Below are 72,089 nucleotides of genomic sequence, written 5' to 3'. Positions count from 1 at the left end.
TCACAATCTACTTTTTTGTACTGGAGAATAAAATATTGTTGTTAGAGCAAGATGTTTTCCAAAAAGAAAGGCAATAATGAATACACCTGGAATATTCATTTCCCATAAAGAAGAGTACCTTTAGACAACTCATCAGTGTGCTGCACATTTCTCAAATACCCGGAGTCAGAGATGGGCTGAGGAGGGCCTTGAATTTGAAACCCTCAAGTTGTCCATTAATGTGGGCCTGAAAAAACATGAAATATATTATACGAGGATTATCAGTTTCCCTGAAATACTCTTGGGACCCAATTCTTCCATCCTACCTTCATGAAAAAATCCCACTGAGATCTCTCAGCATGAGTAAGGCTGAAGCTGGTGCAGAACGCAATGACTCACTTACTGAGTGGGCTGACTCACTGGGATCATATGACACCAGCACTCCAGCAGCTGCACTGGCTGCCCATTGTTCTTCAGGTGGAGTATGAGGTCTGGGTTATGACCTAAAAAGTCCTGATGGCCTGAGACCAGCCTACCCGAGGAACTGCTTTCTTCCGTGTGCAATATGCCACCGCTGCAGTGAGCATGGATGCCCAAGTGGATCCCCCTATTATAAAAGGGAGGGGGTGGTTGGCAGGACGCTGTCTGTGAGGGCTCCACGACTAGAACTTGCTCCCCTCTTGTTCCAAGACAGTACAAACATGGTGACCTTTCAGGCATGCTGCAATAGACACCTGTTTAATTGGGCTGAGGGTAATGATTCCACCCCTTTCATTGTTATAGAAAAGATGTTTCTATATGTGGCTCATTGAGCGCCTGTTGAAATGGTCATTTTAATGATGGTGTTATTATAATATTAATGATGTATCAGAGTGCCTAGAGCCATCCATAGTCATCTTTTAACATTATTATTTAAATCTAAATAAATAAGGGGGACAAAACTGTGCCCATCATTCATAATTGTTAGTCTGCTGTTAACATTTTTAAGTGAGGGTAATTAACTACTGAAACATCTCATCAATGAGAATGGAAAAATCTCCAGCATTTGAAGTCTTTAACTAAGACTGGATATCTTTCCCTACATTATCTGAACTGGGAATGTTGCGGTAAACGGTTTTCTTGCCTATAGATTTTTCTTTTGGGTCTCAAAGACAGGGGTTGTACATCATATGGTGCTCTGCAAATCCTAAACCACTGTTCTGGGTGTATATGGGGGATGGCTAGAGCTTCTCAAAAGTTCAGATTTCCATTCAATAAGCAATTCCAAAATTCTGAAAAAAAATATTCCATCTTTGGAATAAGTAGGATTTTCAAAATTTCCTGTGGAAGGGAAAATGCCCCAGAAGTTTGAAGAAAAAAATCAAACCAATTTTTTTGAAAATTTTGAAATAAAATTGAGTCCTGCCTCCCAAATATTGAGGTTCTTGGCTCAGCCTGACCTTCCAGGGCTGTTGTAACCAGGTCACTCTCTAGCCCTGGCTTCTACAGTTCTCTCAATTTTCTAGAAATCTGCTCTTACTGCACTATTGATGGGGCACAATTTTTTTTAAAACATTTTATTAAGGGATGTCACAATACTACATCCTACATTACTTATTCAGGATCAGGTTAATATTCGAAGAACCTGGCAAAAGATTCTGGCTTGCTGGCTGGGGAGCCCACCTCCTCTGAGTATGCTAAAACAGGTGAGCAAATTTCTAAATACCTGTTCTTTTAGGCACTTTTCCTGTGTACCTATTTGATATGAAAGTTTTTCCATTAAAAGGACATATTTTACTATACCAAAATACCATAGAAGAAGTCACATGTTTCCTTTAATTTGCAATACAAAGTCTTGATGCTAACAATAAACAAGAAATTAATTTGTTCTGTTTAAAATGTAGTTCCATTACTGGAACATTAAGTAGGCAGGTCAGGGGATCTCTAGGAAGCTGGTATTTTGTTATAAGATGAATTTCTTTAATAATTTCCTAGAATCGTAGAATAGAATCATAGAATATCAGGGTTGGAAGGGACCACAGGAGGTCATCTAGTCCAACCCCCTGCTCAAAGCAGGATCAATTCCCAACTAAATCATCCCAGCCAGGGCTTTGTCAAGCCGGGCCTTAAAAACCTCCAAAGAAGGAGATTCCACCACCTCCCTAGGTAACGCATTCCAGTGCTTCACCACCCTCCTAGTGAAAAAGTTTTTCCTAATATCCAACCTGGACCTCCCCCACTGCAACTTGAGACCATTGCTCCTTGTTCTGTCATCTGCCACCAGATGAGAACAGCCAAGCTCCATCCTCTTTGGAACCCCCCCTCAGGCAGTTGAAAGCAGCTATCAAATCCCCCCTCATTCTTCTCTTCTGGAGACTAAACAATCCCAGTTCCCTCAAAACAATCCCAGTTCCTCCCAAAACCATTTTAATTCCTGCACACAACTACTGCCTGTACAAGTATGTTCCCCTTTTCCTGCAAGCCCTCCAACAGAGCACCTTCCTAGCAGCAAAACTATAATGAAGCTTAACTGGAGTTGAATGCGTTCAATACAGTAATTTTAAAAAAAATTCTTTTAACTATATAGAGTGAAGACGTATATCCTTTTCCCATATATATCAATTTCTTTGTCCAAATTCCCCTCTCATCTTTTCATCTGTGTTGTTTTCTTATCAACATCTGTTTCAATCAAAATTGTATATATCTTAGTAATTAAATCTTTCATTCCAGCTTGCTCCTGGGTCAACTCCTCAATTGTGGTTAAAGGTCTAGAAAGAACCATCTTGTATTCAGATGTCACAATACAATGTTTGACTTGTAAATATTGAAAGTATGGGTTCCTTCTGTTATTTACACAGTGTCATGTAAACATAGTGTGAGCTGGGGTGGACAATGCCAGGGTCCTGTCTATGCTACATATTCTGCTCTTCGCAGGTTCACGCCAAGACTTAGGGAGACCCTGCATGGTGACTTAAACATCACAGGCTGCATTTAGTTAGGCCCTGGTCCAGCAAAGTTCTCAAGCTCATGGTTAACTTTAGGCATGCAAGTGCCCTTATTGGGACATACTAAAGTGCTTTGATGGATCAGGGCCTTAATCTGGCAAATAGAAAGCCAGGGTAAACTACAGGGTCTGTGTCTGGCCAGCGGCTTCAGCAGAGAATCCTCTTTGCATACTCTTCAACCAACTCTCTGTCTTAGCCTCAACTACAAGCAACATAGACTTTAAGTTCAGAAGAGATGATTATGATTTTCTAGTCTGACTTCCTGCACAACGCAGGCCACAGAATCTCACCCACCCACTCCTGTAACATGGTGCAGGGGGGAAGCAGATGAATCTAATGAATAGGCATTATTCTTTGAAAGTTTTATCATTAGTAAGTATCAGAGGGGTAGCCGTGTTAGTCTGAATCTGTAAAAAGCAACAGAGGGTCCTGTGGCACCTTTGAGACTAACAGAAGTATAGGGAGCATAAGCTTTCGTGGGTAAGAACCTCACTTCTTCAGATGCATCTGAAGAAGTGTAAGGACTCAGTCTGGTCTGAAGTCAAGTGAATATCTTGCCACTGCAGGAGTGTCAAATGAACATGGCTCTCCCCCATAAGTACATACTGTGCATGTACTGTGCATGACCATTCCCCTCTTTTTTACTGCGAGCAACTGAGCAGATGTTAGACACAGTGAGGAATTTTTCAAATCTCTCCCTGGTGCAGAAAAGGCTGACGACTCACAGGCCATTTACAGTAACTTTCAAAATGGGCTGGGCATTTTGCAGCTCTTTTAGGAAAAGGAGAAGTGAAAAGCAAAGTGGTCTGGGATAATTGCAAAAACAACAAGGAGTCCTTGTGGCACCTTAGAGACTAACACATTTATTTGGGCACAAGCTTTCGTGGGCTAGAGCCCACTATGTCCAAATAAATGTGTTAGTCTCTAAGGTGCCACAAGGACTCCTCATTGTCTGATACAAACTAAGACGGCTACCACTCTGAAACCTGGGCTAATAGCAAGACTGAAAATAGAGCATGTAACTCAACACATTAGGAGTGGAGGATTCAGTTCCCAGGCCTAATTACTCAGTACCTGAGTTTGCACAGGCAAGATGGCCAGGGGAAAAAAAGGCAGAGCTTCTGAGGGAAGTTAGGGTTCTACCAACCTGACTTTTACCAGCCCCATGGTAAATTTGGAATGGATCCAGATAATATTTTGCAGCCCAAAGCTCCCCTAACATCATCAGTGATCAACATAGGCTGAAACTCAGCCAGGGAAAACATGTGCTTGTCCCCACTTTCACAGGCTTCTGACAAATCTACTGTGGAGTCAGCCAATCCAGTCTTGGAAAATCACAGGGGAATGAAGACCATATCGTATGAGATGAGACTAACAGAGCTTGGCTTCTTTAGCCTATCAAAATGAAGGCTGAAAGGGTACATGATTATTCTCTATAAATACTTGGGGGTAAACACCAGGGAGGGAGAAGAGCTACTTAAACTAAAGGACAATGTCGTCACAAGAACAATGGGTATAAACTGGTCATGAAGAAATTTAGAGTGGAAATTAGATGAAGGATTCTAACCATCAGAGGAGTGATGGTGTGGAACAGCCTTTCAGTATAAATGTGTGTGGGGAGGGGGCAAACTGCCTAACTAGTTAAAGATGGAGCTTGATAAATTTATGAACAGAATTATGTGATGGGGTTGCCCGCGATAGCAAGGAACTGGACTCAGTGACTCACACGGCCCCTCCCAGCCCTATGTCCCTACAGTAGATCTCATAACCAGTGTCCAAATAAAAAATGTTCTGATGCGGAAGGAAAATCCTTGTAAGCTGGTACTGTTGAGTCTGAACTTTTGATGAGCTTAAACTTAACCCAGACTTGATGTCTCTGTCTGAACTTTTAATCAAAGCTCTGACCTGCGAACTACTCATGACACCCCCTTCCCCTTAAGTAGCCATCTCCCCTTTTCTCTTTCTGAATTTACATTTTAACCTGTTTTATCCTGTAGAATCTTGATTGAGTATACATGACCATTATGATCTGTTAATCACTTTGTTTACTTCTGTGTATAAATATTGATGCTCACCCCTAATAAACTTGCCACACTTATTCTGAAGCCTTTCAAGCTAAGGATAGTGTGAGCCCGTTGATCAACGAATTAGTGTCTGGTCTCTGACAGATTGTGAGCCCCATACCAACTCCGCACGAACTCGGGTGCTGGAGAGGTGAGTAAGGACTTGCTTTTTACCTAACAGTACCTTCCTCAGGAAATGAAAACACAAGACAAACCTCCCATCTGATGTCTACTAAAGGGCCATTCCAATGACAAAGTTCCTTTGTACAAGTATGTGTACGAACAAGGGCTAAAAGACATCTCTGGAAGGGGGATGAATTAGCTGCATCCAGATAGGGGAATAAACTCACCCAGACTAGGAAAAGCCCTCAGACCCCCTTCAATGCAAATACTATGAATAGATACAGGTTCACCTAGAGATTATACAGTGTGATATAGAGATAAAACAGTGTCACAGAATAATGTTACATTATAGGTCTAGTGCAAATTAAAACATCTTGCACTTTCCAAGCAAATAAATAATGATTTTCACAGTTTTACTCATTTTATTTCAGGGTGTAAGAGGTGTTATCCTCTAACAACAATGCAGGGACGTGTTTGATCTTAATTGTGGTGTTGTGGTTTGAATACTTACCTTCACTTTCAAATAATATAATCAAAACTGCTTCCCCTGTGTTTGTTCTGACAGATTTCAATGAGGCAGCATTACTCCATGCATTTAACCCCATCTCTACAGCTTTACTGACCTCTGCATGACTCAAACTGGACGTGTACTTTACTACTTCGTAAGAATAATACATGTTAGTATGGCTGCATGGGGCTGTACAGTTCTCCTAGAAGAGAAGGTCAAGAATTTAGAAGCAAACATTACTTTAAAAGAGGGGGAGTCCTGGCATGAGTTCATTTATTTGTCATTTCTATAAGGTTTTGCACCACATTAATTTTTCAGTTAACAGCAGTATTAGTCTGATGGTGTTTCCTAGTAATGAGAATCAAAATTTATGTAAACTGATGAATCCCGCCCTCTTTGTGACATCATTGTGCATTCCCCAGGCCCAAAATTGTACATGTAGAAATAATAGTTTTTAATTTTAGGGTCTTTCTTAATTTTTGCTTTATATATTCTTCAAGTTATAAAATTTCACTTAGTAAAAATAATGGGCTTGATTTTCTTCTCACTGGCCCTGGTGTATAGTCAATAGAGTGACACCAGTTTAAAACTGGAATGAGAGGAGAATTAGATTCTATCGACCAATCTTTTTCCATTTAAAAGATACAGCTTTCAGTATGTAAATCTATGCACTGCTGCCTTGCCATATATTTATTCCAGCCAAACAATAGCCTCTGTTGGTGAGAACTCAATTCATCCCCACCCAAAATCATCTCCATGAGCCATAAACGTTTAGTACTATTTTAATATCAGCATTATTAAGCACAGACAACTTATTTTTTGTTCACTAAACCAAGATATTTATATTCAAAAATCTGTTTGTACAGCGGTAAGGTTGCATAGTTAAACTCGTAAAAAGATGTGAAACACCCAAAGGGAATGTCCCACCACAATAACTCAGCTGCACTGTGCAGCCTTAATACTGTTGTTTTTTAAAATTTGTCATCCCATTTAAATGTAAATGTAGCAAAATTTTTACTGCTCAGGCCCATCTCTACATTATTCTAGATACATTGTTTCTTGTGAATGTTAGGCTGACAGTGTGTGGCTATTTGGCTTGTTGGTTTTTTTAATGTGTTTAGGTACATCTATGTAGGGAGTCAGATTTGGTCAAATTACATGCTATTTAAATGAGAGAGACAAGTTGGGTGAGGTAATATCTTTTACTCTGTTGGGGGAAAAAGCCAAGCTTACAAGCTTTTTAGTTTCTTTTAAATGACATTTACTCATATTTTATCTGCTTTTTCTAGGGTGGCATTCATCCCTTATTATTATTTGTATTATCATAAAGCAGTTGTTCCCAAACTGGGGTTTGTGAGTCCCTGGGGGGTTGTGAAATGTTACAGGGGGTTCTCAACAAGTTTAAGCTTTGTTTGCCTGGACTGCTCAAGACCTGAATGCTTGTGTAGGAGGAACTCTTTGAGTTGGCTTCTTAAATACCTTCATGTTTCACATCTGATACTCCTTGATGGAACATAGGAGCCTTGTCTTATAACAGGCTTATTCAAAGTGATACAAGCTACGAAAGTGAGATCTTGGAAGAGTGTTGCCGTATTCATAATGTAATAAAAATGCTGTAATGATAAATAATAATTAATAAAAAGAACAGGAGTACTTGTGGCACCTTAAAGACTAACAAATTTATTTGAGCATAAGCTTTCATGGGCTACAGCCCACTTCTTCGAATGCATAGAATGGAACACACAGAAGATATTTATACATGCAGAGAACATGAAAAGGTGGAAGTAGCCATGCCAACTGTAAGAAGCCAATCAACTGAGATGAGCTGTCATCAGCAGTTGATCGTGTGGTGTGTCCTGGATGGAAGCTGGAGGCATGTAGGTAAATATAGCGGTCAGTAGGTTTCCGATATAGGGTGGTGTTTATGTGACCATCGCTTATTAGCACATAAACAGACTCCAAAGAGAGAGACACTACACGATCCATTGTCTACAGCCAAGCTCTAAGATACAACCGCATTTGCTCCAATCCCTCAGACAGAGATAAACACCTACAAGATCTCTATCAAGCATTCTTAAAACTACAATACCCACCTGCTGAAGTAAAAAAACAGATTGACAGAGCCAGACGAGTACCCAGAAGTCACCTACTACAGGACAGACCCAACAAAGAAAATAACAGAACGCCACTAGCTGTCACCTTCATCCCCCAACTAAAACCTCTCCAATGCATCATCAAAGATCTACAACCTATCCTGAAAGATGATCCTTCACTTTCACAGATCTTGGGAGACAGGCCAGTCCTCGCTTACAGACAGCCTTCCAACCTGAAGCAAATACCAGCAACCGCACACCATACAACTTAAACACTAACCCAGGAATCTCTCCTTGCAACAAAGCCCAATGCCAACTCTGTCCATATATCTATTCAAATGACACCATCATAGGGCCTAATCACATCAGCCATGCCATCATGGGCTCGTTCACTTGCACATCTACCAATGTGATATATGCCATCATGTGCCAGCAATGCCCCTCTGCCATATACATTGGCCAAACCGGACAATCTCTGTGCAAAAGAATAAATGAACACAAATCTGACATCAGGAATCATAACATTCAAAAACCAGTGGGAGAACACTTCAACCTCTCTAACCACTCAGTGACAGACTTGAAGGTGGCAATTTTGAAACAAAAAAACTTCAAAAACAGACTCCAAAGAGAGATTGCTGAACTTGAATTAATATGCAAATTAGATACAATTAACTTTTGTTTAAACAGAGACTGGGAATGGTTGGGTCATTACACTAATTGAATCTATTTCCCATGTTAAGTTCTCCTCACACCTTCTATGGGTCATCTCGATTATCACTTCAAAAGTTTTTTTTCTTCTGCTGATGATAGCTCATCTCAATTGATTGGCCTCTTACAGTTGGTATGGCTACTTCCACCTTTTCATGTTCTCTGTATGTATAAATATCTTCTGTGTGTTCCATTCTATGCATCCGAAGAAGTGGGCTGTAGCCCACGAAAGCCCTTATACTCAAATACATTTATTAGTCTCTAAGGTGCCACAAATACTCCTGTTCTTTTTGTGGATACAGACTAACACAGCTGCTACTCTGAAACCTAATAATTAATAAATAGTGTGTAATAAGCATGTCATAAAAACAAATTTTATATTTCCAAGATCACTTCTTTTATGATTTATACTGAGGAAAAAGGAGAAAATCCCGGGAAATATTCATTGTGAGGAGGGGATTTGCGAGACTTGACATTTTAGTGAAAGGGATTCACACATTGTTAAAGTTTGGGAACCACTGCCATAGAGCCTAGGAGCCCCAGTCATGGCCAAGAACCTGTTGTGTTACGTGCTGTACAAACACAGAACAAAAAAGATGGTCCTTGACCTAAAGAGCTTACATGGGTTGATCGACTGTGTTGGTGGGATTTTTCAGAAAAGATCAATAATCACACTGTAAGTTCTTGGCTTTCATTAGTATGTCTTTTAGGGGATGTCTACACTACCCCCTCCCGATCAGCGGGCAGTGATCGATCCAGCGGGGATTGATTTATCGCGTCTAGTCTAGACGCGATAAATCGACCTTCGAGCGCTCTCCTGTCGACTCCTGTACTCCAGTGCCATGAGAGGCACAGGCAGAGTTGACGGGGGAGCGGCAGCAGTCAACTCACCGCAGTGAAGACATCATGGTAAGTCCATCTAAGTACATCGACTTCAGCTACATTACATAGCTGAAGTTGTGTAACTTAGATCGATCCCCCCCAGTGTAGACCAGGGTTTAGGAGTCCATGTGACCTTCTGTGTATTACTTAAATCTACCTCATCTGCTAACTGCTTATGCTATATAATCAAATTTTCTTTGGAACCTCTTTTAGAGTGTGGTTGCTGGCACCTACTGGCTGCAGTGTGTAATAGCAACTAGGGCTGTAGGTTTGTCATGAAAACTTGGAAGTCACAGATGCGTGAGGTCAGAATTGTCAAACATAATGGAATAATCTTAAAAAGCCGTCAGGTCATGTGAAAATCATCTCACTTTGTGGATTTAGGCTGTATGTTTATAACAAGATTTTTATAGTTTACAAAATGTGGACACAAGGTATGTACTTCTCAGTCACCCTGTAATTAAAACACAGTAAAAAAACCTTGCAATTGGATCTGTACAGTGCACCTTTATTATATATTCTTCCTTGATACTAAATACTCCTCCTCTCTGGCAAAATACTACAGACAGCAACGTGAGTTATGTAATCAGAATACACAATAGGGGTGAGAGCTGAAGTAAAGACGGAAGAGGAAAATTTTGTTCAGAGATTTTAAAATACCTTTAGTTAATTTAAAAATTCCCAGGAAAGACTTAATCTCATTGCCTGTATGTCAATGTATTTTTTTCCCATTTGGGGTTTCCTGGAAACAGGTGGTAGTTTGCTATATCAGGGACACCACCATGTGGCCTCTTTATTATACCCATAGTGCTATAGTTAGGGCGTTACCAAATTTACAGTCCCTTTTGGTCAATTTCACAGTCATAGAATTTTAAAAATCATAGATTTCATGATTTCAGCTATTTAAATCTGAAATTTGATCACGGCATTGCCACCCTTACTTCTGCTCTGCTGCTGGCAGGTGGCACCGCCCTCAGAACTGGGCAGCCTGAAAGCGGCAGCTGCTAGCCGGGAGTCCAGCTCTGAAGGCAGCAGTATAGAAGTAAGGGTGGCATGGTATGGTATCACCACCCTTGCTTCTGCATTGCTGCTGGCAGTGCTGCCTTCAGAACTGGGCACCCAGCCAGCAGCTGCCGCTCTCCAGTTACCCAGCTCCGAAGGCAGCACAGAAATAAGGGTGGCAATACCACAACACGCCCCCGCCCACAACCCCCTTTGGAGTCAGGACCCCCAGTTTGAGAAATGGTGCTCTACCCTGTGAAATCTGTATCAGGTAGGGTAAAAGCACACAAAAGACCAGATTTCATGGGGGAGATGAGATTTTACGGTCCGTGACATGTTTCACGGCCATGAATTTGGTAGGGCGCTAGCTATAGTCCAGTTTTCCAGTAACCTGGAGACAAAAGAATACTTGCATTTCTTTAATTTTCCTTGCCATGGGAACTGTCATCTGTTACCATTGCCCCAACCTGGTGTTCTCCTTTCTGTATGTAATACTTGTCAAGGTATTCCTAAGAATGGAAAGAGACAGTCAAACGTTGCTCTCTGTTTGACATGTGCTCTACTTTCGTTGATGACATTGTCATACATGTATGGTTTATATTTGACATTTAATTTTTGAAAATTGCTATGGAAGCTTACAAAACAAAACACATATTCTATACAGGGCTGAACATGCGGATGGCAGAATGTCCTAGCAATGGCACTTCAGGAATATCAACACAAACAATGTGGCTATGAGTATCTCAGAGTAAGGCCATTGATAGTAGCTATACATTCTCCTGCGAACCCAATTCCTCCCAAAACTTCTTGGATTGAATTCCTTAATACAAACACTTTTCTTGGCTACATAATGTAACTTTCCTTTTTCTATATCAATGGTCCTCTCATAATCTGGGAATGATTTATTTTGGGACAGCTGTAGACATGGCTGGCTCTTTCTTCCTCCTCATGATATGCTCCAGAATCACAGGCTTCTTTTGAGCAGCAGGATATGTTGGCATTCTATCTAGCTTAAGTATTTATATGTCTCCCATTATTGTTGTATCTGGGTGTCTTGTAATCTTTAATATATTCATCCTCGCAACACACCTCTGATGTAAGGAAGTACTATTAGATCCATTTTACAGATGGAAAACTGAGGCACAGGAAGGCTTAAGTGATTACCCATGGTCACACAGTAAGTCTGTGGCAGGACGGGGAATTGAACAGCAGTCCCTCAAGTCCCAGTTAACACCCTAACCTCTAGACCAGCCTTTTTTCTTGTCACATAATACCACAAATATTTAAAATGTGATCTTCCAAACCAAATTCCCCATATTCAGGTTTTGTTCAGCAGACTCAAAAACAGCTAGTTGGGGCAGACTTAAACATACACAAATACATTAACATTTCATTTGTTCCAGTGTATTGCGCATATTCATTTCTAAGAATGCTGCCTGGGTAAAGAGGTAGCTGTCAATTCGGTCCACCACAGTGTGGCAGTGTAAACCAGCCGGAAAGCTGCATAATCAGCTACATGGGGATTCTGCTGGCCTGGGGGACTCTGGTTGGCTGGGTACTAGGACATCCTCCTCCTGGCCCCTGGAAAAGAAGGTGTGTTGAGAGCATCAGTGGCAGGAAGGCAGTGTGCCTACAAGGCAGTTGTGCTCACATGATCTCTGTGACCCCTAGACTAGGGTGACCAGATGTCCCAATTTTATAGGGACAGTCCTGATTTTGGGGTCTTTTTCTTATATAGGCTCCTATTACCCTCCACCCCATCCCAATTTTTCACATTTGCTGTCTGGTCACCCTACCCTAGAAACCCCTATAATCACACCTTACACACTATTGAATAATATTTGTATAAAATATGCCTATGAGGTATCATATGAAAGCTGATAATATGCTGATTATTAATATCATTGTGAAGTTATGAATTCTCTCTGTATGATGTTACCAGAACATGTTAAAAACAAGACAGCCTAGTCTAGATAAAGATGATAAACAAGTCTGTCCTAGACAAAGGAAGGTGGGTTTATCTCAGTTTACATATTAGCAGTAAAACAAAGCTATCCAGCTAAACCAGCAAGGGTTATCCTGATTTTGTCCCCGAGAGACAGAAATTAACATGGCTACCGTCTCTCTGGGGTATAAGAGACTGAATCTCCAGGGGCCTCCCTGACTTTTAAGGCAAAGACATCCCTTTGGGGATATAAAGAACAGAGAGAGACTACATTTTTATCCATCAGGCTTAGGAGACGATGAAGCCAAGTGATTTGATCACATCCCTCCACGCAGCTCCCATTGGCTTGGAATGGTGAACCGAGGCCAGTGGGAGCTGCAATCGGCCAAACCTGCGGATGCTGCAGGTAAACCATCCCGGCCCGCCAGCGGATTTCCCTGATGGGATGTGTGCCAAAGGTTGCCAATCCCTGGTCTAAGTGATCACCATATTTGAGGTCAGGAAGGAATTTTCGCCCAGGTCTGATTAGCAGAGATCAAGGGAGGGGAGGGAAGAAGGGGCTGGGTTGCCTTCTTCTGCAGCATGGGGCACCAGGATCACTTGCTGGTTTGTGCTAATGTAAATGGTGGTGTCTCTGTAACTTGAAGCCTTTAAATCAAGATCTGAGGACTTCAGTAACTCAGCTGGAGGTTATAGGCTTATTACAGGAGTAGGTAGTTTGAGGTTCTGTTGCCTGCAATGTGTAGGAGGTCAGACTAGATGATCATGATAGTCCCTTCTGGCCTTAAAGTCTAGGAGTTCATTGAGAACTTGTTTTCCTTAGTTTGATACCTTTCTCAAAGTAAAGGCCCCTACCTACTTTCTTAGATGGCACTTGCACAGCTCTAAATAACCACATCCTGCTTTTAATTTGCTGCCAAGCTATGCATGGGTTGTAGTTTCAGGAAGACTATTCGACTTTTAAATGGTCCCAAAATACAGCCCTGAAAATGTTCAGAATGTGTCACCAAATGGGAAAAGTCTGTTTCAGGTCCTACAAAATGTTTCATTTGGGCCACTTTTAAATGGCCAGCATCAGCAAAAGAGTGACTGTCTTTTAACCCAGTGGGTAGGGCAATTAACTGGGATTGAGGAGAGCCAGGTTTGAATCCCCACTCCAGAGCCAGGATTTGAATTTAGGTCTCCTCTTCTCAGGAGGGCATCCTAACCATGAGGCTATTGGGAGATGGGTTATGCTGAAGCTCTTCTGTTGAAGTACCTCCACTTTGAACAATACTGAAATTCATTGGGCCAAAGGGGGAGAGAAAGAGAAATGACCCTAGAGCCTGATGATTTATATATTCAGCTGTGAGATGGGAGATATGGATTTAAATCCCTTCTCTGAAACAGACAAGAAAGGATTTGAATCCACATTGCTTACTTCCCAGGTGACTTAATCACCAGGCTATAGAGTCATTGCTCTCTCTCTCTGCCCCAGTGAATAGCTATGTATTTACACAAAGTGGAACAGTTTCAACAGAAGAGCTTGAGTGCAGACTAGCTTATAGCCTGTTGGTCTGGGCACTCACCTAGCAGGGGGTAGACCTGACTTCAAGTACCTGCTCCAAAAAGTGCTTATACAAAGTAGAATAGTTTCAACAGAAGAAACTGAGAGCAACCCACCCCAGAATAACCTACAGCCTAGTGACGTGGATACTCACTTAGGAGGAGAGAGAACTGAGTTAAAGTCCCAGCTCCAGAGGGGGGATTTCAATCCTAGGTTTCTTACAGCCCAGGGGAGTGCCCTAAGCCCAGGACTAAACATTATAAAAGGACCCTCTCTCTTTTTTTGAAGCTGGCCCCAAAGTCTTTTTCCAAGCTCAAACTAATCAGGGCAAATTCACAAATAGTTTCTACTGAAAGTGCATTTTTTTCAGCAAATAGTTTTCAGATAAATAGTTTTTTCTCCCAGCTCGACTCCTAAACTTTGTTAAGAATGATCCAGTCTAAATTGTCAGCTAAAAGACAGGGAGACAAGAATCTTTGGGCTGCTACCACCAACATCTTCTGCCAAAGGAGAAGTAGAGCTCAGATGCTTTCATGGGTGGTTGCTACCATAATTGCCAGCATGTGAAGAAGTTTCCCCCAAACAAGTCTCTAAATAAGCTGACAACCTTGGAGTATAGAGTTCCCATGGTCCGTCCCTGGTGTATATCACAATCTACACATGCAGCATTTCACACAAGTCTGACACCAGGTGAAATTCACCTCATTTGCAGAAGGCACGGATAAGGATAGACCACTTTAGTTCTCCTAGAGAGCTTAAGTAGTGCATAAGCATTTTATTGGCCCTCTGTATAGGGTGATTTTCATCCTTTGCCTTATTTTTGTGCTTTTTCAATACTATAATAAGACAAACAAGAATGTTTCCGCAATAAGTTTCTCCATAGATAGGATATTAAGTTGTGTTTATATGTGATAGTATTATATAGAAGTAAGCGTTAAGCCATCATCTTCTTAACTTTTAGTTTAGTGTTGAGCTTCCAATTGCATTTATTCCAACACGGGAGGTGAAGACAGGCAAGCCCTTTTGCAAATACCATTGGGCATGACAAACATTAAGCTAACAAGTATACATCATGTTCAGATTCTCATCTATTCTTATTTGCTAATCTTCTCCCTACATGACTTCAGCAGTGATACAATTCAGATATACAAGAATCAGCTATTCATATATAAAAGCAGAGAATAAATCTAAAACAAGTAAAGAAATAAAAACCGAGAGCATAAAACACCACAAACATTCTATAACTTGTCAACAAAAATACTCCTTGCAACACTAACTAAATAGCTAACCTTTTCCTTGTCTTTTGAATGGAAAAAATTCTTTTTATAACTCCCCCAGGTTTGACCTTTCACCCTTCAGGTCACCTGATTCAGTTATCTTCCTTTTTTCAGCTCTCCTTTTCCTTTCTGCTTTTAAGTAATTATTCCTTCCATAGAGATTACAGCCTTTAAATAGTGTTCACCCTATTCTATCAATGTTTTTTAAAACCAATTAACTGCTTCACCCCATCTTCCTTTCATTTCCTGTCATGCTGGCAGTTTTCTACCATAAAAGCCATAACATGAGTGGCTGCTCCCTCTTATAAATGCCTTTAGATTTCAGGATGTTTCAGCCTTACAGTTTTGTCCTTTTCTAGGGCAACTTCTTGTTTTAAGCTTCTTAAAAACAAATGCTTCTACTTCCTAAGGGTTTGCCTTTGTTTCTCAGCACAAATCCTCTTAAGTTGTGCCAAAGCTTCTACAGAGTTAAGCACAACTATATAGTCACAGAAGGAAATGGATAGAGCAGGGGTCGGCAACCTTTCAGAAGTGGTGTGCTGAGTCTTAATTTATTCACTTTAATTTAAGGTTTCGTGTGCCAGGAATACATGTAAACATTTTAGAAGGTCTCTTTCTATAAAAACAACAAGGAGTCTGGTGGCACCTTAAAGACTAACAGATTTATTTGGGCATAAGCTTTCGTGGGTAAAAACCTCACTTCTTCAGATGCAACTCTTTCTATAAGTCTATACTATATAACTAAACTATTGTTGTATGTCAAGTAAATAAGGTTTTTAAAATGTTGAAGAAGCTTCATTTAAAATGAAATTAAAATGCAGAGCCCCCTGGTGGCCAGGACCTGGGCAGTGTGAGTGCCACTGAAAATCAGCTCGTGTGCTGCCTTTAGCCCGTGTGCCATAGGTTGCCTACCCCTGGGATAGAGAGACACAGCAAAAATGGGGGAGATTGGGACAACTCTATTCTGACAAGATAAAATGAACTGTAGTGTTTCCATAACCAAAGCCCTTTTAGGTTTCTAAATGTATATGGTGCCTAGTGTCTATGAGATGGGACTAGATGAGATTATCTTGAGTGTAATACTTCCCACTCTGCCTACCATCCCCCACATGCATCCCAGCACTGCCATAGTTTTAACTGCAGACAACACATTAATAAAAACTGCATGGTAAATGTGTAGCTAACAAACAAGCTTGGAGGGTTCTCTACCATTCAAAGGAACTTCTCAGTGGAGAGAGATGGGGTGCAGCAATATAAACTCGGACTAAAATCAACTTCTTACTCCTAAGAGCTGCATTGGAAGGGAAAGGTGCTGGCTGGGCAGCCAGTCCTTGAGCCATCTTGCTCAGTGCAGAATAGGTGGGCTAGACTTGTAGAGAGGAGGAAGGACATGCTTGAAAGGGGAGTGCCTTAGTGCTGCTCTGAAAAGGTGCAGTATGAGCCCATCTCTAGTATGTGATTTAGCACGTAAGCTGTTATGGGCAGCAGCTGTCTTTATTTTATGCTTGATCAGTGCCCAGCACAGTGGCGCCTCATCCTGGCACCACTGTAATACACATCATAATAACCCATCACAACCCGAAAGGTGGGCTGGAGGGCATCTTGCAGAAGGGTAGCTACCACCGTGCCTCAGTGGGTCACAACGGAGGATGCCAGATTCAGGACAAACTGCTGAGAAATAGGGCAGATTCACCCCAATCTGGTGGTTATTCTATCATTAGATTACACCAAACCAGTAACAAAAGTAAACTTCTGCCTCACCGCACTGGTTAACAAGAAGCCAAAAATGCAGTCTCCTTAGGCATTCCAGTACATATTTCACCACCCAAACACGAATTTATGATGAGTGGTTATTGAAAACCAATTTGATTAAAAAAAAAAGGGGGGGGGGGGGGAAGGGTTCTGATCTCAAGAGATCAGGCACATAGCCAGGTCAATCTATAACTTAGATCTTATCCAATAATCATGCTGCTGCCAATCCTTTAGTAACTAAAATCTAAAGATTTATTAATAAAGAAAAGAAGAAGAGAGTTAAGAATGGTTAATAGATCATATACATACAATCATTGCAAAGCTCTTATCTCAGGCTAGTAGCAATGATGCTGGCTTGTAAAGTCTCTGGAAACTTCCAAAAGATTGGAAGCTCCTCAGTCAATAGTCCAATATCCTCATTTTAGCTGTAAATCCACAGTCCAGAGAATCAGAGCAGGAAAGAGACAAGATGGAGATGTTTCAGGAGTCTTTTATATCCTCCACCATGTGCTTGGAATTTTATTGTCCCAAACAAAGCTCACGGCACAGTCTGTGAAAAATTACTGGCACAAGATGGAGTCCAGGGTCACATGAGCAGGTCACATGCCCTTACATGGCTTGCTGACTTGCACCATATCTATGCTAAGGTGTCCACAGGAAGACTTCTCTGGGAAGAATGACTTTCTTCTATGGCCCATTGTGAGAATGAAGTGTCCTTAATGAGCCATCAAGCTTGAAAAGTCAATTCACAATGTGGATGTAAACTACTTTGTGGGTATTACCCCAGGAACAAACACAATGGTGATACAGGTATATAGTCAGTATTCATAACAGTATTCATATATGCAAAAATGATACATGCATATAAACAGGATAATCATACTTAGCAAATCATAACTTTTCCATTGACACCTCACACGACATGCTTTGTACCATATTTTTTGCATTGTTTAACAGTGGCAATATTAATGATATACACGGTCATATTTCAATCATACAGCATCACAGTAGATGTTCAGACCTTCTTTTTGGTGCCATAGATTTCTGGCACCCATGTTGACCAATTTCCTAGCCCTGTGAGCAAAGCAGTGTTGGTTTGGAAAATTTTCCTGCTGCCACACTCTTTTAAAGTGATAACTTGCAATTCCAACACAGTCCTCAATACACCACACAACCAATGGATACAGACAGAGTACAAGGAAACAATGAGACAATATTGGTCAACATGATAGGCAGCAGTCTCAATGTTCCAGTGGCCTAACCATTGTCAATTTTTTTATAGGCAACACAGGAAATTCTCCTATTCTTGAACTGTTTGTACAGCACCTGCAATGCCAATAATAAATACTAATGTCTGGTATTTCTATGATAGGCTCAATCTCAATCTTTTAGACTATAGTCCTGTAATTAAATTCAAATAGTAATTTTTACATTGGCATTCTGACTTGATACTGCATGACATTTTGATTAAAAACTAGAACAACATGGCACATATTACATGGATTAAAAACTGGCTAACCGATACGTCTCCAAATATAATTGTAAATGGGGAATAATCAATTGGGCATGTTTCTAGTGGGGTCCTGCAGGGATTGGTTCTTGGCCCTATTTAACATTTTGACATTTTTATCAATGACCTGATAGAGAACATAAATTCATCTTTGATAAAGTTTTCCGATGATACAAAAATTGGGGAAGTGGTAAATAATGAAGCGGACATGTCACTGATACAGAGCGATCTGGATCATTTGTTTCAGAGTAGCAGCCATGTTAGTCTGTATCCGCAAAAAGAACAGGAGTACTTGTGGCACCTTAGAGACTAACAAATTTATTAGAGCATAAGCTTTCGTGGGCTATATGCATCCGAAGAAGTGGGCAGTAGCCCACGAAAGCTTATGCTCTAATCAATTTGTTAGTCTCTAAGGTGCCACAAGTACTCCTGCTTTTTTTTGCTGGATCATGTGGTATGCTGGGCTCAAACAAACTATATGTGTTTTAATATGGTTACATGTAAGCTTATACATTTAGAAACAAAGAATGTAGGCAATACTTACAGGATGGGGGACTCTATCCTGGGAAACAGTGACTCTGAAAAAGGTTTTGGAGTGTTGGTGGATAGTCAGTGGGACATGAGCTACCAGGCTGACACTGTGACCAAAAGGGCTAATGAGATCCTTGAGTGCATAAACAAAGAAATCTCCAATAGGAGTAGAGAGGTTATTTTACCTCTGTATTTGGCATTGGTGTGACGACTGCTGCAATATTATGTCCAGTTCTGGTGTCCAGAATTCAAAAAGGATGCTGATAAATTGGAGAGGGTTCAGAGAAGAACCACAAGATTGATTAAAGAATTAGAAAACATGACATAGTGATAGACTGAAGGAGCTCAGTCTACTGAGCTTAGCAAAGAGTAAGTTAAGGGGTGACTTGCTGTCAGTCTGTAAGTACCAGCATGGGGAACAAAAATTTGACAATGAGCTCTTCAGTCTAGCAGAGAAAAGTACAACACGATTCATGGCTGGAAGTTGAAGCTAGACAAATGCAGACTGAAAATAAGTTGTACCCTTGCTGTTACAAAGGTACATTACCCATTGGAACAATTTACCCAGGGCTGAGGTGGATTCTCCATCATTGACAATTTTGAAATCAAGATGGGATTAAATTTTTTTAAAGATTTGCTCTAGTTCAAAAGGAATTATTTTGTGGAAGTTCTATGGCCTGAGTTATACAGGAGGTCAGACTGGCTCTTCTGGTCTTGGAGTCTATGAATCTCAGACTTTATAGTGATTATAATGACACTTCAATGCTACTGCACATCTTTTTATAGTGCATGGTACTTTGTTACACATTTCTGGAAACTCAGCTTTTCAGAGTAGAACATGTGTCTGAAGGCCAAATATCATGTGGACACTTTGCCCTGGTAAAGTGCTGTCATGCACTCTTAGGAGATTACAGAGCATAGTATGTCAGTCATAATATTGTTTGACTTCTGAGAAATTTGCAGGGCTCCAAGGCTGGGAGGCCCTCACAGTGTGACAGCTATGTGCACATTTGTTGTTCACTCCTTCTCCAGGCCGTGCCAGGAGTGAGTGAGCAAACTATGCTGCAGACTGCCTCTTGGAGATACTCCTGACGCCCCACAATGTGCCCCAGTGTTGTGTGTGAGTGGCTGGAAAGCTCTTTCTCCTCTCTGACCATATATACCCTTCCAGTCCTACCTTAGGCTGCATCTACAAAGCTCCCAAGTTGCTGCTGTCTGCTCCCCTCTCCCTGGCACAGGGTACACCTCCAAGATGCCCCCTACAGGTTTCTGCTGGGGCTGTATCTCCCTTTGTTGCAGTCTCTTTCTTTCCCCCATGCACTTCTGCAGTGGAGGGGAAGCAAAGGGTCTGTAGTGGGCTGGGACGTACATGAATTCACTCTGATAACCAGTGCAGTGCCAAGGTATAAAATCTGGTATCTGTCAACCGCTGACTATAATCAACACAACTGTGCTCTGTCTGCAGGCCTGCCCAGAGAAAATTGGGGCTCCAGAACATCATGTTTGCTAGGGCCTCACGCCTCCATTTCACTTTATTTTCATGGACATTACAGATGCTTTTCTGGGGGTTCTAAGCTCTTACCCCAGTGCAATTTCCCCTCCTTGCCCCCACTCCCATCAGCCCTGTCTGTGTGTCACCTAAGACAGAAAATGCTTAGTTTTACTTTTTGAAATTTACACATTGATTCTTTACTTTTTAAAAAACAACTTTGATTTTCAGTTTTCAGGTTCTGTGGATAAAAAGCACAAGATTCAGCAATATATCCTTTGCAGTCGGTCATTTTAGATACTCTAATTACCCCTTAGGAGGTGTTTTTGTTACTCCATCTCAGGTCTGGTCATGATCCTGGGAACTCAAGCATTATTTAGAAAACCTGTCATTTAATTTGTCATTGGCGTGCCTTACTTTTGCTAGTTGTCTTATTATTACAGCTGTATAATCAGAGGGGGAAAAGGGTTGTATATATAATATTGAAAAGTAACTTGTGCATCACACAATTTTGCCAAAATCAACACACTACAAAATTGTGGTTCACTTGGTTTTCAAAAGGAAAAACAATAAATCAATTGGGACTTATTGGCAAGGTCCAACTATGTGCTAAACATCATTATATGAACAATATGTTGACCCTTGAGTTCTCTCCTATTTTCCAGGGGGGCTTTTTAGTTTGATTTTAAACTCAGATACTCGCTCTTATGGCAGTTGCCTCTTAAACCAATAAAAGGGGGAGCAAAGAAGCTGTAAAGAGCAGGTGAATAACTGCAGGTGATCCTGCTGAAGAAAGAACAGAATCTGGAATTGAATTAAATGGTCACATGAAATAACTAGATCATGTCTTATTCCCATTAACTGCTAATGAGAAGTCTAATGAATGATGAAGACAAGAGGGATGAACATGGGAATGTAAGTAAGGAATTCCTGACTTCTTACCCAGCTTTGTTGCAAATTTACCATATGTCTTTGGTCAAATCACTTCCCCTCTTGTCTGTTTTCCCATCTGTAAACACAGGAAGGATTTCAGAGTAGCAGCCGTGTTAGTCTGTATCCGCAAAAAGAACAGGAGTACTTGTGGCACCTTAGAGAAAGCTTATGCTCTAATAAATTTGTTAGTCTCTAAGGTGCCACAGGAAGGATGTTACTTAGCTACCAAATAGGTGTATTGGAAGGATTAATTATCTAACATTTCTACAGTGTTTGAATAATGAAAAGTACAAAATGCTCAGTGTTGTTATTATCGCCTCAGTTTTGGAAAGGAACTAATTAGTGAACATTTGTATCGTGCTTGAATAATGAAAAGTCTGAAGTGCTCAGCATTGTTGTTGTAGTTGTTGTTATTATTTTTATCACCTCAGTTTTGGAGAGGGAATAAACTTTGAAAACAGAGCACAGCGTTTATCATCTATAGGTTTCCAGATAACTATATCAAACCACACTGAAATTGCCAAACCAGGTGATCACTCAGGCAAGCTCAGATCAGGGTATTTCATGAAATAATGTTGGGAAGTCATGCTGCTAAACATCTGTGCATTGCACTAAATATTTACTCCTACCTTGCACTTTACAGTCTTGTTGCAGCAAATATGATCTTGATTTTGTAATTTCTAAGCAAATAGTATATGAAGAAGTGAATGGGGGTTTATACACATAATTCCTATTTAGGTTATTGTGGTTAGCAATCAGCACACATAGATACAGTAATTTTATTAAGGCTAATTACTCAGGCCACTGTCTTGGTTGCTTCCCTCTACCGCCACAACACCCACGTTGTTCAAGAGTGATTCAAGATGTGTGTAATTACACTTATGAAACAGTTGCTGATAGAAACATTTCCTAAGGTCCAAACTCCTCTCTTTCAAAGCTCCATGCACATAATTATACAAGGGCAAATAATTCAATAGGGGATTTTGGCCCAGCATATATACTTGTGGTACTAAAATGGTTAACCCTTGGCAATTCTTTTTTGTCCTAGAAGATGGATGTATCCTGTTGCTCCCCTAAAATGAATATCTCCACTGGTGGTGAAACCTCCATCCCATTTCAGTGTCACTGAGTTTGAAAGTCCCTTTCTCCACCAAGGTTTTGTTTCCCTTTTCCTCTAAGGCTCTCACACTCCAAACAATTTCTTAAAGAAATTTACATATGTAAAAACATCATACTGCATTTTCCAAAAAACAGTCTTAACTCAGCTCCCAGGCCTGGTCTACACTAGGAGATTATGTCGAATTTAGCAGCATTAACTCGAATTAACCCTGCACCCGTCCACACAACAAAGCTATTTATTTCGATATAGAGGTCTCTTTAAATCGATTTCTGTACTCCTCCCTGACAAGGGGAGTAGCGTTAAATTCAACATGGCCATGTCAAATTAGGGTTAGTGTGGATGTAATTCGACGCTAATAGCTCCGGGAGCTATCCCACAGTGCACCACTCTGTTGACGCTCTGGACAGCAGTCCGAGCTCGGATGCTCTGACCAGCCACACAGGAAAAGCCCCAGGAAAATTTGAATTCCTTTTCCTGTCTGGCTAGTTTGAATCTCATTTCCTGTTTGGACATCGTGGTGAGTTCAGCAGCACTGGCAACGATGCAGAGCTCTCCAGCAGAGGTGACCATGCAATCTCAGAATAGAAAGAGGGCCCCAGCATGGACTGATCGCGAAGTCTTGGATCTGATCGCTGTGTGGGGCGATGAGTCCATGCTTTCGGAGCTGCGATCGAAAAAACGGAATGCGAAGATCTACGAGAAGATCTCCAAAGCCATGACGGAGAGAGGATACAGCCGGGATGCAACGCAGTGCCGCGTGAAAATCAAGGAGCTGAGACAAGGCTACCAGAAGACCAAAGCGGCAAACGGATGCTCCGGATCCCAGCCCCAGACATGCTGTTTCTACGAGGCACTGCATTCCATTCTAGGTGCAGCCGCCAACACTACCCCGCCAGTGTCTGTGGACTCTGACGATGGGGTATTGTCGACGGCCGCTTCCTCGGAGATGTTCACGGATGGGGAAGATGAAGAAGGAGATGAGGAGGACAAGGCAGTCGACAGTGCTTTCAATGCTGATTTCCCCGACAGCCAGGATCTCTTCATCACCCTCACGGAGATCCCCTACCAACCCTCCCAAGGTGGTAACCTAGACCGTGAATCAGGGGAAACATCAGTAGGTAAGTGTTTTAAACATTTATTTTGAACAGAATACTAATGGTATCTTAACAATGGGTTTTTCATGATTAGTTTGCCCTAGGTACTTTAGTTTTTAGTCCTTGCCAGTGCAGCTACTGGAAAATTCTGTCAATATGTCCAGGGATAGAGCAGAAATCCTCCTGGGACATCTCCACAAAGGTCTCCTGGAGGTAATGTGAAAGCATTTGCATCAGGTTCCTGGGAAGAGCAGCCTTATTGCGTCCTCCATGGTAGGAAACTTTTCCGCGCCAGGCTAGCGGCAAGTACTCCGGGATCATTGCCTCGCAAAGCATGGCGGCATACGGCCCTGGTGCTTGCTGGCATTCACGCAGCATGCGGTCTTTCTCTTTCTCCGAAATCCTCATCAGAGTGATATCACTCATGGTGACCTGCTTTGAATTAGGGGAATGTTAGTATTGGGACTGATTGCCTGTTCCTTTACATAACTGTAACCGGCCATTTACAGCCACATGATGGAGGTGTGACAAGGGCAGCGTTCAGTGATCTTTCTCGGGGATAGCCGTGAGGGGGGTGGGACAGGGGCAGAGTTCATGCTGGCCGGATTGCCAGCAGCAGGAACTGGCCTACGCTAGGAGCATTGCTTGGAACGTGAAAGGAGGGCACTGCTATAAATTAAGCTTTAAGCAGCCAAAAGTCTATGGCTTACCATGTCCGCCTGCTAGCCGAATTCCGTTGTCCGGCCCCGCTTGTGTGATCTGTACAGCAAGACCCAAGGCACTCAATGGGAAGGCCGAAAATTCGACCTTGTACTGAGTGCGCATGTGATAGGTGCTGTGCATGGTCTTGTTCACAGAGAAAGACTATATTCATTGTTCGCAAAACTGTATCTTTCTGAGGAATTCACTCCCTTTTTCCCATCCCACAGCTGCGAGTGTCTCCCAAGCTACCCCGGCATCCCCCTCCCAGAGGCTGGCGCAGATCAGGCGACGAAAGAGAAGGACACGGGATGAGATGTTCTCAGAACTTATGGGCTGCTCCCGAGCTGAGGCGGCACAGCAGACCCAGTGGAGGGAGAACATGTCGCAATACCAGCGATCACACAGCGAACAGGAGGACAGGTGGCGGCAGAAGACCAGCAGGCGACTCAAACGCTGCTTGGACTAATGAGGGAGCAAACGGACACGCTCTGGCGCCTTGTAGATGTTCTGCAGGACCAGAGGCAGGAGGACAGAGCCCCGCTGCATTCTATCTCTAACCGCCCTCTCCCGCCAAGAAGTTCCACCCCCCCCCCCATCCAAAGTCCCAAGAAGGAGGGGCGGCAGGGGCCGTGAAAACAGTCATTCCACCCCTGCAGACTGCTCAAGTAACAGAAGGCTCTCATTCCCAAAGATTTGATAAGTCCTTTCCTTCACTCCAAAAGCACCTCACCTAAGCCCCCGTCCCAGTTTCATTCCCGTAACTGTGTAGTTGTTAATAAAAAATATGTTTCTGTTAATTACTGTTTCCGTCGTGTTCTTTTAGAGGAGAGTGTGTTTGAAGGGGGGCAAGGGGTTTGGTAATTGGAGAGGACAGTCACCTTTACCAGGGTACAGACATGGGGGCAGGTTCAGCAGAAGGTCACACACACATTGCAGTCACTAGGCACCCTGGTCAGTCTGGGAGGTGGTTTTCATGTTCGGGGGGGGGGGGGGGCGGCTATGTGAGTTTATGACGGGGGAGGGCAGTTACAGATCTTATGCAGCGGTCCTTAGCCTGGATGACAGAGCCACGCAGCAGGGGATCTGTAACCGCCCTCCCCCTCCACAAAGTCACATAGCCCCCACACACAGAGTCTCGAAAAGGAGGGGTGGCAGGCTCCGTTGAAACAACCAGTCCACCACTGCGGACCGCTCTAGGAGAGGGAGCCTGTCATTCCTCGAGTTTAGAAGCGTCCTTTCCATCACTGCACCCGCTCCCCACCACAGTCTGCGTCCCAGTTTCAACACTTTACCACGAAATCCTTAATAAAGAAAACCGTGTTAATGAACAAAGTTTCATTTATTTTATTTTTAAAGGTGTGTTGGAAGGGGGGGAAGGGGGTTGGTAACTGGAGAGGATAGTCAACATTAACTGGGTAAAGAAACGGGGGCAGGTTCAGCTTCTGAATAAACAAACATAATAGTCACAGGTTACCCTGCTCACTGTGGAACCTAGCTTTCAAAGCTTCCCAGATGCACAGCGCGTCTTCTAATCGCCCGGCTGTCTGGCTGGGCGTAATCAGCAGCCAGGCGATTTGCCTCAACCTCCCACCCTGCCATAAACATCTCCCCCTTGCTCTCACAGAGATTGTGGAGCACACAACAAGCTGCAATAATAATGGGGATATTGGTTTCGTTGAGATCAGAGCGAGTCAGTAAGCTTCTCCATCTCCCCTTGAGACGTCCAAAATCACACTCCACCACCATTCTGCACTTCCTCAGCCGGTAGTTGAAGAGTTCTTTTTCACTGTCCAGGGCGCCTGTATAGGGCTTCATGAGCCAGGGCATTAGCGGGTAGGCTGGGTCCCCGAGGATGACTATAGGCATTTCCACATCCCCAACAGTTATTTTGTGGTCTGGGAAGTAAATACCTTCCTGCAGCCATCTAAACAGACCAGAGTTCCTGAAAACATGAACCTTGCCCGGCCATCCGACGTTGATGTTGGTAAAACATCCCTTATGGTCCACCAGTGCTTGCAGCACCATTGAAAAGTAGCCCTTTCGGTTAATGTACTGGCTGGCCTGGTGGGCCGGTCCCAGGATAGGGATATGAGTTCCATCTATAGCCCCACCATAGTTTGGGAATCCCATCGCAGCAAAGCCATCTATGATCACCTGCACGTTTCCCAGGGTCACTACCTTTGAGAGCAGTAGCTCAACGATTGCATTGGCTACTTGCATCACAGCAACCTCCACGGTAGATTTGCCCACTCCAAATTGGTTCGCGACTGACTAGTAGCTGTCTGGCATTGCAAGCTTCCAGAGGGCTATGGCCATTCGCTTCTGGACTGTCAGGGCTGCTTGCATCCGGGTGTCCTTGCGCTTCAGGGCAGGGGACAGCAACTCACAAAGTTCCAGGAAAGTTCCCTTATGCATCCAAAAGTTTTGCAGCCACTGTGATTCATCCCAGACCTGCAGCACTATGCGGTCCCACCAGTCCGTGCTTGTTTCCCGGGCCCAGAATCTCCGTTCCACAGCATCAACATGACCCACTGCCACCATGATGTCCACGGCGCGAGGTCCCGTGCTTTGTGAGAGGTCTGTGCCCCTCTCAGACTTAATGTCCTCACCGTGCTGCCGTAGCCTCCTCGCCCGATTTCTCAGCATCTGCCTCTGAAAAAGGTGGATGATAAGGTGCGAGGTGTTGACAACGGCCATAACTGCAGCGATGATCGCAGCAGGCTCCATGCTTGCAGTGCTGTGGCGTCCGCGCTGTCAGTGTGCAAACTGATTGCCCGCCGGCGCTTTCATGGGGAGAGGGTGGGAGTGACGGTTGAATGACGACAGTTACCCAAAACCACCCTCGACACATTTTTTTCCCCAGCAGGCATTGGGGGCTCGACCTAGAATTCCAATGGGCAGCAGGGACTGCGGGAACTGTGGGATAGCTGCCCACAGTGCACCGCTTCCAATGTTGACACTTGCCCCGTTAGTGTGGACTCACAAAGTCGAATTACTGTCCTTAGTGTGGATACACACGTTCGACTTTGTAATATCGGTTCCACAAATTCGCTTTAAGTAAAATCGAACTACTCTCGTAGTGTAGACATATCCCCAGATAGTCACACATCATCCAGATAGCAGGGAGCTCCCAACCCATCATATTTTTCCTAAAAGCAAGGACATTTTTATGATCTGTCTGTCTCAAAATGATGGGAAGAACTAAAAGAGCATAAGTATTCGACTGTTTGTATATGAAATCATAGTACAAACTAGTATATAGAAGCTTGTCTATCCAAGTATCACAACATCTTCCAGGAAAGCAATGACAGAGAAGAGATCTCTTACTGTTACGCAGATGGCTTAATTATATCTTGGAGCATTACTGTTTATGCACATTCATGTAAGTGGGTGGTACTTGGGGAATGGCCGTTCTTTGTAGAAACAGATGTTATTATGTTAATAAGTTTCTACAGTAATAAGGAATACAGATATCCCCAGTAAGACCCTGATTTAGAAAGGCACATTCAAGTCAGTGTTATTTAAGCACATTTGAAGTAAGCATATGCTTAAGTTTTTTGCTGAATTGGGACCTTAATCACCAGATCATAACCAATGATGAATCAAGCAAAGGGCCCTCTCAGATCACTGCACTATGCTATGGAAAGACAAGAAGGAATCTCTCACTCCAGGAGATGAAAGAGACCATCTTTAGTTATAAACAAATCCCGTCTGGATTACGTCTAGCCCCCAGAAGTTGTCAGGGCAACATTTCACTCGTCCTAGCATTCTGAGCACTATAACTATAAAACTTTAATGTCAAAAATGCAATTTAGGTGTTGGAGAAAAATGTATCAGTCTGACCCTAATTGTACCATAAGTTAAGAAAAGACTATTAATATTTATTTATTTTATAAATCACTTCCTGAGTAATAATTTCAGTGAGGATCATGAGGAGAATAATGGTTATAAATGCCTTGAGGGTAATCTGGAATATAGTTAGTGGTTAAGAAAAGTAGTATCCAGTGCTGTTAGCCAACCACATATTTTTCATTTGCATTACCAGGTACTCCTCTTAAATAGCAATATTATCCACAGCTGTCTGTAACAGATATTTTCTCTGCGGCATCTTGACATCTAAGTATTGAGAATCAACCTTGACAAGTCTAATTTTAATTATCTAAAATAATGGGTCTTCTACCACTTCTCTTGAGACTTTTCCACAATTTAATAGATCTCACCCTCTAAGACATTTTTACAAATAGTCAGCTTAAATTTTCTTTTTATTCCCTCACAGCTGTTTTGATTTCACACACACACACACACACACACTCTCTCTCTCTCTCTCTCTCTCTCTCTCTCTCTCTCTTTCACACACACACACTTGCCATATATATCTGAAAATTAAGAGTATACTAAATTAAATAAAATGTTTATTTCCAAATCTTCCTTTTCTTATTTTCATCCCATCAATCTTGTTTTCATTTGTACCACCCAAAATAATACTCTTGTCTGTGTCTACCCCTTTAGATAGTCTGCTTCCTGCAGAATAAGTTGCTAAGGCTCTAAATCAGCAAATTACTTAAGCACATACTCAATGTAATCATGTGAGTAATCTCATTGACTTCAAAAGGACTTATGTAGGGCCACAGATGCTTGTAGCAAACCCAAACCTTTTGAATATCAAATTGATAAAAGCTTGTCAAAACAGTTAAGACCACTAGGTGGCATTTATAGCTCTACATATATAACCCTGAAAGAACCAAAAATAATTATGGCTTGGGATGATGAAAGCTGAAATGTTTTTAGACTAGTATTTTTATACTAAATCCTAAACACTAGTGCGGCACACATCAGAATCATACAAATATTTTAAAAAATTCCCACTTTTTTGCACAAAGAATTTGTCAGTCCAGCTCCATACAACAGCGTCAAATTCATTATGCATATTTAAGACACAAATTACCCTTCAATTCTTCCTTTGCTTCATATCTATACTTATGAATCTAATGTATCACAATATGTACAATTAATTTATCACAATATGTTGCTTTTGGGAGAATTCTTCACCCCTCTGTCTTTAAAAACTATTTCCCCAGGCAGGATTGATCTTTATTGTCATTTTCCTGCAGAAATACTGCCAGACCATCTGCTGCTTAGGAAAGACCTACAGAAAGAGATGGGTCTTGCATCATGCCCTTGGAGAGGCAAGATTCGGGTTTATCCTGGTTTCTGATGGAAGCTGAGTCCTCCCCCCCACCTTTCCCTGAGAACACATTGTCTCCAGGCCCAAAAGGTTTGTATTTGGGGACTGTTAGGTACAGCTTTCCTGTCAGTCACAGCTCTCCCGGTGGGGTGTAAAGGTAGGGGCATTCCCCAAGGTAATAGGCTCAGTGAGAGAAAAATAGGGATCATAAACCAGGATTTCAAAATGACCCATGAATTGAACAAAGAGCAAGTACAGAGTGTGGAGAATTGGTGTGATACGTTCCGGTACGTCTTTCTTACCTAGCAACTGGGCACTGCTGAGGCTGTGTCTACACTGCAGTTTATGTCAGCATAACCCCCCTGAGTGACATAAGTTGTACTGACATACACGCTAGTGTGGACAGCACTATGTCGGCAGGAGAGCTTCTCCGGCATAGCTTCTGCCACTTGTGGGGGCTGGAGTAGTTAAGCCGACGGGAGAGCTCTCTCCCGTCGGCTTAGAGTGGCTACATTACAGAGCTTACAGCGGCACAGCTGCGTCAGTGCGGCTGTGCCGCTGTAAACTCTCTAATGTAGCTGTGCCCTTAGTAACCTCTGTGTGGCCTTCACTGCCAGCAAATAGGAGCAGACCAGCCTGGAAGTGATCACAGTGTGGATCACCGTGGCTAGTTCTGTAACTTAGAGGAGAGGATGCTGGCTCCAGAACAGCTGTAAAAGAGGCATAAGGTGTTTTTGGTTTTTGGACAGTGGATACCCAAGGTCAGTAAAGAGTCCATAAGGACTGAATACTAATCTGGCCAGTACCATGGCAACCAGTGGCGGAGGTTTACTCAGGCAGAGGTTTTCTCAGTCACAGCTTCCTCAAAATGTTTTTTCCTTCTTACCAACGTTATGTCTGTGTTATTTAAGCTGAACCTGAGCCAACTCTTATGTTACCCACATTCCAGTTTCATTCAGACACTGGGGTTGCTGGGGAGAGATACAGCATTGTACATGCTCAACGAGAAGATGTAGAGCAAAATATCATCAGCTATTAACGGTATTGTAGTCCGTAACCTCTCTCCCTGGTCTAACAGTCCTGTTGGACATGTTCTGTTGTCATGAGAACTGTGTTCAGCTAGGCAATCTGACAGATGTGTGCCAGGTCTCAATCCTGACTGGAAATAATCTAAAATGATGATGGAGAACAGGCACTGCTGGAGCGTCTGAAGAAGACGACTGGTAGTTGGAGATGTTTCTGCTGAGGAAATGTTCCTTGAGTGCTGATATAAATGTCACATTTTTGAAGGTGTCCAGTAAACAAATAAGGGCAACCTCTACCTCATTCACTCGCCATGTCTTTTCAAATCTCATGTACTTTTTCCCCCTTGCTTACTCCATTTCATGTCTCCCTCCTTCTGTTATTTATTGTTTTAACTTTATGCAAAAGGTATGATGAAATTAGTTGTACTGTACTGAATTTTAGCTGTCTTCTTAGATGTGGTTCTGGCTATACTGAGGATTTGGGAATCAAGGAGTTAACACACTGAACTGCTTAAGGGCCTCTTTGTTCTGATTGCTTAAATGCAGAGCTTGCAGTTTCCTTTTCTATTGGGAAAACTAACCACAGTGCGCATGAAATTATGGCCTGGGTGAGAAGTTATTGCATATGTCCTGGAACAACAAATTGTGGTGGTGACATTTTTCCTGTTTGTATAAAGTAGATGTGTGGGAAAGGGATAAAAAACAAGTAAGCGTCAGTAGAAATTAAAATGAAGTGTGGAGTAATGTGATGGTAAATGTCCGCTGTGCACACAAGCACAACTTTATGGGGTTCATATTACTGTGGGAAAGCTGGTGTCAAAGAGGCAATTACTTGAACAGAAGCAGTAACCAATCAGCTATTAATGCACTGTGGTCCCTTTGAACACACAATAGGAAATGAGACATTTCTTGTCACGAGTTTCTTTCAAATGAGGGCTTCACTCCACCCAAATCCCAAATTACTCAGTCAAAGCTCCCATTGAAATCAGTGAGTTTGAACAAATTGACTGCAAAATCAGGAAAACATGAGGAAATTCCTAATTGTGCAAATGTTCAGTTTTGCTCTGAGAATCCAAAATTGAAGCCAGCCCAATTCTCAAGATTGAGGCATGTGTAACCAGCCATGCAACTGCAGTCTAAGAAATACGCAGACAGTATTTTGCCTTAAGTATATGGAATTACATTTTCAAAATGGTGCTTAGCAGAGATACCTGTGCCAATGCTATAATTTAGGTCCCAATCCTGTAGTTCATACACACTGACATCAAAGGAAATTGTGTCCATTAAGGACTTCAGGATGTAAGCAAACAAAAGTAACAAAAGGGGATATTTTGGTATCAAGCGGAGTGCCCCAGGGGTCAATCCTGGGCCTGTTTTGTTCAACATCTTTATTAATGATCTGGATGATGGGATGGATTGCACTCTCAGCAAGTTCACAGATGACACTAAGATGGGGGGAGAGGTAGATACGCTGGAGGGTAGGGATAGGGTCCAGAGTGACCTAGACAAATTGGAGGATTGGGCCAAAAGAAATCTGATGAGGTTCAACAAGGACACGTGCAGAGTCCTGCTCTTAGGAGGGAAGAATCCCATGCACCACTACAGGCTGGGGACTGACTGGCTAGGCAGCAGTTCTGCAGAAAAGGACCTGGGGATTATAGTGGATGAGAAGCTGGATATGAGTCAGCAGTGTGCCCTCATTGCCAAGAAGGCTAACGGCATATTGGGCTGTATTAGTAGGAGCATTGCCAGCAGATTGAGGGAAGCAATGATTCCCCTCTCCTCGGTACTGGTGAGGCCACATCTGGAGTATTGCATCCAGTTTTGGGCCCCATACTTCAAAAGGGATGTGGACAAATTGGAGAGAATCCAGCGGAGGGCAACAAAAATGATCGGGGGGCGGGGGCACATGACTTACGAGGCGAGGCTGAGGGAACGGGGGTTCTTCTTCGAGTGCTTGCTCATATCCATTCCATTAGGTGTGTGCGCGCCGCGTGCACGATCGTCGGAAGATTTTTACCCTAGCAACACCGGCGGGTCGGCTGTGGAGCCCCCTAGAGTGGCGCCTTCATGGCGCTGAATATATACCCCAGCCGACCCGGCGCCCCCTCAGTTCCTTCTTACCGCCCCTGACGGTCGTTGGAACTGTGGAGCGCTGCTTAGCTGTTCTCCACTTTCCCTAGCTTTCTTGTTGTATCATAGTTGTAGTTATAGTTATAGTCTTAGAGTTTGTTGTAAGTTAGTTAAGTAGTTTTAAAGTTGTTCTAAATAGTCCAGGGGGTTAAGGGGGTCGTCTCCCCCCTTTTCTCCCCCGGCCGCGGGGCCGGGCTCATGCCCAACGCTCCCGGCTTCAAGCTGTGCGCCTCCTGCGCTAAACCTATGCCCACGAGCGACCCGCACGAATCTTGTCTGAAGTGCCTGGGAGAGTCACACCAGACAGACAAGTGTAAAATCTGTAAGGCCTTTCGTCCGAGAACGAAGAAGGAGCGGGACTTTCGGCTCAGGCAACTTCTGATGGAGGCGGCTCTTAGCCCGGACGCTCCTTCCACGAGCAAGGCCCCGGCACCTAGCACCTCGGTGCGCAGTGCCCCGGCGGCACCGGCTGCGACGACCACGCGAGTGGCGTCAGACAAGCCTCCCCGGCACCGGACCTCGTCGGCACCGCAGACACAGCAAGTGCCTCGGCGCCGGTCCTTATCCCCAGGGCATAAAAAAGCCCATAAGACGGGGACATCAGTGCCGAAGACGCCAGCTCCCCCAGTGTCGGGGGTAGAGCCGCGTCCACCGGTGGAGCAACGGAAACAGTTGCCTCCGGCACCGTCGACTCCGGCGCCGAGGCCGTTGAGTCCGGTGCAAATAGCGTCTCCCCCCAGGCCGGCGGTGATACAGTGCCTCCCGTCGACTCCAGAGACCTTCGCGGCGGCGAGAGACTTAATAGCTCTCACGGAGCCGGCACCGCCTCAGCCACCGGCACCGACTGCACCGTTGACTCGCCCGGTCCAGTCGAGGGGGAAACCTGCTTTGATGCGCCCACCATCACAAGGGCTGGAACCTCGGCACCGGTCCAGGTCCCGAAGCAGGTCCCCACGCCGCTCGCAGTCCCGGCGCCGAATATCGTCTCGGCACCGGTCGTACTCGCGGCCAAGATCTACTTCGCGGCACCGTTCTACGTCTCGGCACCGCTATGATCGTCGGCACCGATCAACGTCGAGACGTAGTTCTCGGCACCGCTACGGTCGGCGCTCGACGTCGAGGGGTCGCTCCCGGCACCGGGCATACTCCAGGTCCTCGTCGAGGTCCAGATCTGACTCCCGGCACCGACGAGGTCATCGGCACCGGTCGCGGTCCCGGCACCGATCGCCGGCACCGCGCAGAGATAGATCATCTCCGGACCGGCACCGTGCGGCACCGCAGCCCACCGGGATGGTTTCATCTCTCTCGGCACCGCCATGGCCGTCTAGATCGGTGTCCCGCTCCTCGGAGGACTTGTCGAGATCGGCATACCCCCCTCAAGGGCGCGCCGATGAACAAAATTTCGGCCACTGGCAGGAGATGGCAGAGGACCAATCTCATGGACCATCTCACTGGTCGTTTTGGACCCCGTGGGCATACCACCAAGAACAAGGGGCTCCAATACCATCGACCTCTCGCTCGGGTCACTCGGTTAGAAGGGCCCCAGAATCCACCATCTCTCGGCCTCCGCCAGGAGGCATGGAGGCTTCGGTGTCCACGCCACCCGACACCAGGGACCCAAGTGCAGGTGATGCCCCGGCCCAAGAGCAAAGGGATCAGGACCCCCCCTTGGATCCGGTACCACCGGAGGCATCCTCTTCCTCCTCTCCGGACGAGGCAGTGGCGGGCACTTCATGTACGGGTCCCCCTCCGATAGATCTTCGGGCTCACCAGGATCTCCTGCGTAGGATGGCCCGTAATATGGACCTGCAGGCGGAGGAGATAGTGGAGGTGCACGACCCGATCGTGAACATCCTTGGAGCAGATGTCCCATCGAGGGTGGCGTTACCTCTGATCCGCACGATCCAATCGAATGCGGATACGATATGGCAAACTCCTGCCTCCATTCCACCCACAGCGAGAGGGGTGGAAAGAAAATACTTTGTCCCCTCTAAGGACTATGGGTACTTGTACACCCACCCCCAACCGTGCTCACTGGTGGTGGAATCAGTGAATGCACGAGAGCGCCACGGCCAGCAGGCTGCAGCGCCTAAATCAAAAGAGGCTAAGCGGCTCGACCTGTTTGGCCGTAAGGTCTACTCAGCCGGAGGGCTACAACTGAGAGCGGCGAACCAACAGGCGTTACTGAGCCGCTACAATTTCAACTCCTGGAACTCTATGGGGAAGTTTAAGGAGTTGATTCCCCAAGAGTCCAGGGAAGAGTTTGGAGCCATGGTAGAGGAGGGCAAGAAGGTGGCTCGGACCTCCTTGCAGGCCTCCTTGGACATTGCAGACTCAGCGGCGAGGACCCTGGCTTCGGGCATCGCTATGCGCAGGATCTCCTGGCTTCAGGTTTCGGGTTTGCCTCCGGAGCTGCAGCAAACCCTACAAGATCTGCCTTTTGAGGGGCATGGATTGTTCTCGGATAAGACGGACTCCCGCCTGCAGAGCCTCAAGGACTCGAGAACAATCATGCGCTCCCTGGGGATGCATGTTGTGGGCCCCCAGCGCAGGCCATTTAGGCCGCAACCTCAGCGCTTCTACCCCCCCCCGCCTCGTCAGAGACAAGACTCGGCCCGGAGGCGAGGGCGAGGTGGTAGAAGAAGGTGGACCGGCCCTCAACCCGGCCAGAACCAGGGGCCACCTCGACCACCTTCAGGCCCCAGGCAGAACTTTTGAAGGTGCGGTCGAGGACGGCGCCCCAGTCATCCCCCAGGATCCAGCCCCCTCCTTTCGGGATCGCCTCTCCCACTTCCACCGTGCTTGGTCCCTTATAACTTCGGACCGTTGGGTCCTCCGCACGGTGGAGAGGGGATACGCTATCCAGTTTTCTTCTATCCCCCCCTCCTCCCCCCCTTCCCCGTCCCTCTTCAGGGACCCTTCTCACGAGCAACTTCTTATACAGGAAGTTTCTACGCTCCTCGCTATGGGGGCCATAGAGGAGGTTCCAGTGGAATTAAGGGGCAGGGGATTCTACTCCCGTTATTTCCTCATCCCCAAGTCCAAAGGAGGTCTGCGACCCATCTTGGACTTGCGCGGACTCAACAAATTCGTAGTAAAGTTGAAGTTCCGCATGGTCTCTCTGGGGGCCATTATCCCTTCCCTCGATCCTGGAGACTGGTTTGCCGCCCTCGACATGAAAGACGCATACTTTCACATTGCTATTTTCCCGCCTCACAGACGCTTCCTCCGATTCGTGGTAAACAGGGTGCACTACCAATTTGCAGTCCTTCCCTTCGGACTATCTTCGGCCCCACGGGTCTTCACGAAATGTATGGCTGTCGTGGCAGCGTACCTTCGTCGGCAAGGGATACAGGTGTTCCCGTACCTAGACGACTGGCTGGTACGCGGTCGCACCAAGGAACAAGTTCGCGATCACGTCCACATAATAGTGCGCACATTCAACAAGTTGGGTATCCTACTCAACAAGGACAAATCCACTCTAGAACCTACCCAGAGAATAGAATTCATCGGTGCGGTTCTAGACTCCAGACGCGCACAAGCCATCCTGCCAGACAATCGCTTTTGCACCATCACGAGCCTCATACAGGGACTCAAGGCCTTCCCAACTACCACGGTGAGGTCGTGCCTTACCCTCCTGGGTCACATGGCTTCATGCACGTACGTAACCAGGCATGCCAGACTTCGGCTTCGCCCACTCCAGACCTGGGTGTCATCAATATACCGCCCACATCGGGACAGCCTGAATATGGTGGTCATAATCCCGAACTCGGTCCTGACCTCCCTCACATGGTGGCTAGATCACAATGTGGTTTGCGAGGGGATGCCGTTTCACGCCCCACAACCCTCTCTGCACCTGGTCACAGACGCTTCATCTCTGGGTTGGGGCGCCCATCTCAACGAGCACCATACCCAGGGCCTGTGGACTGCACCTCAGCTAGCCCTGCACATCAATGTTCGGGAACTGATGGCGGTGCGCCTGGCGTGCCAGGCATTCCTCAATCTCCTACGTGGCCGCTGTGTGTTAGTTCTCACCGACAACACCACGGCCATGTTTTACATCAACAAGCAGGGAGGAGCACGTTCGTCAATTCTATGCCAAGAGGCCATTCGCCTGTGGGACTTCTGCATCGCCCACTCAATCCATCTCACGGCATCGTTCCTCCCTGGAGTCCAGAATACTCTGGCGGACCGGCTCAGCAGGTCCTTTCAAACGCACGAGTGGTCTATCCGTCCGGACATTATACATTCCGTCTTCCAGAAGTGGGGGTTTCCCCACATAGACCTGTTTGCATCTCGAGACAACAGGAAGTGCCACGTGTTCTGCTCCCTGCAAGGTCGAGCTCCGGGCTCCCTCTCGGATGCGTTTCTCCTTCCCTGGAAAGACCACCTGTTTTATGCCTTCCCTCCGTTTCCTCTGGTCCACAAGGTACTGCTCAAATTGCGCAGAGACCAGGCACAGGTAATTCTGATCGCTCCAGCGTGGCCGAGACAACATTGGTACACCACGCTGTTGGAACTCTCGGTTCGGACACCGATCCCGCTTCCGTTGTATCCGGATCTCATCACGCAGAACCACGGCCGGCTGCGTCACCCCGACCTGCAATCACTCCACCTCACGGCGTGGCTGCTCCATGGTTCACCCAGGCAGAGCAACAGTGTTCTCACTCTGTCCAACAGATTCTGCTGAGCAGTAGGAAGCCCTCAACACGGACCACATACTTGGCCAAGTGGAAGCGGTTCTCCTGTTGGTGCGAACAGCGAGCCACGCCCCCGTTGCACGCACCTATCCCTCTCATTTTGGAATATCTCCTATCCCTAAAACAGCAAGGGTTGGCGATATCTTCAATTAAAGTTCACCTGGCCGCTATATCGGCCTTCCATCCAGGGGAACTCGCGTCCTCGGTATTCTCTAACCCGATGGTCGTTAGATTCCTCAAGGGCTTAGACCGGACGTACCCACAACAACGTCAGCCCGTTCCGACGTGGGACCTCAACCTGGTTCTCTCCAAGCTCACAGGTCCTCCATTCGAGCCACTGGCCACCTGTTCACTTCTGTACCTGTCCTGGAAGACAGCCTTCCTCGTAGCCATCACCTCAGCAAGGCGCGTTTCTGAACTCAGGGCGCTTACATCCGAGCCCCCTTACACAGTTTTCCACAAGGATAAAGTGCAGCTTCGTCCACATCCTGCCTTTCTCCCTAAGGTGGTTTCTCCTTTTCATATCAACCAGGATATATTTCTCCCGGTCTTTCATCCTAAACCACATGCTACTCGCCAGGATCAACGTTTGCATTCTCTGGACGTACGCAGGGCCCTGGCTTTCTATATTGACCGCACAAGGCACTTTAGAAAGACGACGCAACTCTTCGTTGCAGTGGCCGACCGAATGAAAGGCTCACCGGTCTCCTCACAACGCCTATCCTCCTGGATTACGTCTTGCATCCGGACTTGCTATGACCTGGCAGGTGTCTCAGCACCGCACCTCACCGCCCACTCCACGAGGGCCCAAGCTTCCTCGACGGCTTTCCTGGCGCAAGTTCCGATACAGGACATTTGTAGAGCTGCGGTTTGGTCGTCAGTCCACACATTTACAGAACACTATGCACTAGTGCAGCAGTCCAGGGACGATGCTGCCTTCGGATCAGCAGTTTTGCACACAGCAATGTCTCACTCCGACCCCACCACCTGAGTTGGGCTTGGGAGTCACCTAATGGAATGGATATGAGCAAGCACTCGAAGAAGAAAAGACGGTTACTCACCGTTGTAACTGTTGTTCTTCGAGATGTGTTGCTCATATCCATTCCAAACCCGCCCTCCGTCCCCACTGTCGGAGTAGCCGGCAAGAAGGAACTGAGGGGGCGCCGGGTCGGCTGGGGTATATATTCAGCGCCATGAAGGCGCCACTCTAGGGGGCTCCACAGCCGACCCGCCGGTGTTGCTAGGGTAAAAATCTTCCGACGATCGTGCACGCGGCGCGCACACACCTAATGGAATGGATATGAGCAACACATCTCGAAGAACAACAGTTACAACGGTGAGTAACCGTCTTTTATTTAGTCTGCAGAAGAGAAGAGTGAGGGGGGGATTTGATAGCAGCCTTCAACTACCAGAAGGAGGGTTCCAAAGAGGGTGGAGCTTGGCTGTTCTCAGTACTGGCAGATGACAGAACAAGGAGCAATGGTTTCAAGTTGCAGAGTGGGAGGTCTAGGTTGGATATTAGGAAAAACTATTTCAGTAGGAGGGTGGTGAAGCATCGGAATGGGTTACCTAGGGAGGTGGTGGAATCTCCATTCTTAGAGGTTTTTAAGGAGGCCCGGCTTGACAAAGCCCTGGCTAGGATGATTTAGTTGGTGGTGGTGTTGGTCCTGCTTTGAGCAGGAGGTTGGACTAGATGACCTCCTGAAGTCTCTTCCAACCTTAATCTTCTATGATTCTATGATTTATATTACTGAATAAAAAGGTCACATTTTGTACACCAATTTGATTGCCACTCCACTGTATATGTGAAAAGTACATGACATTAGGAAACATGGTTTTGTGTAACATGGTTCTGTATATAATCTATATAATTTAATAAGTCACTTACTCCACAGTACCATGATATGGTCTCCTTTGAAAAATATTGGTTAAAATAAACATGAAATATGACCTGCCAAAGAAACAAATGGCCTTTGTTTCTTTGCCATGTAAGATGTCCTAAAAGGCATGTGAGGAGTAGACTTTTGCTTGTTTTCATATGTCTTTTTCATCCTGTCTTTCTTTCTAGAGTCTGTAGTCACTAATGAGTAGGAATATGGCAGCAGAAGTAACAAGTGACACGTAAGTAATTGAGAGTATCTGGGAATTTGAGTCAGACGATTTAGATTTTTTTAACAATTATATTTAGCTGTAGTGCCCAACAAAGAGTTGGGTGGAAAGGTTCTTTGTAAAGACTCAACTCCCCTTCCTTTTAAGTAAAGGGCTGATGAAACTCCCATTTTAGTTTTCTAGTCCTCCAAGGAAACATCCAGCGTCAAACAGCGAAGACACAATTTGATAGTACTAGTATCTCTAAGGTAAAAATCAAGCCCTTTTTGGGTATTCGGAGGAACTTGCAGGACTTCTTTGTATATGATAAAGAAGAATTTAAAAAAAAGGACACCCACTTATCTTTTCCTTTGCTAATAAGCTGTGAACATATTCCACATGTGTGTATTTAACAAACTGAAAATAGCCGCATGTCAGGAAACATAGGGAATAAGTATGTAACTATTGAAGGCAAATTCTCATTTAGACAAAGGATTTATTCTGGTAACCAAACAATATTTCAGCTGGGAATGGAATGGGGTACAGATTTATTACAATTATTTGTTCTTTTACCTGAAGAGCTGGGAACCTCACCTATATTCTCTGGGATGTGGAATAATTTCTTTTCTAGCTTAATGATTAAACTTTTATTGCAGGTAAAACAAACATTTTTTTTTATTAAACAGCCAAGGCAGAGTACAGTGTCTGATAATAGCCTTGCCTCTGTTTGTAAGTTGAGTTGTTGACTGACTTGGCAGCTTCTGTAAACATGCCATGAAGCTGTGTCCTCTAGACACTCTTTACTGAAATTATGATAGAGATGGATCAAAACAGGGAGTAGGCTGAGTCATTTTACATATCCCACCAACCTCCATTACAATCTGTCAGCAACATCCTGAGTGTGTAATAATCAGAAAGGGTATCTTCAGACAGTTGCATCACTGGGCAATGGTGATGAAAGGCTACAATAACCTCCTGCCAAGAAGTGCCCATTTCATAGTCTGGGAAGCTGGCAGCCGCAACAAGTTTTCTCTCCCACAAAATTGGGGGTGGTTAGCAAATATTTTCTATTGCAAGCCACTTCTAGTTTAAACTGCATTAGGGACCTGCATCTAACCAGCATGGTTCTAGCTGTGTTTCTTTTGTTCTCAAATTTACATGCAAGAGAGAGGGGTGACATAGTTGAAGCAACAAGCCAGGAGGGTGATTCTGAATTGATATGAGAGGGTAAAGGTTGAAGCAGTCAAGGCCAAAGTGGAGATGATGACAAGCTTAAGACACAAGACAATAAGGGCCTGGGTGAGAGCTTTGGCAATATGGACAGAACAAGGCAGGAGCTTGGAGGTGTTGCGAAAGAAAAAGTGAAAAGATGGGGATATATAATTTTAAAATATATTCATTGTATTTGTGTCAAGTCCTTCAGACCTTTTCTGTTTTAGAAATGTGAAGTGTCATGAACAGATGAAGCAGACGGCAGTTAATACCAAGTATAAAACACTTTATTTTCAAGACAGTGGGAAGTCCATTCAGAGTATAAAACACACGTGAATATGTTATACTTTGTTATGAAAAGAAATCGAAGACTGTAGCTCTGCTTTTACTGTTGGACATACACTAAATATGGACAATACTGAGAATGTAGACATTCATGAAAAAACAGCCCGTTTGTCTTTCCAATATACTAGGTGCTTTGATATCACAGTGATGGGCTATTTTATAGAAAGCTAGCTAGCTAGACTTTCTTTTCTTAAGTTGCATATAATAATGTTTAATGTTAACAGTTAAACCAGCTATTGCTCGTCATCACACGAATAACTCTCTTAGCATTAGGGTCAAACTCCCATTGCTTTGATCCATGGAAAAAGTAGAAGAATCCTAGAAATAAAAGTAAGAGGAATGATTATAGTGTACAAGTCATTTGTAGCTCTGTTTTAACAAATAATGCTGGAGACAATAGCAAAATAACATCTTCCATATGCACAGAAAACCTCTTGTTACTTTCTGCTCTTAGCAAGGTAATAATAATAATGGCATATAATGTGACTAATATAATAATGACTAATAATATTTTTAATTCTTCTGAAATTTACAACAGTGCAAATCTTCCACTTACTTGAAAGTTCATTCCACTTACCTTTATGCTGGAAAACAGCATCAACATTCTTGCCAATTCCTGGAAAGTCATCTGTTATCTGTCTTGGATAGCCTTTTTCCATGGATTGACTGCTTTCCTCATACCTGAATGATATAACAGGGTGGAATGGATTTGCAAGAATTTAAGCCCTAATCCTGCAAAGACTTAAGCACATGGTTAACTTTATTCACTGTGAGTAGACCAAGTGACTTCATTAGGCTACTCACATTTCACAAAGTTAAGCACATGTAGCAACTCAAGACTAGATGATCACAGTGGACCCTTCTGACCTTTAAACCTATGAATCATAGAATGCCAGGGTTGGAAGGGACCTCAGGAGGTCATCTAGTCCAACCCCCTGCTCAAAGCAGGACCAATCCCCAGACAGATTTTTGCCCCAGATCCCTAAATGGCCCCCTCAAGGATTGAGTTTACAACCCTGGGTTTAGGAAGCCAATGCTCAAACCACAGAGCTATTCCTCCTCCACAAGTCTGTCTCTTTGCAGGAGTGTGTGTTTAATGTGGGAGCAAACTCTGATGTGGCAGAGCTCCAGTAAGTGTCTGGCTGGAAGCTGAATAAAAGCAAATTCAAATTAGAAACAAGGCACAAGTTTGTAACAGTGAGGGTGATTAGCCATTGGAAAAAACTGCCAATGGAAGTGGTGGACATTCTATCTCTTCAAGTCAAGACTGGATGACTTTCTAGAAGATGTATTTTAGTTAAACACAAGTTACTGTTCTAAATGTAGAGGTAAATGCGTGAAATGTAATGACCTGTGTTATACAGGAGGTGAGACTAGATGATCTAATGATCTGTTCTGGCCCTAAAAACTGTGAATCTATGTATTACCATATGGAGGCACTACGTTTGGCATTTAAGCTTTGTCCATTGCTTGTAACCTGGAAGCATACTCGGCTTTGAAATTTAGAGGAGAGAGGGGGAACTGGCTTATCACTCTTTGATCATCCATCTAGTCAAATTAAGGTCAGTTCTGATGGACCCAGGACTCATTGGCCTGAAGGACCGTTAATAAAATGCTGGGTTGACTTTAGCAGGTGAAAGGAGGAACTAAATGGTTCTTTGTTCAGAAAAACTAGGAGAACTCCATGCTGAAACAAAAAGAAAATAATTTGTTTTAATTGTCTTTGGATATGAGACATTTTTTGGAGGAAGGCTGTGGTTCTGAAACAATTACTGTTTTAATATTACATTTTAAAACTCTGTATGTTAGCTTTTATGTGGGCAGCTAATGTCCTTTGCCCTGTAACCAGGCCAGTAGAACAGCTGCATATGTTATTGCAAAGGTTCTTTCCAAAACCAGTAAATACAAACAATAGGAAACCACAGACAACTATAAATTCAACGAACATTGTATGGCTGACTTGACTCATCAGACTAAGGAAATACACAATGATGATAAAGCCTCTTTGACTCATACCAGGGATCTCTGAATAATGACCAGCTTTGCATAATGGGCCACTCACATGACTAGTTTATTATCTGTCCTATCTCCCTGCATCTTATTTCTCTGGTATTTGGGTGCTAAAAGGCACTCCTGTGAATTAGGTGAGCAGAGTTTGGCTTAAATGTATTGCAAATCCAATACAACGCAGATAAATGATGGAGAGTTAAGGACAGTTAGTTTCATTGTACCTATCAGTTGCAGGTGAATTTGTACTTGGCATGGCTAAGCCATGCTTCCACTGCACGTACCCATGCTACTGTGACTACACAGCTATTTATACTCATGCTGACTTAACAAGAGCTAACCACGAGTCTGTATATGTGAGAAAGGAATCGCGCTTCCATCTCATAGGGTAGACATAAGCCTACACTGTGAGTCAATTTACTGTTATTTGTACAGAAGTTAGAGAAGGTAAAGTCCTGTTGGATCATCCAGTCCATCTCCCTGCCAACAGAGAATTGCTTTGTATAGTACATTTTCTAGTTTTTTGCCCACTTTATTTGTAAAAGTCCCAAGTGTTAAGGCTTCTGCCATTTTCCTTGAATACTCTTATTGTCTTGTACAGTGCACCAAAAGAAATCTACATGCAGAGTACTGTGTTGACAGTCCTGTTAAACAGGCCTTCGAAAGAGAAGCAAAGGTATATTCTTTTCTGAGTTCAGGAGTCATTTAAACAAATGGTTTCCTTGAAAACTAAAATATATTCCTTATTAAAGTGTCCTAGCTGTCTAAATATTTAAAGGGCAAATCTTATCTTTAAATGCACACATAAAGGTTGCATGGAAGTCAAGCAGAAAGCAAAATTTTTAGCCATTGACCTTACCTCCAATACTTGTCACCTACAAAAAAGTCTGTTTTTCCTGTGTTTTTATTAGAAACAGCTGCATCAATTTTCTTAACACTCCTTGGGAAACCCAATGTGTTGATGTTCTTAGGATAACCAGGGAGCACCTGGTACCCGCTGATAACCCAGAAATGATTCCCTGTTAAAAACAACAGCAACAACAAGATTTGTAATGTTTCACCTGTGGTTTATGACAAGCCAAACAAACACAAGTTAGGGTGACCAGATGTCCCAATTTTATAGGGACAGTCCCGATTTTTGGGTCTTTTTCTTATATTGGCTCCTATTGCCCCCCACCCCTTGTCCCGATTTTTCACACTTGCTGTCTGGTCACCCTAACACAAGTTCATTTGCTTAGTAGAAGTTAAACATGGGCTGCACAGTAGCAGAATTAATGAAATCCCATGTAAGGAAAACTAGGTAAAATTTCCTGTAATTGTTCATTCTTTACAGGTCAGGTCTATACAAGGACTTACACTGGTGTAGATACATCTCTCAGGAGTGTGAGAAATCCACACCCCTGAGAGATGTAGCTATAGCAATCTTACCTCTCCCCGCTACTCCCTCCCTCCTCCCGTGAAGACAGTGCTAGGTCAACAGAATAATTCTTCCATCAACCTACCTATGGCCTCTTGGGGAGGTGGATTACCTATATCAGTGGGGAAATCCTCCCATTGGCATAGGTATTCCAGGTGCATAGGTATTATGCACATTGAAACACTACACACCCTGTGCTTTCCTCCCATGTCCTCCCAAAAATTACATGTACGAAGAATTTAGAGAAAATCACACGTATTTTACCTTTGAAAAATAGAATCTGATCTTTAATATTTTCATAAGCAGCTTGAATACCAGATGGCAGAAAAGGCCAGAATGTAGAAATTAATTCAAGTTCAACTTCTGAATTACCAGGATAAACTCGCCATATGTGCCTGATTTAAATATGATACAATTTTCACAGTAAATAATAAACCCACATACATTTCTGTATATTCATAAGACTGTAAACAGTGATGGGACTTATAACCTCTTTCTTGTCAAGGGAATCTAGCAGGATACCATGTGCATTCTATTAATCGGTCAGTGATTTCACCATGCCAGAAAGTAAAATATTGGCCATACTGGGAAAGAAAATTCTGTCACTTGCTGCAGTCAAATATCCAAATATATCAGCTACTTCTAAAAAACCCCTTTTGTTGACTGACCAGTCCACCCTTGGTGTTGACTGACTAAGAATATAAGTTAGGACTAGATGAGGGATTGGGTAGTTTCTGTGCCACATTCTAACATGAAAGAATCAGCTAGAGGATCCAGACACACAAAATAATGAGTCTGATTCTGATCGGCTAACTTATGAGTTCCCACCGACTGTGTGCTTGTACAGGTATAACTGAGAACTGAATTTGGCCCCAAGCGGTATTACAGGAACATAACCATTCCTTTGCAAATGATGGTAGCATTTACTTATCTCACAACTCAATTTGACCATATGCTTATTTTGAAAGGAATCATAGACCTTTGCTGCGCCTGAGATATTTTCTGGGAAAGACAAGCAACTCTTGCCAGAGGACTCACTTCACCTCTAGTATAAATGTAGGCGAGTTTGTAAATAGCTTCACTGTTAACAATACAACATCTCTTATTTCTGTGGGTTATTAATTCTGAAATCTCCTTTTCTTTCTTTCAATCCCTCTATCTATGGTGCTCATCATTGAAGTACGTTGTTGCATTCAGTCATTAAGAAATAATGTAAAGGAAACGTCCAAACAAAGGTTAATGTCATTTGAAGAGGGATTGGGTTTACCTGTCTTTAAAAAACATGACTTCTCTGCGCAGTGTGGTGATGGCATCGAAAGACACCATAGGATCACAGGTTTTAGGTGATGTGGGTCTGGCTGGCTCATCCGGGATGTTAGGTGAGGGTCCTAGGGAAAGCAGTTTAAAAAGAATATATCAAAATGTGTGGGGATAGTCATGTATTTCACACACAGAGGAACAATATTGAAATATAATTAGTTAAAAATGATTTCACTTTGTTTGAGATATTGTTTGTTTCTGTTTTTTTGAGGAGATGGATTCTACTCACCGTAAATGGCCTGTATACCATTAATGTCATCTGGGGAAAGCAGGAATTCAGTGGGGTTGATGTAGGCATAATTTGGGAACATCAAAGCTCCACGGTCAGTGGAATGTGAGAGACCCAATGCGTGGCCAAACTCATGAGCAGCAACCAGAAACAAGTTGAACCCTAAAAAAAGCATAGGTGCAAGACAGCTTAGACGTATTTGTGTCTACAGGCCTGCAACTGGGAAGTCCAGCTTACTGCTCAACACATAAGTGCTACAGAGGATCTTAGTGATTCTACAGCCATCACAGTATATACCTCAAACCACTGGTGCTGGGATATAGTATGAAACATGTTATATAAACAAGGCGTCAGGGCTTAAATTTTGCTAGAGCTGTCCAGAGCAGAGCTCCGGTAAATATTTTCAAACCTGTGGGGCGAGCCCTGGCACAACCCATGGGGATGAAGCCCTGAGCCCCAGCATGCCCCATAGATTTAAAGCCCTGATATTCCTCCACTCCACAGTTGAAACCTGGAGCCCTGAATGGGAAGAGTATGTGTGTGTGTGGGGAGGGGCTCCAGGAAATCATCTATGAGAATTTAAGCCCTGAAGGCGATGTTCTTCCAGAGTCAAGAAGGCAGTGGCTGTTTGGCTCTTTCCTGTAGTTGTTGAAACTAGCTGAGCTGAGTGAGTAGGTAGCTGGAGGTGAGAGTGGGAGCAGTTTTGATGAATTGCCAGGAAAGGCTTTCCAATTTACCTACCCCTGATTGTATGGTGATTCAGAATGATTCAGAACTATCAATAGTAGGAGGACTAGAACAAGAGGAATACTCATATTTATGCCTAAGGCACTAAATTGTTGTTCTATGGGACTTTCTTCCCTGCACACATGGTACACACAGTTTGGGCAGGAAATATATATTTAAAAATAGCGTTGACTCAATGTTCTCCCTTTTATAAATAGATTTTTTTCTAGGTCCACGGTTTATTTAAAATATCCCCTAATAAAACACATCAGACAAAGGCGCTCTGGTTTCACTCTGATTTAATGTCATCTCAACAAACAGGAGAAATTAGATTTGCTCAGTTATCTTGATACCTATAGTTATCCATGTAGTATCTGAGTGCCTCACAGACATTAATAGATTTAGCTTCACAAACCCCTTGTGAGGTAAGGAAGAATTATTATCTCTCCTTTAAAGATGAAAAACTGAGGTCCAGAGTTGTCAAGTGACTTGCCCACAAGTCTGTGGCAGAGCAGTGAATTGAACCTAGATCTCCTGAGCATGGCTGGCTGGAAAACAATAATTCCATTTTGCAAACAAAAGGTGAGGTTTGGACATTTCTTTTTGTTCCACTGAAGAATTAAACCAAGACTTTCTGAAACTTTTCACTGGAGGGGCGGAATGGAAGAAGAGAGAGAGGGAAAAGAGAGTGGGCCATCCTTGAATTTTCAATAGCCCAGTGGTTTGGACACTCACCTAGATATGAGAGACCTGGATTCAAGTCCCTACTCTGCCTGGTGTGGAACATAAGAAAGGGACTAGGAAATTGTATTGGAACTAGGGGGTTAATGTGAGTTCCCCCAGAGGATTCTGGGAGTTTGACCTCTTTCACAATTTCCTATGGCTCCCAGGGAATTCCAAAAGGCCTTTTGAAATATCCCAGAAACCACTACTTGAGGGAGCTGTGCTGGAAACTGTGTGATAGGTACTGCAGAAATGTACTACAGCTCTTGTGGGGACATGGGTCAAAACTGCAGTGGCCTCTATTGCTACTGCATTAGCAAGGACACACTATACTGCTGGTGCTTCAGAGAGTGCTATGCCTTTGGTACCTTTACCACTGGTTCCATCCTATAGTGTAGATAGACAAAGCCAAATTTGTATATCTGCTGTCAGTCACTGTGGATACCCCAATCTAAACAAACCAGGTTGCTCAGGAGAAGTATGTACCCTTCCTCTACAATCTTTTTTCAAGCAGTTCTATGAAAGAAATTTGAGGATGATCTTTAATATCCTAATTATTTTTAACATTTACTTTGTACTACAATAAGGTATCATTAACATGTAGTACAAGAGACCTTATTGACCTACCAGCAGAGCCTTCTGTCCAGTGTTCATCTTCATCAAAGTGGACATCCCCTCCAATACCATTGCCAGGTGGAAAGGCATGGCCAAGAACACCAAGGGGTCCATCAAAATAACGGGGACAGCGACCATGAGCTAAATAGGAATTTGTTGAAAAAAAATTAGAGCGCCATATCATTGCCGTAGGCAACAATATAAATTCATCTTACCAGTTCCATACAGTTATTACAGTACCTCCAGTCCCAAAAGCAATCATTATGTCTGCTATCCCTTTATAAATCCTATTGAAAGTCAGTGGGGACACAGTGCTCCATACTTTAAATGCCTTCTGGATTGCTTTATCCACATCAGTTTGTGACATATCTGGAGTGTAATTCACAATTCTGTAGGAATAAAGAAACAAATGCATATGCTGTAATAATAATACTTATGGTTTATCTAGAGTAGGGGTCGGCAACGTTTGGCACGCGGCTCGCCAGGGTAAGCACCCTGGCAGCCCGGGCCAGTTTATTTACCTCCCGACGTGGCAGGTTCGGCCGATCGCGTCCCCAACTGGCTGCGGTTCGCCGTCCCGGCCCAATGGGGGCGGCGGGAAGCGGCGCGGGCAAGGGATGTGCTGGCCGCGGCTTCCTGCCGCCCCCATTGGCCCGGGATGGCGAACCGCAGCCAGTTGGGGACGCGATCGGCCGAACCTGCCACGTCGGGAGGTAAATAAACTGGCCCGGCCCGCCAGGGTGCTTACCCTGGTGAGCCGCGTGCCAAACGTTGCCAACCCCTGATCTAGAGAGTTTATCCAGCAATGACAGCATGTTGTACTAGAAGATACAAAAAGAGGCCTGACCAATGATCCTTGAGCATTCAAAACTCACTTTGGATTCTGTGTGCCAGGAATGTGATAACTCGTTTTTTCCATCTCTAATATTTATAATACTCATGTTCTATCATATATATCTGACCTCTTAAAGAGCAGTTCTACCCTGTCAAAATGGCTGCTGTTCCACAGATCTTCTCCTTGGGCGCATTGAAAGTCATATCTACTGACTTTGGAAACAATATTAAGTTGCCACTGATTACATCATTTGAAGACAATAGGGGTGTAACAAGCGTAAGTGAGGCTCATATTTGGCCTACAGAATCTTTACTAGAAATTATGTCCAAGAGGTAAAGTACCCAGCTAGACTCCGTGACTCCAGGGTGTATTTGCATGACTGGCAGGGAAAAACTAACAAACTTTTGTTTGTGTTAACTGAGTACACTTGCTATGAGAGTTTTTTTTAAAAGAAAATAAATAAGGATACCCACAAGATAATTTTTGAGCTACTTTTCAGATGATAACCACATTTTAAACACAAGAAAAAATGACATAAATATTACCTGTATGTCAGTTTGTTTTTTTTCCATCCTGGGAGAATGAAACCATACTGTCCGACATCAGGAACTCCACATCTGGGCTTCTGCATCACTTCCAAAGTCTCTGGATCTGGCTTCCCGGTCACTTCCAACCCAAAAAATTCTTGCATTTTTTGGATTTTTTCAACCATGGGGCTAGTGCTCCTTCTCCATGCTAGATGCTCCGGATCTGGTTGAAGCTCATAAAATTTCTCTAGATACTCCTGACAATAAATAAATAAATGAATTCTACAACCTTTTTTTAGATCTTAAAAAAAGTACCTTAGGACCACTATTATTCGTACACTATGCTTTCGTGCCTCTGATTTCCATGTGCTCCAGCAGCTGTTTGTCTTAGGAATCTGGCTAAATAGAAACAGACTGCACATTGCATTTTTTTAATCACTTGACAATTCCCACTCATGCTGATTTTTATCCATTTTAGCTAAGTGTGCTTAAAAGATCTGTGTATGTCTGTGGGGGCATCCTCATGCGATAACAATGTCTTGACCAATTCAAAACATGCAGATGCTTTAAAATCTGAAAGGAAAGGGCTCAGCACATCTTAGATTCAGAAAATGAAGTTACCTGTACAAGCTGCATATTTTCTCCTTCATTGTTTTTTTCTGGAAGCACAGGAAAAGCATAAGAAAATGCCACATATAGTAACAGCAAAAATGGAAGGCTCTTCATTCTTATCCTCATTGCTGCCTTAGCGTAACAGGAGTCAGGCTCTACTTTCGGTATACATGTCTTTCAGGCTTCTCAGTTTATATGGTTAATAGGGTGTTTCATAAAGTCTGCTGTAGAATGACTCACAGTTTAACATGCTTTAATTAGCAACAGATATCATATAACACAAGATGGGGTGACACAAAACAAGTTAACTAATACCATCTGATTGTGCAACCATTTGAAGACAGTAAATACTGGAGATGATTGTGAAATTTTTGATTAAAGTTTTTAATCAAACTGGGGGGGGGGGTTTCTCTCTTTGCAAGTAGGCTCAAAACTAGTAAGTTCCAGCAAAACTATTCCATTTTGACGAATCTGCATTTTTGCTTAAAGTTTTTTTTTTTAATCAAAAAAGCAGATTCATCAAAATGGAATCGTTTTGCTGGAACATATTAGTTTTGAGCCTACTTGCAAAGAGAGAACCCCCCCCCCCCACTTCCCTTGAATAGCTTGGTGGTTAAGCCATTTACTTTGCTTATTGGAAGTCCAGGTCCAAGTTTCCGATTTGCCTGATTTCAAACCAGGAATTTGAAGTTGGGTATTTCAATTCCCAGCTGAGTGCTTTAACCCCTGGGCTATTGACAGACTCAATTTGTCCTATTGAAGTTGTTCCACTTTGTATAAATATTTATTGGACCAGGGATTTGAATATCCACACAGCCAACATTCCCATCCAAGCTCTTGTCATCTCATGCTTTGATTACTGCAACATCCTGCCCTTCTTAGGTCTTAACAAATGTGATCTTGTCCCACTCACATCCATTTAGAATGCTGCTACAAAGAGCATTTTCCTAGCCCATTGGATTGACCATGTGTCAAGGCTGATTCCCCACTCTGGCACTTCGAGTGCAGAAGGTGGGGGGCCCACAAGGATTCTAAAAATTAATAGTGGCCACTTCAGGCTTGTATTAAACTCCTAAGGTTACAGCTTTCTCTGACCTTGGCTTGGTAAACCCTGCCACCACCCAGATGCAAAAACCCCTTGGGACCAAGGAAGGTACACTTGGGAATTCACCCCACCTCTGGGGAAGAGCTGAGAAAGAAAACAAAGGAAATCAGCTGTTGCCACCAGCTAATTAAACAACATGCACAAACCTCTTAGGACACCAAAAATCCAATCCTGTTCTTAAAAAAGGTAAATTTTATTAAAAACAAAAAGAAAGAAAATACATCTGAAACTTAGGCTTTTTGCTAGATCTTAAAAGAAACAATAACAAAAATTAAGCATCAAGATATCTCTCTTGAGGTTCAGCTTAAAGGTTACAAGCAAAACAAAAGCATCTGGGGTTAGCACAGAGGAGTCCACAAGCCTTACAGAAAATAAAAGAAATAAACCTAATCACGTCTTTCTAGACATTTCCTAATCTACTTACATATTTGGATAGTTCTAGGTATAATCTGATGATTCATAGATTCATAGATTCTAGGACTGGAAGGGACCTCGAGAGGTCATCAAGTCCAGTCCCCTGCCCTCACGGCAGGACCAAATACTGTCTAGACCACCCCTGATAGACATTTATCTAACCTACTCTTAAATATCTCCAGAGATGGAGATTCCACAACCTCCCTAGGCAATTTATTCCAGTGTTTAACCACCTTGACAGTTAGGAACTCTTTCCTAATGTCCAACCTAAACCTCCCTTGCTGCAGTTTAAGCTCATTGCTTCTTGTTCTATCCCTAGAGGTTAAAGTGAACAAGTTTTCTCCCTCCTCCTTATGACACCCTTTTAGATACCTGAAAACTGCTATCATGTCCCCTCTCAGTCTTCTCTTTTCCATAGGTCATGTTCTCAAGACCTTTAATTATTCTTGTTGCTCTTCTCTGGACCGTCTCCAATTTCTCCACAGCTTTCTTGAAATGCAGTGCCCAGAACTGGACACAATACTCCAATTGATTTCCATACCTGACAAAAAGCTTTTTACAGTATAGTCATAGCCCTGACTTTGTTCTGTTCCCTTTCTCTGGAGAACAACCACAGAACAACAAAGGGAAAGCCTCCCCCCAATTTTAAAAAGTTTTAGCCTTCTCATTGGCTCTTTTGGTCAGGAGCCCACTCCCTTTCTTTTGAAGCTGGTCCAATAAAAGATATTACCTCACCCACCTTGTCTCTCTTCCTATCATCTTTCTTTTGTAATTGAGCTGTCAATAGGCCCATTATATCAGTCTCCCATTGCCCACTTGCAATACCCACTTATCATAGTGTCTAGGAGCCTTAGGCCTGGACCCTGTTGTGCTAGGTGCTGTGTGAACACAGAACAAAAAGACAGTCGCTGCCCCAAGGAGCTTACAATTTAAGTATATGACAAGAGACGACAGATGGATAAGACAGGCAGATGGGGAGTGCAAGAAAACAATGAGACAACGTTGCTCAGCACCATAGGCTGGGTCTCATGTGAGTAGTCTGTCTGTCTGTCTATTTCATTTAATTAAAATGGTTTCACAACTTAGTTCGTCATTTTAACCATATTCACCACAGGACACTAATCTCTGAGTAGTTTAGAAGAAGGGACATTTCAGGCATCACACAAGCTGTAACAAATTAGAGCCTGAACCTGTCAGGGGCTGAACTGCTCCCAGTCCCATTGGTGTTCACAGGCCGCCCAGGGAATTCAGGGGGCCTGGGGCAAAGCAATTTCGGGGGCCCCATCCATAAAAAAAAGTTGCAATACTACAGTAACATGAATTTGGAAATGTAAAAAATAACTAGTGAAATACATTCAAAAATTAATTTGTAATAATTTGAAAATACACAAAATACATTATTTAAAAACATTAAATGCTTTAATGGTATGTATACATTTGCAATTACATAATGGGCTGTTGCTGGGCGATGGTGATGGTTGGTGCCAATGGGCTGTCGCTGCCTGGGGGTGGTGCTGCTGTTGCCCAGGGCTGGGTGGGGAGCTGGGCTCTGGGTTGGGGGGTGCCCGGCTCACGGGGCTGGACTCAGGGCTGTGGGGAGATGGGGTCAGGGGGGTGCCTGGTTCACAGGGGCTGGGCTCGGAGCTGGGGGTCAGGGCTTTGGGGGGGATGGGGTCGGGGGGGTGTCAGGCTCAGAGGGGCTGGGCTCAGAGCTGGGGGTCAGGGCTGTGGGTGGATGGAGTCAGGGGGGTGTCCGGCTCACAGGGGCTGGGCTCAGGGCTGTTGGGAGATGGGGTCAGGGGGGTGTCCGGGCTCTGAGGGGCTGGGCTCGGAGCTGGGGGTCAGGGCTTTGGGGGGGATGGGGTCGGGGGGTGTCAGGCTCAGAGGGGCTGGGCTCGGAGCTGGGGGTCAGGGCTGTGGGGGGATGGAGTCAGGGGGGTGTCCGGCTCACAGCGGCTGGGCTCAGGGCTGTGGGGAGATGGGGTCAGGGGGGTGTCCGGGCTCTGAGGGGCTGGGCTCGGAGCTGGGGGTTAGGGCTGTGGGGGGGGATGGGGTCAGGGGGGTGTCCCCACTTGCCCCCCCCTCTGGGCGGCCCTGGGTGTCCATGGGAGCTGAGAGGGTTCAGCACTTCTCAGGAGCAGCAGAGCCTCTGATAGGATAGCGCTCGTCATTTGCAAAATAACTTGTGACAAATATCCTCCGTGTCTGGCTGTGTCATTCTGAGGAAACACTTGTTTTCATGTTTGTTGCTTCACTGTCCTTTTCAGCCAGCATCTGAGGAAGTTAGTGGACGATGGACACAATCCCAGTTTCATTGTATAACATTGTTTGCTGAGCAGTTTCTATCGTTACTTAGCCTCAATGTGAAAACCTGCTCTATTATTATTAATTGATGTTATGATAGCACTTAAGGACTCAAGTTCAGATTGGTGGTCCATTATGCTAGATCAGTAACTTCCAACCTGAGGCCCTCAAAACTCTGAACTGTTGCCCTTGAAGATAGCTATGTTTGTAAGAAAATGAGTCTTTAACTATTCATGGAGGCTGTGTTTCTTCAGCTGTGCTTTCTATTTATAAATTACATTTTTTATTAGATTAATAGATTTTAAGGCCAGAGGGGACCATTGTGATAATCTAATCTGACCTCCTGGATAACACAGTCCATAGAATTAATGATTCCTGCATCAAGCACATAACTTCTGGTTGAGCAAGAGCCTCTCTTTTATACAGGTATTCAAAACTGAGTTACTGTCAAGGTTTGAATTAGCTCTGTAGCTACAGGGAGGAGGTAGGGGCATCACTTCCCCACTTTCTCCCCTATAGCATTAGCAGCAGCTCTGGTGTGAGATGGGAGTGATCTGAGAAGCTGCTGTTTCCTCTCAACTGTAATTTCTCAACTCCTCCATTGGTTGCCTGCTGCATTGCAAGGGAGGGAAGAGAGAGTATTCCATAGCCTGCTTTCCTGCCATTCTAGGGGAGCCCCAAGAAGAGCAAGGTATGAGCCTATGAGAGCACCTAGTAAGGGATGACTCCTCTACCCCACCCCCCATGACAGGCTAGGAGAGGACAAAAAGAGTAGAAATGTGAACCAGCAACCAGTTATAGCCCCTTGATTCTTTGTGTCAGGCCCAGCGCAGGTGAAAGCTACCTCAACAGTGCTCTAATTTGTGCCAGCCCGCTGTGGTCCCAGTATCTGGGTACATAGCAAAATGTATACTAAAAACCAAAACACCCTATCAAAACAAGACGCCAGTGCACACACTTCTCCCCAGTATGTTGCCTGCATCTGCAGCTGCCCAGAGAGGACCAGAATCAAACTATGCTGTGAGTAAAACTTATTTTAGTATCAGGAAAATTAGTTAAAAAAACAATTTAATATAAAAGCACCTAAATGAACTTGATGTGATAGGGACAAATGAATATGAATTCTGCAAAAGAAAATCATGCCACTCCAATCTACTAGAATTTTTGGGGTATAGTCAACAAATACTGGATAATGGAGAAATGGTTGGAACAATTTATTTAAACTTTCACAAAACTTTTGGCAAAATCCCTCCTAAGAGACCCTTGAGGAATTGTAGTAGTGAGTGGCTGAGAGTTAAAGTACTTCATGGGTGGATTACATGTTCCATAGTAGGACCAGTGATGTTTGTTTATTAATGATCTGGAAAGGGGGTGGGGAGGGAAGGGGGGAGAGGGTGTGTGCTAGTTATTTGATAGAACTTGCACAACACAAAATTATTTAGGTTAGTCAAGACTAAAAAAGACTGTCAAGCACATGAGAAGGACTTTTCAATGCTAGAAAAAGAAACAGCTGTGGCAGATGCAAGTAATTGTGGACCAGTACTAAGTAGCATAAAAAAATAACTGTTGACAAATTATCCTGCACTGGAATAAATAATTCCACACACAGATAGATTCTGAAATCCTGGTTCCACTAAAATCAGTTGAAGTTTTGTTATTGACTTCAGTGAGGCCAGGATTTGATCCGTGGACATCATTACTGGCAGTGCAATGCTAACCTCTTCTCAATGTGAAGCAGTGGCCAAAAAAATTAAATAAAATATTAGGGTGCATAAAAACAAGATGGAAAATAATACGGAAAAATATAGTATAAGATAAATCAATCATTAAATATGTACTTGGGTTAATGTGCAGTATTTGTGTTTGAAATCTAGAAAGTAAGACAATTTTGAACTGAGTTGATACTTTAGTAAGCAAGTAACAGCTTACATTTCTGAGTTTTTAAAATAACTTTTGGCTTAATCGTTAATGAGATTTTTTATAATATTTATTAATCTAAGGCTGATTTGTAAATCGATGAAGACCTCTATTAAGGATCCATAGTTAGACCTAAATCAACTCCTCAGGACAGGAGAGAAACAGGATTAAAATAAATTTACGTCTTTGTGATAAAGGGCTTTGATTTATTGCAGTTTGATAAGTTTTTACATCCTATGTTAAATTAATTCATTAATGTTTTTACACACTTGCATATCACCATCTTTGTTTTGATTTATGTAATTTCTTTTTTATCTCTAAATTCTATTTTGATTAATGAAAACTTGTAAATGTAAACTCAACAAATCCTTGAGGAACATACTATAAATAGCTAAGTAAATAAAATTACTTAACCAATATGTGTTTTACTCACTTAACGTTACTGTTCTCACAGGAAGAAGAACATCCATATTTTACAATGAAGTTAAAAAAATTATAACCCTCATGCTTCAGGACATATGTCAGTCCCTAGATGCCTGAGATTAGGAAGAAATTCATCTTAAATGCAAATTATTCCATAAATGAGACCGGGTACCAGACTACATGAATCACTACTTTGATTTGGTATAGTAATTCCTACATGTCTTATGTTTATTAGTAGAACTTGTAGAATACTGCAAATACAGTGAGTGTTCCCTCAAATGCTGAATGGCTGTTCATTTTCACTAGGGCTGGTCGAAAACTTCCATCTAAACTATTTTTCAATGGAAAACTGGCCTTTCAATTACATAAAATTTTTCATGGAAAGTGATTTTTCACAGCAAGTGGCTTTTGGCTACAAATTCACAGGTTTTTGACCAAAAAAAAAAAGAGAAGAAATTTGCACTGGAAGAAGCTCCTATTTTCCAATCAGCTCTAATTTCAACCCTTTGTTATTTATTATTTGCTAGCATTCGTGTGAAAGGTTTCATTCCTCTCCAGGAGGAGCGGCTATTCTTGGTATGAATATTCAGACCCCATGCAAAGAAAAGCATGCAGGTAAACAAGAATATTAACTATTTATTCATCATCTGTTATTCATTACTCTCCCATTTTAGAGAGTAATGAACATATGCAGTTTTGAGGGCAACTATATCATAGAAACATCATCTGCAGCCCAGTATTGTGGAATTAGGCTCTGGGCCACTAGGTTTGCCTGAATTCACTATTTTCGTGGCTTTTCTGTGGGATCTTCTTCTCCTATTGCTTTATGTCTGTCTATTGCTTAGATCCCATCACTGTTCTGCTCTCCAATTGTATCAAGTTTAAGCTACTTGTTCTCCCTTTCATGGCTCTGAACATCTCTGTTTCACCGTAATTGGAAAATGAATGGATGAATGTGTAATATGTAGGTGGCTATAAAGCATCAGGCTCTCCAGCTACGTTGCCATTTTGTTTTCTATTTTTAAAATGTGGATTCTCTTAGGAATTAATTCTGGGCTGTAAATGTTCCAGAATGTAGAAGGAGTAATGCAGCTCCCCTGTATGACAAAAAGGATGACATGAAGCGTCAGAGAAGCAGTGCTCAGCAGTTGGCCATAGAGAGAAATTTGGGGCTGGGAAGGGGAGAGGTTTGAGTATGACTAATGGATTGAGGAGAGAGGGGATATTTTGGCTCCACAGAAATTTTCCAGTGGGCCATGGATGGTAGAGAGCGGTGTGGCTGCTCCATTCTCTGCTTTTGAGTTGAGGGAAGATTTTTATCCCCTAAGACTCCCTGTAATTTCCTTGGGCACAGCCCATTTACTCAGCCTGTGCTTGGGAGCAGAGTGTAGCTCTTGAGCAGTGGCAATGATCACAAGACACAGGAAGTGGTAGGACAAATATAAAATAATTTATGGGTAATCGGAAGTCCAGCCTATAATAATACAATAAATTACATAATGACAGTACTGTAAAATTCTGAAGTTATTCAGACAGAACTCCCAGAGGATCAGGCCAGAGAAGAGTACAATTTTTTTGATTTTTTAAGATCTATTAATAGCTTAATACTGCATATAAAACAGTTGTAACACGCAAGAAGGAAATCAATGGAATTAATCAGCAATTAAACCAGCTATTGCTTTTCATGACGCTGACAACTCTCTTGACGTTAGGATCAAACTGGAACTGTCTTGTTCCTATGAAGAAATAGATGTATCCTAGAAATAAAAATAAATTGAATGGTTATATTTCATAGGTGAAATGTTTTCCAACAAATATTTCTATAAAGCAAAATATAACATTGACAGTACCTACATATTCATTTGTGTTAATTTCTGATCTTACTACGGTAGTGAAAATTTGAATAATGATTGTCTCTTTTAATTATTTCTTCAACCTAGAAAAGCAGAAATATTCTAGCATAGTAAACTGTTTTTAAAGATTTGTTTTACTTACTACCATTCTGGAAAGCAGCATCAACATTTTTGCTAATTCCTCGGAACTCATTGACTATCTTCTTTGGATAACCCTGATCCATGGCCTGCCTGTTTTCATCGTATCTGCATAGAAAAAATATATTTATAATGTATGGTAAGTAAATGACATTTAAAAAGTTGAAAACAAACCCTGACACATAAATGAGACTATTCTTGGTAGAAAATCCATTCCGAATGAGCTAAACAAACTGAACCCTTAAAATCCTTGCTATTCTGTTTTCAGGTTTGCATACAAAACTTCCATTGAGCTTTCACCTCAGGAGTGCATGTGTGCATATGTATAGGAGTTCTGGCTGAATGGGCAGGGACAGGCAGGAACTGCATGTCTGGTAAAGATAAGCGAGAGACTGAGCTGGTGAGTTTACTTGATAATTTTGCAAGGCTGCCCCAAATGAATAACACTCTTCTTGCCTATATACAGCTTTGGCCACCCCATCCTAGCCAATCAGTGCTTCTTGGGAAAGTGAAGCACCAGCACTGGGAAGCAGAAGGCCTGTATATGTAATTCTGAAATCATATTTGTCTTAGTGTCAACTGCCTAGCAGATATATTATTTATTAAGTAAAAGTCATGTGTATCTTTGAGGGGTTTACTGTTATATTATGCAGGGGCAGCACCAGCTCCCAGTGGAGGAGCTGAGGTGGGCCAGACAGAACATTGCCACAAGGCCCTGCCCCCTCCGTGGCACTTCCCCGGGGCCAGGTCAGAGGCTGGAAGCCAGAGCTGGGCAGTACAGGGTGCTGGCTGCTCGCACCTGGTAAGAGCTGCCAAGGCAGGGGGACCCAGCTCGGGGGCCAGCAGAGCCCTCGGGGAGCAGCAACTGTGGGGGGCTGGGAACAGAAGCCCAGGCCAGAGCGGTTCAGTCTGGGCTACTGTGGGTAGTCCTGGATCCTGCACTTGCCCTGTGCAATGTGCCCCAGCAGGCAGGGATGGGCTGGGGACTGTTCTCAGGCACTCCAGTAGCCCTCCAAGGCTTACTTTGCTGCTGCTGCTGGAGCTGGGCACCCAGCCAGCAACTGCCACTCTCTGCACTGTGCCTTCAGAGCTGGATGGCTGGAGAGCAGCAGCAGCTACAGGGTGGCTGCCGGAGGGCAAAGGCAAATTTTGGAGTGGCTACAGCCCCTGCAACCATCTCCACCCAATGCCCCTGATATTTTGATTCCAAGAACTCCATTCTACTGAATTCTAAACTGTTTTCAGATGAGAAGCTGAAGAGCCATTGCAATGTGATGCAGGTGTTAGTTCAGTGGAGTAGTTTATTGCAAAAGATTGCTGAGCTACTATGAAATATAAAGAAACGTAACCACAAACTATTGCATAATCACACAGCATAAACCCATCTGACTGTTCACACTGAAGGAACAAAAATCCAGTATATTAATACTTCTTTTAGCTTGAAGTTTGAGAGAAGTGGGAAGTGGCGTGGGCCGAGGGATGTTCTGGCCGCCGCTTCCTGCAGCCCCCATTGGCCTGGAGCGGCGAACCGCGGCCAGTGGGAGCTGCAATCAGCCGAACCTGCGGATGCGGCAGTAAACAAGCCAGTCCAACCCGCCAGGGTAAGCACCCTGGCGGACCGCATATCAAACGTTGCCGATCCCTGCTCTAGAATGTAATTACATCCCTGCCACAGATTTCTACAGGATGGTTGGAAAAAACCTATAGAAAGGTTAGCATTTTCTATTAGACTCCTTAGGTTTTAAAACTAACTTCCAGTGAACCCTATTCAGTTTTGTGGAATCCAAATCTATTACATTTTATTTTATGTTTCCATATTAATCCTCCAAGCCTAAAGAGAGAATATACCTTAAGTCTGTTGAACATGAAATCTTACCTCCAGTACTTGCCACCTACAAAGAAGTATGTTTTCCCTGAATTCTCATCATTGAAAGCTGCATTAATTCTCTTAACATTTTTTGGGAAGCCCAAGTCATAGATGCTTTTTGGGTGGTTATACACTAACTCATACCCACTGAGGACCCAATATTTGTTCTCTGCAAAGAAAAAATAGAATTAAATGTTTCACCAGCAGCTTCTGCTCATACTAAACAACATCAGATCATTGCTTCTGGCTTAGTACTTTCATTACAATGATGATAACAAAGCAACTTAATGTTCAAGAGACATGTATAGCTGAGTAGTGATTCTGAGATTTCATTCTCCGCTTTACTTTCAGTAAATTAAGGAATGGCGCTGATCTTTGTATTTTAAACATAGCATAAATCCTAGGGGAGATGTCCTTCAGGTTCAGGAATTAGACCTTGGAGCAATGAGTCCAAGAAGAACCCTTCCCATACACTTATACATGTTATACATTTTGGGAGAAGACTCCTTGAATTTTACAAATTGTTAAGTAATCCACCAAGAGCAGTTTATTGGGATGCAGAAGATTAACAATACTTGGAATGTGTTTGGATACTTTGATGATGGAGGCATGTACATGTCTAAATATATATATATATATACAGAAACTTAACTATTAATAAGTGCATATGTCTTATCTAAATGATCAGGTGATCTTATGTATAAAACCCTGTTCTTTTCTCTCTCTCCCTCTCCCTCTTAAGTGTATCGTTACAAGAGCTGGTTGAACTATTTCAGAGGGACAGCTATTCTTATCAACAAATGGCCTTTTTACTAAAACAAAGCTTTTCACAAACAAGTGTCAGCATTATCAACATTTTGGGTCAGGAATGGGAATTGTGGAAAATTTTGTATCCCTTCTAATATTCTTGTCAAAATTTATAATAAAAATATTATTGAAATGCTTCTTAAAATGTTTGCTTACCAAAAGTGGTCACTTTTGAACACTTCCAAAGAAAAACAGTTTTGAAATTTTTCACATAAATAGGTTTTCATTTTTTGACTACCTCTAGTAGTTACCCTCACCTGTATGTCCTGTCTTCGCCTAGATTCTAAAAGCTCTGGAGGTCTTTTGTTCCCTGTGTTCTGTAAGGTGCCTAGCAGACCTTTGGATGTGGCATCAATAATTAACCAATACTTTGCTGAATGCTTTTCAAAACAGCTGCTAGTTCTTTGACTTACTACTGAGAATTAGTGTATTAATTCAAGGCTGCTAGTGATCTACTTCACAGCACATTTTGAATTTAGCCAAAGTGCTTCTTAATCGACACATGTTATTTCCTATGATAAAACTAGATTTGAAGGAAAAGTGAAGCCATTTTCATAGCTTGCTTTTCAGAACATTTACATTAAATAGATAAGGAACCTTTAATTTCACTATTCACACATTTTCTGGGGCTTTTGTAATTTGAATGTTTGAGTTGTTTCATGCAGTGTCATCTAAGGAGGATTGCACAGTCTGTGGGGCAAAGTATTCCCAGTGAATTCATATATCAGAAGAACTAACAAATGTCAGATTCCATTACCTTTAAAAAGAAAAACTTGATCCCTTTCAACATTTTCATAAGCAGCTTGAATTCCAGATGGCAGACTTGGCCAGAACAAAGAAATGAAATTGAGTTCGACCTCTGTCATCTGAGGATGCTTGCGCCAGAAATACCTGGTTTAAATAAAATGTGCATATTATAAACTGTTCGTGCACCTGCCATAAAGGTAATACAAAGGTGAAGTGTGTCTGATTCTGTCTCTCTTTAGTGTTTGATCCACAATGCAAAAAAGAGTCTGCTATGACTGCTATATACTAGAGCTAATTCTTTAGTAGTTTTGGTGCTGGAGGTCACAGGTTCTATCCCTGCCAATGACCTATAATGTGGTGGGGTCATGACAAAGTAGTGGCCCAGTATGTCACATAAACATACCATTGCAAAACAGTTTGCAGCTGCCCTCTTTTTAATTGAATCTAGACTGGTAACAAACCTATCATTCCACTGATTACAGTGGCAGAGTATTTGGAATAGAATCTAGGGGGGAGTCCTGGCTCACCTTTACCAGCCTTAGCCAGTAGACCACTAACATTAAGTTCTTCTCCTCTGATCAGAGCTGTGTGTATAGCAGAATCTGGGTTATAGTTCCCATTGAAAACAATTAGAATTCCTTAGCAACTACAGTACAATGGTTGGTGCCCTTTAGCCATCTCACCATTTGATGCAGCCACTTTGGAAACAGCTAAAGCATTTTGTCATGCCTGAGAGAAATGTTAGGTAAAGCTAGGCACCCATCATCAGAGAATTTGGGCCACCTTTTTTTATGTGATTTTTATTGTTAGCGCTACATTTCTAAGTGACTGTTTCCTCCTATGTCTGATGGAAATTAAATTATCTGGAATATTGTTTCCTTTTAAGTACTGCAGTTCAAAGAAGTAACTCAGAAGTTCTTTGTTGTTACCTGCCCTTAAAGAACAGCAGTTCTCCACGCATGGTAGCGACAGCATCAAAAGTCAATTTGGGGTCACAAGTTACTGGTGTTGTGGGTCCAGTTGGTTGAACGGGGTTATCTGAATGTCCTACATGAAGATTAAAGAAAAATTGGCATTATATAATATGGAGAAATATAGCTGAAAACCAATGTTATGAAGAACTTGGTGGACACACAAAATCTTCTCATGAAAAATTGCGGGGAGGTGGTCATTAATCAGGGTTCTGCCAGGTAACTTCAGGTCTGTAGAGCTCCTAAACTCAGCACAGGTGAGGTTTAGCTCCTAGAAAACTACTAATGTCTGCAAGAATGGGCATGCAGAGGAGCCAAACTTCAGTGAAACCATCTTCATGGCCATTTCCCACCTCTAGTTAACAGGAGCTCAGCAAAACTGGAATTGCTCTGTGCAGCAACACTAGAATGTTTCTAGAATTAGAAGAATGTTCCTTAAAATATACATTTTTTATTGATTAAGCAGCATTCTGCATAAAAGTGAAATTAACCCAGCATATGACTAAATGTTTATTTTTTGTACCATAGACTGTTTGAACGCCGTTAATGTCATCCTGAGGAAGGCGAAATTCGTTAGGCTCAGTGTAGGAATAGGTGGGGTACATCAGGGCACCAGGATCAGTAGAATGAGACAGACCTAGTGAATGGCCAAGTTCATGGGCAGCGACTAAGAACAAGTTGTATCCTGAGGAATTAAAAAAAAAAGTACATTTAAAATAGGTGAACTGTGTTTGACTCTATAGTACAGCTGTCTAAGTAGGAAATACCTATACATGCCGGCCCAAAGCATATTAGAGACATTCGAGATTCTTTCAGTAATCCTGCAAACATTATAATATAAAGAAATGTAGAAGGAGAAGATTTTTTATATGGACATATAAACCAATCAGGCCCTAGATATTTCTTCCGTTGCCCTTACTGTAACCCCCCAACCCTTCAAAAATGCCCCAATTTTCCTTCTTAGACTGGTGTAAATCAGGAATAATTCCATTGAAATAAATGGAGGGTCACTGACTTTAATAAAATGATTCCTTATTTACATGAAAATATATGAGAAGAGAATTGCAGTGGTGCCCAAAGACCCCAGTCAGTATCAACCCCCATTGTGCTCGCTCTGGGCATAGAAAGGCACTATCCCTGTCTTGAAGAGTTTGTGATATTTTCAGCATGAACTGATGTTTCCTTGCTGCCAAAGAAAACTAACTTTTCTAAGCACCACAATTTCTTTTGTGTAACCCATCATAAAACGTCCCAGACTGAAACAACCTAATCTGAACCTCACCAAAACATGTCATGCTACAGAGCCGTTTCCCTCAAATAAGTTTGTGGTAGAAGCGAGGGAGGAAAAACCAGTCAGAGAGCCAGATTCTGCTACCCTCATTCACACTAATACCTGGTATCAAAGGAACAGCTCATGGAGTAAGGGTCAGGTCCATGTAAGGACTTAGGTGCCTAATTCCCACTTTAGGCATCTAAATTCAAAATGTAGGTGTCACTAAGATCCTCAAAATCCCTGTTCAGCTGCCACTTAACTCTGTAGGCACCTAAGTTCCCCCAGCACCAAAATTTTCACTGTAAAAGTCCCCTAGACATCCCATGTTTCTACGTCTGGGCAGGCACATTGCTGCCTCAGGCAGGTACCCAGACACCTGTGGGGGCTAATTCAGTAGGTGTGCTCAGAACATGCCTAATGCCACACAAAATGGCCAGCGAATGAGGAGGAATCTTCCCAGAGAAGTTTTAGCCCTGTGATTAGGGCATTCATGCAGGAGGAGAAAGATTCTGATTCAATTCCCTCCTCTGCCTGATGAGAAGGGATTTGAACATGGGCTTCCCACCTCTGAACCACTGGACTGTAGAGTCACGCCCCTCTCACCCTATTAATATATAATTATTTATACACAGTGTATCAACTTCAAAAGGGGAGATTGAAAGAGAGTCGCATCAGAATATCCTATAGCCCAGTCTTTTGTGGGTCCGAGCCTAAGTTACAACTTCACATGAGCAAAGATTGCACGATCTGATCCTGTATAAACAGGGGTAGTGATGAATCTCCTACCATTTGAGCCTTTTGTCCAAGATTCCGCCTCATCAAAGTGCACATCTCCACCAATACCATTGCCAGGCTGAAAGGCATGAGCCAGGAGTCCATCAGGTCCATCAAAGGGAGAATTGTCACGATGATCTAAAAAAAAGAGAAAGGATAATTACCTTAATTCTTATTGCCAAGCACTTCTACAACTGATGAAGGCTAATGTTTGTATTAGTATAATGTTCTTACCTCCAATTTCAAAAGACATCATTATATCTGCATTGCCATCGTAGATCCTTTTGAATGTTAGTGGTGACACATCGCTCCAAACTTTAAACGCCTTTTGGATTGCTTTGTCCACATCTGCTGAATTCATATCTGGTGTGTAGTTCACAATCCTTTAAAATAACCCAAAAAATAATATACACTTTTTGGTATCTACACTTGTAATTTATGTTGAATATATTGTTTTATGCCAAAATATTTCAAATTTGGTGCCTAGCATTTACAACTCCCACAGACTTTAACAGTGGTTTCATCCTCCCTTTAAAAGTAGAACACTTATCTAGGTGTCTAAATATGGAATTAAGTGCCTAACTTTGGAACCTTTGGCATATCATATGAAAATTTTGGCCTTAACTCTTTTGCTCAATAAATTCTTTAGACAAATGTTACCTGTATGTCAGATCCTTTCTTTCCCATTTTGGATTTCCATCAGTGAGGACATATTGACCAATATCAGGTACACCACACCTGGGCTTCTTCATCACCTCCAGAGTATCAACATCTGGTTTCCCAGTCACTTTCAGCCCAAAAAATGCCTGCATTTCCTCGAGTTTTTCAGTTAGAGAGTTAACGTTTTTATTCTTAAAGTGAGACTGCTTGTCTGTCTCAAGCTTGTAGAAATTTCGTAGATAATTCTGACAAAAACAAGAACAGTGCTTTGGGTCACTTGTATTCATTAAGTCATGCAGAACAGTTTAAACATTTACAAAATTACACCCATGTGCCTGGGGTCCGTGTTTTCGAGGAGTCAAGACAGGTCACTTTCTGCAGGGATTTATTTAAACAGTAAGAGATAATACAGTACAGTTTTCTTACTGACCTCTAGATTTCCTGTTTTACAATGAAAGCTTTTGCAACATGTATCTTTAAAAATCTAAAATTTACTCTTCAGTTATTTACTCTAAATTTGTATATTGCAACCTCTCCCCACAGCCCTTTCTCTCACGAGTAATCCAGTTGACTTCTCTGGGGCTGCTCAAATCAGTAAAGGCTAATAGCATCTGTCCCTCAGCCACTACTCAGTTACGATTTCCAATGAAACCAATGGAGGATGCTGGATGCTCAGCACTTTTGAAGCCGTCTAATTATCAACCAAATATGGATTTAGGAGCCTAACATTAGTTACCCATTTAAAAAAAATAAAAAGTGTTATAACATCTTAACAAGGATTATATCATTTAGTTTTTGTTCTGCTGCTCCATTAAGGCTCTGATTCAGCAAGATACTTAAACATGTGCCTCATTTTAAGTACTCCCGTTGAAGACAATGAGACTATTTATGAGCTTAAAATGAGGCACAGAGTTAAGTACCTTGCTGAATTGGGGCCTACGTTTTTATAGAACAAAACAATCTGGTTGCTAGATAACATAATTAATGCCATGTGTCTGTAGTATTTTATTACTTTATTATATCACTTCTGACAGTCATAATCATAATTCAGACAAAACTAAGCTGGTGCCAAGGGGAAATATTTCCCTTAAAACTTCTGCAACTTGATACCTCTTGAACATCAGGACTGTTTCTAAAAAATAAGAAATACAACTGCAGTTTGACAATTGTAAGATAAAATTTTGCAAAATTGATAAGACGGTTCCTTCCTGCCATTTAATTTATAGTGTTTGAAATTCATAACAAATATTTACCTCCACAAGCTGGATGTTTTTGTCTTCATCTTCTGTTTCTGGAGCCACAGGTAAAGCAGAGGAGGATGCTACATATAATAACAGCAGAAGCAGAAGGGTCTTCATTCTTATCGTCACTTCTGTGCCTTGTAACACTAACACTGCTTACTCTAAAGCTGCTACATACATGTCTCTCAGATAGCCCTGTTTATATAGCAGTTGTGGACATCAGCTCTAAGATGACTCATCGTGTATAACTTCCTCTGATTAGTAAGCAAAACGATACATAACAATAGTTTCATCATCAAGGGGTGACACAACTAACAGAACTCCCTCCCCCCATTTTCACAATCATATAATATGATTAATAAGAAAGGAAGAGGTTTTCAAATGAAAGAGCTTTGGTGATTCCAAATTCCTTTCCTTCCTCTATTAGATTTTGTCCCATCCAAGTGGTCCCATTTTTTCAGAAAATTCAGTAAAACATTATGGTAGCCATACTTATGAAAATAAACACAGCAACCTCCATTTAGAATGGGATGGGCAAACTTTTTGGCCCAAGGGCCACATTCGGGTATGGAAATTGTATGGAGGGCCATGAATGCTCACAAAATTGGGGATTAGGATGCGGGAGGGGATGAGAACTCCGGCTGGGGGTGCGGGCTCTGGGTTGGGGCCAGAAATGAGGAGTTCAGAGTTCGGGAGGGGGCTCTGGGCTTGGACTTGGGCTCTTGGGTTGGGGTGTGGAGAGGAGGTGAGGGATCGGGTTGGGGATGCAGGCTGTGCGGTAGGAATGGGGATGAGGAGTTGGGGGTGTAGGAGGGTGCTCCGGGCTGGGACCAAGGGGTTAGGAAGGCAGGAGGGGGATCAGGGCTGGGGCAGGGGATTTGGGTATGGAATGGGGTCAGGGGTGTAGGCTCCAGGGAGTGCTTACCTCAAGTAGCTCCCGGAAGCAGCTCCATGTCCCCCCTCTGGCTCTTATGCAGAGGCGCGGCCAGGCAGCTTTGCACGCTGGCTAGTCCACAGGCACCACCCCGGCAGCTCCCATTGGCTGTGGTTCCCAGCTAATGGGAGCTGTGGGGTGGCACTTGGGATGGGGGCAGCATGCGGAGCCCCCTGGCTGCCCCTACATGTAGGAGCCAGAGGGGAGATATGCTGCTGCTTCTGGGAGCCATGCAGAGCCATGGCACACGCGGAGTGGGCAAGCCCCCAACCCCGCTCGCCAGAGGGAGCTCGAGGGCTGGATTAAAATGTCTGAAGGGCCGTAGTTTTCTCACCGCTGATCCAGAAGATCACCTAAGTACAGGCTTAATCTTAAACTCGGAAGTAACCCGATTGACCTCAATAAGACAATACAGTACCTGCAACTATATTATACTCCCCAAAGTCTTTCGTTTTTTGGGACAGGGACAATCAAAATTTACCCAGCCAGGGCTTGATTCTGATCTCACTGCAGTGTAATATCCCAATCCTGCATTTAGAGCAGACCGATGTGCTTGTGTGGAGTCCCAGTGCACTCAGTTCCTGCTCCAGTAAAGCACTTAAGCAGATGCTAAACCTTAAGTAGTCGAATGGTCTCATTGACTTCAAGAGGAGTGCTTCAAGTTATGCATGTGTGTACATATTTGCAGGATTGAATCCTAAATTAGGATTAACTCTACTGTTTAAACCATTGTAACGCATTGTAAGTGAAAGGAGAATAAAGCATCCCCATCCCTTGGCCTTTGTCAGAACTAATCTTTTTTTTAAATCAAAAGTGACAGCTATCTAATCAAATTAAATCTCTCTGTATCTTTTTTCATTCTAACCACTGCAGACTAATACATCTTCTGTGAGGTAAACTGTGAGAAACTGACACAGGAAGTTTCAAAAAAAGGGAAGGAATAAATTACTGTCAACATTTACAATTATTAGCAAAATAACACACCACGACGGATCTCCTTTTCAGCCATGCACATCTTCAGTCTCAAGATTCATCATCCAAAGAAACACAATTTTTGATTATTCTTGTTTCATCATCATTTTCAGGAATGAACAAATAGTGGCATGTATATTGGACACAACTCCAATGACATTGCATTACGTTATGTGTTCAAAGTTGTCATGCTCTTATTCATCGACTTGGGGCTGAAAAGCCGTCTTTGTTTATCTAGTCTAGTCCTGTTTGTGAAAGAGACACTTTTCCATAAGCACTTCTCCTTCTTGTGTTTTATACAGGATATTGTTGTATTTTTAATTTTGCTCAGCTACCCCCTAGGTAACTCACTGGTTTGCCTTCTTCCTTTCGTTTATCATTTTGCCTTTATTTGGTTTTTGAAGGAAAACACATTTAAAAACACACATACATGCAGCACAAAGGATAGACAAAGATTAATGAAAAATAATGCCAGTTATTAACTTACAGGGTATTAGCAAAACACAATGATGCATTGTAGTTTGCATGGAAAGACCCACACACATGACAGTTTTGGCACAAGATGCCTGGGTAAACATCAGCTCAGGCCAGATTTTAAAATATTATGACCAAAAGGATAATGACCAATGCAAAGGGAGAGAAGGAGACATGTATATTTTCCACAAGGTATGATTTTTTTCATGCAATTTTCACACCTCACTTAAATGTTTCCGGTAGCGCTATAGATTCTGAATATGTCACCCTCACTCACACTGAGCAGCATTTGACCATACAGGTAGTCTCACTGGGTCATTACTAGTGTAGTAAGGTACTGCTGAGGATGATTAAGAGTGGCAGAGTTGGACCCATAATGAATAGCTCATGTAACCAGAATAACTAGAGGGGATTTACATTTTTCATTTCCTAAGGATTCTCAAATATTACAATCAAGAACTTTCCACCAGTAACTCTTATTCCGTATGCCACATTTATATCCTATTATATCTGCATACCTTTTCATATGAATGCCTTTCACAGACTCTGTTTGTCTGTGCATATGCAGGAGATTACACCATGCCACAAAATGCTACACATGCATATCCGAGGTTGTAGAAAATGTTACATAATAATAATGCAGTATTTGAGAAACAGTGTGTGATATGAAAGACTGTGTTTTGATGCATACAAACACTTGAGAGATATGTGCTTGCTCATTATGGAACTTGTCTTCCAACTTGCTCTTGTTCAAGTCCAATTCTCAACTGGGCAGAAAGTAGGGCTGGCCCGAAAACAGGAATTCTATTTTGTGAAATGTTTTGAAGTTTTGAAATAGGTGGAATAAAACAGACCTTTCAAAATTAAAAACAGAACAAAAGAAAAGCAAGAGAGAGACCTACCCAAGAACAGCCAATGGACTGATATTTAGGGCACTCCCTAGAGATGTGGGAGACACAGGTTCAAGTCTATGCACTACCCAGTTCAGAGTAGGGTCTTGAACCCACATCAGAGGTGAATGCCCCAACCTCTGGACTATTGCCTCTTCTGGAGTGGGGCTTTCTCTCTCTCACTGAAACTGATACATTTCCACACAAAGTTTGGCTTCAATGAATCAGCATTTTCCACTGATCAAAATATTTCGTCAAAACATTCCTGACCATCTGTAACAGAGTTTCACTTAGTCTGTTCCCAGGCAGTTCAGAGTCCCCTCTTCATATTTAACATACATTTATTCGTTTACAAAATGGCACCTCTGTTATGCATATCTAGGGCACAGCTCTTTAACTGGACCCATTCTTGCTGCATTAGCTTCTTATTCCTGATATGTTAGGACTCCATCTACATTGGAGCTCAAAATTTTGTTTGAATCTGCAGGCTACTTTCCTTTGTTCCTTATTTGTAACTGACAAAATCTGTAAATGTTCTAGTGATTTTCATCCCCAAAGGGCTGAACCCAGGGCCTCTTCCACTCAGGGGATCTTCCCCTCCCTGCCCCCTCGCCAGCCCCCCGACAAAACAAGTCAGGAGAAATTCCTCAAGGGGAGCCACATTGGGGTTTCCTTCCATTGCAGGTTTTCCTTCATGAGGGGGCAAAATTTGCAATTCAAAGAGCTGGTTTTAACGATTTCAGCATTTGCTGTAGCAAGAGTTATATTCAGTTTTACCTTTCCACCAGTAGGTGGCAATAGCAAGTTATGTATTTGTTCTAAGAGGACAATTTGTACATTTATGTGCAAACATCTTGCACTGCCATTTGTACCCTACAGTGGTCTGCTTTTAATCTCCTCTGAAGCAATAAAAAGTAACGTCTTCATGCAAAATAATGTTATGCTGAAACAAGCTCTTTTGCTATTGAGTCACTTTCTTACGCACAAAGTTGTACACAAAAGCCATACACTGCTATTGTATATCAGTGTTGAATCAGTTATTATCATGCTTTCTTAAAATACTAGAAAATTCACATTGGGGCCCTGCACATTTTGCTACTAACTTGAGAAAAAGGAGGCCTCCCTAAGAAATGTGTCTATTTAAGAGTTGATACAAGCTCCTGATGTGCGTTATTGTAAATGAGGTGATAGCTAATGTTGGACATTTTCTTTAACCAAACAGCATAGATTCTGCTTTAGGAGAATTATCAATCAATCAGATAAAACAAACAAAATGCCCAGTTTTACCAAAAAAGTCATGACTTCCATGACATCGGCTCAGGCCAGCAGCAATGGCAGGTGGCTCGTATTCCCTCAACTCAGAGAAGCGAGGAGAGGGCAGGGGAGGAGGGATACACACTGAATCAGTATAATTAGTCTGTTGTATTAAAACAGTAACACTCCGTCAGGTGATAGATGGGGCCAGCTCCTGAGTTACACCTCAATGACTTGCACAGTCTCAGACATAACGTCATCAACTGAAATCAGTTGGACTCTATTTTAAGGATAGGCAAAGGAGTGCCACCTTTCCAAGCCAATAAGCTGTTTCCTGAATACACAAACTATATGGAGCAGATTAATCATTCTTGCAGGCACTCCTCTCTGCCAACCTGGTCTGCTGAATCCCAGGCTGGAATTTACCCAAGGGAAGACAAGTGGGGATCCCCTGGTGGAGTTTCCATCAGAGTCATGCACTTCGTTTGCCACTACACTTCACAGATCTCCCCAGATTTGTATACATTCCATTGAATTGACAGGAAAATGACCCACATTCTCTATCTATTACTCCCTCTGGAATACCCACTGCATCAAAAAGAAGATCTCTGCCATCTCTCTGAGATCTGGGTAACCTTCTGTGAGCCTGCATCTACACTTACTGACGTGATATCTCCTTTCCTTACATCCCTAACCCAAAAGCATCCCCAAACAAACACAGTAGGGGCTACTTTGTCTCCTCCAATCCCTCTTCCACTCCATTTGTCTCTAACCTCCTGACAGCTTCTCCAGTAAAACATATCTGCACCTTTCCCTATCACATCCTCAAAGCCCTTCCTGACCTGGTCTGCAAAACTGAACTTTTATGTGTTGTTTAGGAAAATGTAAAACATTGTAAAATATTGACATTTAACTTGTTGTCATTAGGCTTCAGAGTTAATCTCTATTGAGCCAAATGACAGCAATATCTTACCTTTTAGAGCTATTGCTTCTGTCCATAATTATATTCAGACAGGGTTATTATATTATATTCTGCACTAGGTTCCATCTGGAAGGTCTTCTTCACCAGCAGCCTGGCCACAAAAGGAATTTTAATTAAAACTTAAATCCTATAGACAGTGAAGGGGCCAC

The 72,089-nt window shown here is 43.1% G+C and overlaps 2 protein-coding genes across 2 annotated transcripts; both read right to left on the bottom strand.

Moving 5' to 3' along the window:
* Window positions 1-40,853: 40,853 nt before the first annotated feature.
* LOC101948970 (matrix metalloproteinase-27) lies at window positions 40,854-50,221 on the bottom strand. Its single transcript, XM_005300353.5, has 10 exons — window positions 49,950-50,221; window positions 49,347-49,585; window positions 48,207-48,355; window positions 47,979-48,107; window positions 45,903-46,064; window positions 45,621-45,741; window positions 44,618-44,748; window positions 43,796-43,955; window positions 41,507-41,610; window positions 40,854-41,247 (listed from the first exon to the last, which is right to left on the bottom strand). The coding sequence occupies exons 1-10, from the start codon at window positions 50,064-50,066 to the stop codon at window positions 41,147-41,149; spliced, it is 1,413 nt and encodes a 470-aa protein (XP_005300410.2). The 5' UTR covers window positions 50,067-50,221; the 3' UTR covers window positions 40,854-41,146.
* A 7,310-nt stretch (window positions 50,222-57,531) lies between these two features.
* Window positions 57,532-66,666, bottom strand: LOC101949233 (matrix metalloproteinase-18-like). Its single transcript, XM_005300354.5, has 10 exons — window positions 66,447-66,666; window positions 65,194-65,438; window positions 64,768-64,916; window positions 64,546-64,671; window positions 63,010-63,171; window positions 62,445-62,562; window positions 61,526-61,659; window positions 59,971-60,130; window positions 58,099-58,202; window positions 57,532-57,860 (listed from the first exon to the last, which is right to left on the bottom strand). The coding sequence occupies exons 1-10, from the start codon at window positions 66,549-66,551 to the stop codon at window positions 57,760-57,762; spliced, it is 1,404 nt and encodes a 467-aa protein (XP_005300411.2). The 5' UTR covers window positions 66,552-66,666; the 3' UTR covers window positions 57,532-57,759.
* Window positions 66,667-72,089: the final 5,423 nt, after the last annotated feature.

This window comes from Chrysemys picta, chromosome 1 (genome assembly GCF_011386835.1).
Source record: "Chrysemys picta bellii isolate R12L10 chromosome 1, ASM1138683v2, whole genome shotgun sequence".
Taxonomy (NCBI): domain Eukaryota; kingdom Metazoa; phylum Chordata; order Testudines; family Emydidae; genus Chrysemys; species Chrysemys picta.
The sequence above is the reverse complement of the archived record's forward strand: the minus strand, read 5'-3'. Positions and strand labels throughout refer to the sequence as shown.

Bases quoted from the DNA above. Each gene is read 5' to 3' on its own strand.
- LOC101948970 (XM_005300353.5), bottom strand. From the start codon at position 50,066: ATGAGGATAAGAATGAAGAGCCTTCCATTTTTGCTGTTACTATATGTG. The intron at 45,742-45,902 runs GTGAGTAGAATC...TGCTTTCCCTAG, and splicing joins TGGTATACAGGCCATTTACG to GACCCTCACCTAACATCCCG. The intron at 41,248-41,506 runs GTAAGTGGAATG...TTTTATTTCTAG, and splicing joins TGCTGTTTTCCAGCATAAAG to GATTCTTCTACTTTTTCCAT.
- LOC101949233 (XM_005300354.5), bottom strand. From the start codon at position 66,551: ATGAAGACCCTTCTGCTTCTGCTGTTATTATATGTAGCATCCTCCTCT. The intron at 65,439-66,446 runs GTAAATATTTGT...TGTTTTTGTCAG, and splicing joins AAAACATCCAGCTTGTGGAG to AATTATCTACGAAATTTCTA. The intron at 58,203-59,970 runs GTAAGATTTCAT...TTTTCTATGCAG, and splicing joins GTAGGTGGCAAGTACTGGAG to ATACGATGAAAACAGGCAGG.